General features: G+C 41.2%; 1 long non-coding RNA gene across 1 annotated transcript; it reads right to left on the bottom strand.

The window, feature by feature from the left end:
• Window positions 1-40,692: 40,692 nt before the first annotated feature.
• On the bottom strand, window positions 40,693-55,361 carry LOC117468278 (uncharacterized). Its single transcript, XR_004554455.1, has 3 exons — window positions 55,298-55,361; window positions 53,446-53,561; window positions 40,693-40,844 (listed from the first exon to the last, which is right to left on the bottom strand). It is a non-coding gene; the product is annotated as an uncharacterized lncRNA (long non-coding RNA).
• Between the last annotated feature and the right edge of the window lie 16,728 nt (window positions 55,362-72,089).

Below are 72,089 nucleotides of genomic sequence, written 5' to 3' on the forward strand. Positions count from 1 at the left end.
CCTCTTGGGTGGCCCATGTCAATCGCCTTGCAGTCTATGAGGTAGAGAGACTTCTGAGGCAGGGGACTTCTGAGGCAGGAGCCTCCTGTCCGTCGCCCACAATGAGCTCATGAATTATTCTCAGGCCAATTCATTTGAAGAGAAGGGAGGAGGCCTTGAAACATGGAGAAGACAGTTTGTGAATAGTCTGGTGGACTTGGAATGCAGTGAAAGATGACAAGCTATTGGATTTCCACTTCTTTCCGAGTTATTTTTCTTTATTTCATAGTTCCTCCCAGTGAGTATTTTTGTTTCTCACTCACAGCTTGACTTATGCCACGCTGTTTGAATAACAGTGCACTCCTTTTTTAGCTTATCGTGTGTTCATCTTAACTTAAGTCCTGACATCAGCAATCAGACAAAAAGAAGCTTACAAAAAAAAGGTTTCGGAAGCTGTCGAAATTCTCACGCTTGGCTTGTAATTCAGCAACTCTTTCTTGCTCTTTCAGGAATATCTCCTCAGAGCCAAGAAGAATAAAGATTGGAGAACATGCTGCGGAGTAATAGCCTTAAAGGAAAGTGTGTTTTTATCTCTCTTTTTGTGTAAATCCTTTGAAAGTAGCTGAAAGGTTTAAAAACCACATCTGTCTCTGTGTAAGCACATCCCTGCGAGCCAAATTACTTCCCATATATTATTGCTAATCACCTTACAATAAATTACAATATTCAGCTCTAATGACATAATGTACATCTTGGGAAATGTGCTTTTACTCTTACTCACCAAGAGCTACATAAGAGAATGCATACAATTCATGTCTGTACGTTAAAGATAAAGCTCCAACCAAAAGGCAGTTAGCTTAGCTTAGCACAAAGACTGGAAACGGGGTACTGCCAAAACATACTTATGGTGGGAGTGGAGGGCGAGCAGCTAAACGCTAACCTGACTGATATTTAGCAAGAAAATATCAAAATATGTCCTAAATTGTCAAACTATTCTTAATGATTAGTTTTAAAAAGGTGCCATTGATAACGTTCAAAACATTCACACTATATATCGCCACTGCCCTCCTCCTTTGACTGCGATCACATCAAAACACAATCTCCTAACAAGAAAACCCGAGCAATAGCCCACCATTAAAGTAGAAACACTACCGCCCTATTGTGACCCTTTCAACTTCTTCAGCTGACCAACGAGCAACAGCAGAACAATGTGTGCCATTACCCGTTCCTTTCTCTAACTGGCAACTACCAGTACTCTTGATCTCTGACGACGAATACATACCACATGATACCAATGTTTTTGAACTATTTGCTCACAAGCCTTGTTAGGGACGACACTAGCAACAACCACACGTTAGATATCTTACACAAAGATGAAAAAAAAACATGAATTTTTCATACAACAAAACATTTAAAATAATAATAATAATTCCCAATAATATTTTTTCAGTAAAGTCAAAAATGTAAAATGTACCTTTTAAAAAGCTTTGAGGGGATATTATTGTTATTTTGAGTATAGAGACTACTCTTCATCCTGAATCATCTAACATTAAGTTTGAGTTGATGGGTTGATGCCGACCAACATTAACTGTAGGTTTCTTTGTTCTTTTAGCGTTTCCCTTCCTGACGCTTCCACCAGCCATTTTAGGCCAAGTATTTTGAGCTGCACACAGAGAGAGCACCTGACCTGATCACGGTGACCCACTGGTTCCTCTGCTCCTGCAGTGCTTCATGGGATACTTGGTCCCAGCAGCAGCTGTGTTCCAATTAGAGAGCCCTGACTTCTGCGGCCTGTATTAACATTTCATTTAGGCTCCCATGCTCCTCACCTGGCTCCCGCGATGTGGTGGTCCACCAAACTGTCACCGGCTCGGACAGCTCGGCGGAGACTGCCCACCAATCCCACTAATTGACTCCTGATCTTCCCATGGCGCGCAGGTGAGCCCACACCGCATTAGCTTGGATTTAACGCACAATATTGAGTGGGATTTCACCTTAACTTTTCAGGTTTTCCGCTCCATTAGGCGGAATAAAATGGAATGTAAATTGAAAAGAGGCAAAGGCAAGCATGGATTCAGGCTTGCTCTTTATTCCTATTTCTGCAAAGACAAAACAGCTAAGAGTTGCTCCTATTTTAAATCAGGATACAATCATCAACCACATGTCCTTTAACAAAAGGTTAAAACACACAAAAGCACAGGATGTCGGTTCAGGTACTTTAAAAGAGTCTTTAAAGGGTAACTCTTTAACATTGACCCTATTCAACCATGTTTTTGTGTCTAGGTGATCTGTGTTTGAGAGCTGTGGATGACTCAGCAGGAATATAAACAACAGTAAACATATGCTAATGCAGCAGGCTAGGTTCCACTAACAGAGTGGGAGGTACTTAGCTTTCTGATTGTAAATAGGTATCAGCTTGAAGCTAGTTAGCCTAGCCTGATAGCTTCCACGTTTTAGGTGAAATACAGCACTGTGTAACAACATTGACTTTGAAGCCTTCCAGCCAGTAGGGCCCAATGAATAGTAACTGAACATCTCAGAGCAATCCAAGCCAAATATTAGTTAAAGACTGCCATTTAAAAGACAATTAAGAACTTTAGCATCATTTATTTTTATATTTCCTTACGTAAATGGTGTGGAATCCAAACTTCAAGATTAATTTAAAAGTGATAAGGTTTGTAAAAAAAAATTGTATTAGAGTAATTTATCTCATAATATAGTTTATTTAACAGAACGCAGCTGCACGTCTTCTCACTGGGCATACAAAGCGTGACCACATCACCCCAATTCTGGCCTCACTGCGCTGGCTTCCAATTCGGTTCAGAATTGATTTTAAACTCCTTTTATTTGTTTTTAAAGCCCTAAATGGGCTGGCTCCGGCCTACATAGCCGAACTCCTCCATCGCTACACCCCAGCCAGAGCTTTAAGGTCGGCTGACCAGCTGTTGCTGGTAGTGCCCAAGACCAGGCTCAAAACCCGGGGGCACCGAGCCTTCGCAGCAGCTGGCCCGAGGCTCTGGAACACTCTGCCCCTCCATGTGAGGTCGGCCCAGACACTAGGGTTTTTTAAATCGACACTTAAAACTCACTCCTTCTCCCTGGCCTTCTAGTCTGAGCGGAGCACGACTCCTGACATTTCCCCTGCGTGTGATTTTTTATTTGTGCTGTTGTATTTGTTGTAAAGTGTTTTTATTGTAAAGTGTTTTTATTGTAGGTACAGCACTTTGGCTCGACCAAAAATCGTTTTAAAAAGGCGTTATATAAATAAAACTTGATTTGATTTGAACCGTAACATCTCTCCAGACTGACACAGCACATCTGATTGAAGAGGTAAAAGAGAGCTTGGATGGAGGATGACTCTTTATTCCTATCTGCACATACTTGAGGTATATTGATGGCAAAAGGATGTCCATATTATGCTAAGAAATTGCTCACAATCTTATTCTAAAATGAAGATAAAATCATCATCCACAGGTCCTTTGTACCTGGGTGTGAACATTAAGGGTGTCACGCTGCAGAGGCATGCCCTGCTGAGAATAAGAGATTCCTCTAATCACTGTTTGCCTGGGGTGAGAGCGCTGCAGTCTTATCTCTAGGAAACATGCCAGAGTGAGTCACATGAGCACGAGCCCGGGTACATGCATGCACATGTGAATCCTCCAGGATGAACATAGAAAATGTTGATTGTAGTCCCACAGAAGCAGAGATATTCAAAGGAAGGAATCACTCAGGCTGTGTACTGAATCATCTTCAAGAATTCAAATTTGTATGCGCCACCTTTTGATGTAAAGTGGATCCCTGGGCTGCCATTGTTGAGAAGATATTGAATGAATTGGTTCTTACATGTATTTCCCAGGCTGCTGCAGGATATCTAAACATTTGAAAATATCTCAATACATACTTGTATAAACTGGCATGACTTAGTTTCTTTCTGGTTAAGATGAAAATATGTTAATAAAAGATGGGACGTTCATAGCATTGAGCCCCTGGGTTTTCTGAGAGGGAATTGTAAAACATTTTAATTACAAAAACAAAAACAAGTGTAGATATAGATACCAATAAAAGATCTTCTATGTAGAAGTGATGACTCATTGAAGTAGGGCTGAACTTGGTTTATATATGAAAAGTGTCTATAAAATGAAAAAATGTACAAATAAAAATTATATAGTCGTTTTTTAATAATAAGAGTATAGCTTAAAAAAAAGAAACAACAACGCAGTTTTCTGCATTAGATTTGACAAATATTCTCAAATTATTAAATTGCATAGGTTGAATGTTTTACCTTGTTTAAAGAAAATATAGATTAGACTTATTTAATAGGGGGATGGAGGTACAGTACGTCAAATCACATACAAGGAGCTGCAGAGCTAAAACGTCGAGAAAACGAGGGGGCACTATTTTTCACATTAACCTTAATTCATTCATTTAAAATTGTAACCAAGCTAAATGAAATCACCAGCTTTCATCTTGAACACTCACTGAAATCTATCTGACATATCGCACATTCCTGACGGAAGGTTAATTACAATGACGTTAGCGGTAACGTTGCAATCTTGAGTGTTGCTCCCGAGCTTCGAAGCTCCCCAAACCACAGTGCATATTTATCACCGCCTCCGCCTAACAACGCCCCCCAAAGCTGAGGCTGTCCAAGTTTTTGTTGCATCCGCGAGACACCCTGACAAGAAATGGATTGCGGTGCTTTCCCGTGCCAGTAAACAGGCGTCCTGCTTGTGAAGGTATAGATGGGTTTGATATAGGATGCTGTTTAACCCAGAAACGACGCCATGGCCCCCGGGACGGCCCATTCCTCACACTGCACATCCATCATGTGGGGCAATCGAATGAACGGGATCCAGGGCTTCCCCCAGGGAGGCCGGGGGGGGAGAAGCGGAGAGGAGATGTAGAGGGAGTGAGAGGAGAAGAAGAAGGTGTCAGATTTAAACCGTCCATGTGGAGGGAGGTAACAACAGGCTCGCCTACCACATTTTCCCACTTACGGTGTTCAATTTTTAACGGCCTCTTTTGTCAGCTTCCATCATGTTCTGCCTGCTAAACAGGGGAGAGGAGATCCGTGGGGAAGCCAGGTGGAGCGCTGGGGAAATCTTCTGTTTAGGATTGAGACTCAGGATCTAGATTGGTGTAGTCGGGCTGGATTGGCGGTGGCTGTGAGGAATCTTCTGTGTTTACCAGCTCATTTTGATGTGCCAGACCTTGTAACAGCTTTTAGGTGCCACAACCCCCCCCACTCCCTCCCAGGAACTTTATTAAAAAGCACACAACAGCGATTTGCCCGTCACGGCACGCCAGCCACATACATAACAAGTCTGCGTACCTTGAGAAGAGCATGAGAATCATTTAAAGTCACCTCTACATGTATTTCAAGCTTTTTTTTTGTCTGATTTTTTTTTTTAACAATTTAGCACATACAGCACATTGTTCTTTATACTTTTTGGTCAACAATGAAATTATGAATTGCTTTTAACTTGTGAATATGTGTGTGTGTGTGTGTCATCATGGCAAACAGTGGTCCTGCCGACTCCCTCTGTAGTTACTAGAGAAGGGATTTTGAGTACTTTTCCACAAAGGCAAGGGATTTCTCGCCCACACGGGGTGAAAAGAGGTGCTGCAGCACAGGCAGTATGAGACAAATAAAGAGCTTTTTGAACATTAAAGCATGGAGACATAATAATAATAATAATTCCTTACATTTATTATAGCGCTTTTCCAGTGCTCAAAGCGCTTTACAAATACACATTACACATATGTTTTATACATGCAATGGTCACTGTGGACAATACCCACAGGAGCAAGTTCAGGTGAAGTGTCTTGCCCAAGGACACAACGGCTTTACAGACGCAGCAGCGGCGGGTTTCGGCGGGTTCATCAAGGCGCTTTTACAAGTACACATTGGTATCATACATGTACTGTGGACAATACCCACATGTCACAGTAGAAGCACTAAATACAAATATGAACATGAAGAGGGGCATTAAATACTGTCATTCTGAATGTTTAATTTTGTAATCACAACCAATGATATTTGGGCGTGTTAAAAAGGGGGATAGTTGTCTTGTACCAGCATTGTTAAGTTATAGATGTTTTATGTTCTTCAGCCAGTAGTGCCAAGCGAAAAGTGACAGCGTGTCTCCTAGCAACACCAGCCCTAGTGTCAGTCCAACACTGCCTTTTGACAACATATAGACATTCACTCAATAGATGCAGTATCATCTTTGTAGAGACTTCTTCACACAAATAGAGCAGAAATCCAAATCTCAAGGTGACCTTTAAAAGGTTTAAAGGAATTGAATATAATTTCATTTAGAAATACTTCTATCTCATAAAAATGTTTACTTTAGAAAAAAAGGTTATAAACCCACCCATTTCATTGGACAGGTGACATCTCTCTCAGAGGGGAGTGACTGTAATAGCACATCTGATTGGCCGAGACATTAATTATGCACTTGGCTTCCCTTGACCGTCTCCCCCTCGGTCCCGACTCTCCGCTGAGTGCTCATTAGTGAAATGGATTACTAATGGATTATTAATCTAAGAGGAGGGAGTCTGTGGCGACCCAGCTCTGAACACCTGGAAAGCAAACAGTAAATAGCAGTTTACACACACACACACACACACACACACACACACACACACACACACACACACACACACACACACACACACACACACACACACACACACACACACACACACACACACACACACACACACACACACACACACACACACACACACACACACACACACACACACACACACACACACACACACACACACACACACACACACACACACACACACACACACACACACACACACACACACACACACACACACCATCAGCATATTCACACACGCCTGCTGGGCGTTAGTTACCAGTCTTTTAGGACACAAATAGCTTGACCGTTTGATTTATTGTTGGCCCAGTAAATATAACGGGTATATCTAATTAGCCGTAATTAATTGTTGCTCTGTGTTTGTTTCTCTAGGTTTTGGCCTCCAAATGTACGGCCTCTGCTATGGCCTCTGCTATGTCCTCTCCTTCTATCCTTACCGCCGGCAAACAAATTGCTCCGCACGTTGAACCACACACAAGACATAGCATACATCTTTTTCTGTAGCCGAGGCACCATTACGTTTGCTTTTGTCACTTAATTATTCCTCAGGAGAGGCAATTAGCCACCACACAGCAGCTCAGGCAGCGCGGTTGCAAACATACAACACACATGCAAATGCAGGTACACAAATGCTTCAGGAAGGCATGCTAATACACACATACAGTACACACATGTTGCAACGCATACACACACGAGGCATTATCACTGAGGCACGTAGGTCCAGGGAGAGCACAGTGCACTTCACAGATAAAAGAAACTGCGAAACAAACCAAGCGTATATATTTAGACGATTAATTTAATCAGATAAACGCCTTTATTTCATATGCAAAGGGAACCATAAATATAAATATATGTGTGTATTCTCCATATCAAAGAAAGACTTCAAAAGGAAAGACAGCCTTAGCATGTCCATTTGGGGGTTTGTTCTTTTTCAAAATAAATCACTGGCCTAAGCAAAAGTATCACAAAGAGAAAGTGAAGAAATAGACATAAGAAAGTGCTTCATTGCGTAAAAAAGCTGCCGACTTCTTCTGTGGAGTTTGTGTTGCCAAATAATTGTCTCCAAGAGACAAAAGGACCAAAAGATCAACAACACCTTATTTGTGTTTTGCCCCGAATGTGTCGTGTAGTTGTCAGTCGACTCGGAAGTGGCCGGGGCCTCGAGTAAACACTCAGCACTTATCAAATCTCCCGGCCGCATGATGGGATGTCACTTCTACTCAGAGGCCAATTACAAGTTCCAAATGGGACCAAAACAGATCCAGCAAACACTGACATGCCAGAGTCTAAGTTGAACTGTGTTCTTCATTAATAATGAAACACACTGAGTATGAGTGCTGATTGCTCATTGGTGAGTCTTAAAAACACCTCTGAGGATTTCAGATGCATTGTTTGTCCCATTTAAGAGAGGTTTTAAATATTTGATTATGAATTGTGTACGCATGACTTCTAATTCCTGAATGATCTTATTACTGAGAAACGGCTCTACCGACCGTTACCGTCTTGGGAGCTGATTAATTCTGTCGGCCTCTCCGTGTCTAGCAGAGATACAAGTTTAGAAAGATACGAGGGAGGTCTACAGCTCTCCATTTTCTCTGATTGCTTACAAAGGTCTCCCTCTCGCCGCCGCTATCGGGGCCAAGATGCTCGGCCAAGATAATTTGGCAACTGCGCACGAGCACGTAGCCGTACACACCGACAGCCTCCCAGTACACTTAATTTGGCTTAGCACAAACAAGCAAATTCACAAACACGCAAGCGTTTCCACCCCCATACTCCGAACACGACGCCGGGTTATTAGCGCCTGGGGTTTTAGGGATGCAGGGGAGAGCCGATGAAGAATTTGAATTCCTGGCAGGACTATCAGTAAAGGTTATTAAGCTGTTGTTGATGCATCCATTTGTCGTGGCTGTATCCAGCAGTGTGACATTTATCAAGTATGTCCAGCTAAATGTCACAGAGAGAAGTAGCTCGCTGTCCTGTTCCTAATTAGGACCCTGAAAGTCACACTGAAAGTCCCTCTCATCCACTCCTCGACTTCGGGACAACATTGATCTCTTTCTCCTGCACAATCGCCCCTTTTTTTCTCCTAAGGCATGCCAAGGAGTGCATGTTAAGCAAACTTTGGGGTTTAACAATTGATTCGGAGATAGGGATAAAACGCAGACAAATGGGGAGGGATGTAGGCCATCCGTCACGGACACAGGACTCATTGTTTGCAGATTTTAACCTATGGGAGAGCTCGCTTCTTTCTCAGTGGGCTCCACAAATCATAGGCAGGAAGGGAGTGCAGCAGTAGGCATGCCTGGCCTGGGAATAGCCTGAAAGCAGGACGGAGACTCAGCTGTAGAGAACAAAATGCAGAGCTTGTACTACTCGCTCCCTCCCCCTGCTTACCAGCCCCCATTTTACAGATTAGACTTACAAATGTATTTTATAAAGGTACGAAGACATGTATAACAGTCTGGATTCAACCGTTTTAATGTGCATCATATCTTGCCTTTCAGAATGTATGTAAATGTAATTAACAAATGTATTAACGTCTAGATTATTGTATTTCGTTGTTAACTATAGATGTGATATTTCAAATTATTATTCCTATCAAGCGTCTATAATGTGTGACATTCTTCTACATTTTTGAAAAATTTCATTTTAATACTTCAGTGTATGTTTAACTCCTCTTCAATCAAATATAACCTTCAAGCATCCATGTCTGTTTGTTAAACGGATATACACTGAACAAAAATATAAATGAGATCAAAGATCTAAAACATTTTCTATATACACAAAATAACCATTTCTCTCACATATTGTTCACAAATCTGAACAAATCTGTGATCGTGAGCACTTCTCCTTTGCCGAGATAATCCATCCCACCTCACAGGTGTGGCATATCAAGATGCTGATTAGACAGCATGATTATTGCACAGGTGTGCCTTAGGCTGGCCACAATAAAAGGCCACTCTGAAACGTGCAGTTTTGCTTTATTGGGGGGGTCTGAAAACCAGGCAGTATCTGGTGTGAGGGTTAGGGTGATGTTGTGAATCGAGTGGCCTGTGTTCGTCGTCCATAACATACGCCTGCCCATACCATAACCCCACCACCACCATGGGACACTCGATTCACAACATTACCCTAACCCTAACCCTAACCCTCACACCAGATACTGACTGGTTTTCGGACCCCCCCAGAAACAAAAGTGTTGCGTTTATATTTGTGTTCAGTGTAGAATAATAAGTAAAGCTGTAATCATAATAAATGATTTGTAATGGCATACATCTTTTCAGAGTGAAATTATTTTAAGACCTTTATAAAGATGAAGGCGTTGAGGTTGAAGGTTTTCCTTAAACTTGGAAATAATAGTTTAACAAAATAGCTCAAGGTGCGCTTTCAGCTGCAGCTCATGGCCTTCAACTGCTAAATAGATGTCATGTTATAAAGTAAATGGGGTGTTAAAATAAGTTGCTAGTATTGATACTTTTTCAGATTAAATTAGGATTTTTCTTACATGCTTCACATTGAAATACAAATAGGAGTTTTGAGAAAAAAAATGTTAAAAGGTACTAATAAATAGACCACCAGCATACTAGTGATGGTATTCAATTTAAATATCAATACATCTATTTGCTTTGAGAACATTTGGCTCGTTTTCTCTTCATGACGACATTAATTCTTAACTGTAACTACTTGGTTGTGACCTAATTAAATCAGTTGTAATGCCACATCACGCTATAGATAAGGTAGTGAAAAGTTAGGGGGAAAGAAAAGTTTCTTTTGGCCGTTAGTCGGACAGGAAAGTGCAGCGGAGAGCTGATCTGGGAATAGTCTGAAAGCAGGACAAAACCTCAGCTGTGGAGAACAAAGTGCCAAGCTTGTACTACAGCCTTTACTATTCAGCGGCCCCATTTCCCTAGGTCCTTGTTTTTACTCTAAAGGTGATGTAAAAGAAGAAACTGCAGCCGTGCGGTGAGCGGGAGAGAAGCCTTGAATCGAGTGTTCTGGGGTTCGGGTTGTAAAAACACCTGCCCTGCTTTACTGTTTACCTCTCACATGACCTTATGTGGAGAGGTAACGCATTCATTTGCATGTGATCAAAACATGAAGGTAGCTCATTTCCTTTCTGACACATTGAGTAATTAATCACATTTCAAATAAATCTAGAGCTTTCAGCTGCATCTAATGCCCTTCTAATGATCTTAATAGATTTGATGCTATATAATAAGAGTGTTAAAATAGAAGCTGCACGTTTATTGTTCCAGATAATATTAGGATTGTGCTTACATGTTACATATTGACAAGTCCAACAGGGAAGTATACATTATATATGAGTTAAATTATGGGACTATTCATCACAGATCTCATTGGGGAAAAGAAAACATGTTGTCATGTCTTTGTTTAAGTTACAAATAAGAGATTGGAACAGGAATAAGTGTATACATTACAGTGGCATAATGTGCTTTCCTAAATGGCCCCATGTCTGGAACAGGTGTGCTGAATTTATCTGCACACTTTATTCAACGTGCAACTATTAAAGTTAAAAATAGAGATACGAAGTGTGCTTCCACATTTGCATTACAAACAAATCTGAATAAGGCCACCTGCTGAACAGAAAGTGTGCCATTTTTAGTTTGAAGCCGTTAGCATTGCACAAGTCATGTTGAACAATTTGGTAATAATAATAATATTATATTATAATATTATTTCACAACCTAACATGCTCAAGGATATACAACTAAAACTACAGGAATACATATTTCTGGGGAAAAGTTCTTGCACAAAAGGAGCTTTAAGCTGTCATAATGCATCATATCTTTGGAGTTCACAATTGGTGTTGTAATGTCGTTAGGAACTATAGCTGTTCAACAAATAAAAAGTACAATCATTTTTGCAAGAGAAGAAGTATAAAGCAATATATCACCATCTTGCAAACAACTTTTATCTTAATCTTAACATGTTAACACTTTTTAACCTTATTATGATAATGACTATAATTATTTGAATTTATTTGTGTTCATGTATATGCAAATGAATGCATTTTGGTTTTACTTTAATTGATATTTTGTACTTTTGTTATTATTTTGGTATTACTGCTATTTAACATATTTGTATTTAATTTATATATCTAGTTTCTACATATTTATTTCTTTTTTTCTTTCATTAACATATTTAATGTATTTTATGCATTGTTTACTTATACCTCCTGTAAAGAAATACGTTTTTATGGAGGAACCAATCAATAAATTTTAGGACAAATCAAGTCAATTAAAATACTTTTCTTATTTTTATTTTTGAAGGAAAAAGTACAATGACCTAAAATCTAACTCTGGTTCAGTACAGTTCCACTATACTGTACTGCCCACCTGGCTCATTGGCATGCCTGCTTGCTGTATCCATCTGTGTTTCTGTTACAACATGTCGTGGACAGACTCTATGTAAGTAATCAGAGGGTGTTGAAATGTCGCTCATTTAGCTACCTAATAAACTTGGCACTGAGTCAGTTTTTTCCTTTAATTGCTTAGAATTAATCCGGCCCAATATACCATTCAGTGTGTATCCCTCACACACATTTGGACGCTACTTTCAAGCCCTAATTTCTCTACAAGCTAACAACACGGGTCACCTTGTTTTTGAGAGTAGCTTTTTGGTAGAAACCCAAATAGGTTATCGCATGTTTCTTCTCTGTTTTGCTTTGATAGGAAATGTTTGCAACCCCCGTCCAGAATTCTTGATATTTGTTTTGGTTGGGAGAGCTTTGAAGATAGGCCAGCTGTGTAAAACCCCTGCACAAAAAGAGAAAGAAACCCCATGAAAGAATCCCACAGGGATACCGAGTGTGGTCATTGAAGACGGAATATGCTTCCACTGGCCGCATTTGGATGACAAAACAGTCAGAAAATGTCTAATTCAAAAGATACGCAGACTTGAACCGTGATCCACCATCAGTCTTTACTTAGAGGGATCGTATTCAGTTTTATAGGCGACTCTGAGGTGCTGAGGAAGAGGAGCAGAGGCACATATGGGGTTCTTAATGGGGGAGTATGTTGCATTCATAACCCAGTGGTGAGTATCAGGAGACCTCCTACCTGCATGGAGACGGAGCCAAAAACACAGCCATGGACTCAAGGGGGGAGCGCCTCTGAAGCCTGAAGATTGATGATAGTCGGGGTGTGTGTGCGCTTGAGTGTGTGTGGAAATCCAGCAATTTATAACATGTATTCTTAGATATCTGTGTTTAAGTGTTTACACCATATGATTTTGCAAATGTGTAGTCCTATGTGAGTTTATGAACAAACACACAAGTCTGTATTTTGATGTGCTCTACATTCTCCTAAACCTCCTTTTTGTCTTTTAATTTCCCTTCGCTCGTTACCCCGGGGTCCTGACTGATTCCCCCGCCCTCGGTTCCTAAATTGGCCCCTGGCCTCAAAGTTCCCTCAGTGTTGTTCCGTCTCTGCAGCGTCGAGGGGCCCACCGGGTGTAATGTAAATAATGCATTGAATTCCTTTGCTTTGGCAGAAAGGTGATAATGCCTCTCTGGGTCTCCGTCGTCCTCCCAGGAGCGCCACAGCCGGAGTATCAAGCAACAGCAGCACGAGAGGCGAGTTTGCATAACCCCCTGATGAGCGTGATCAACCGGAAACACACATGAAGTCTGAAGCCCACGCTTTCTCTATAATGATGTTTTGATTATGGCGTTGGAAATGTGGATCATATAATAAGACTACGAGAAAAAATAAACAACTGCCTACATAATGCACAGAAGTATATAACTGAACTAGGGAAAAGCAAATAAGTAAATGTACATAGTAGTGAAAGGCTATTGTGCAAAAAGTAACAATTTTTCGATTCTTGGATCATTGGTGCAAAATCTGCCACCAACAGTAAAAATGTCACCTGGAAAAAAGTCGCTGGCAAGAAATTCGAAGATACTGTCTTAATCTCTCGGAAATGTGTACACGTTGTGTCAACATTTGTATTTAATAGACCCATTAACTGTTTGTAAGTTTAGCAAGGCTACGTAATAACATTCAAGACAGTGTGTTACTAGAACTACAAAAGCACAAGAATTAAAAAGGTCCTCCCAAAATTAAAACAGATGTAAAACTTGTTATGTTTCTGCCAAGGGAAGGATAGTCAGATCTACACATGACAACAAGTTTCCTCTATTCTTGTCATGGCTTACATGAAAGATTTCCTACATGTAAGCCAACTACACACGGACTGTACACCCTTTGTGGTTACAGGGAAATAAGTGTGCACATGCCAACATGGCTACACACACACAAAGAGACAGGCTGCCTTCATCAGCAACCACGGATGAATGAAGCACAGCATCAAAGATGACAGAAGGTAGAGGTTTTTTTCATATTTTTAACCTAATCAATGTTTTACAAATGTTTGATCCTGAAAGCTTTATGTGTGGTTTCCTTTCTTTTCCATTCAGATGTAAAACTCAGCAAGGAGCGCGTGTTAAGAGAGCAAGAGGGAAGAGGAGAGACGGAGACAAAGATTGGTGTTGATATGAAAGGAACGAGACACAACCCAAATAGCACAGATGAATCAGCTCGTAGAGTGATGCATGCTGGGAACATGGCGGTGTGCTTCCTTGTGCCATGTCCTTGCTTCACTAAGGTTCAATAGGCACAGGAATGCTCAGTCACAATTCTTTTTTTTTTTTCTCCTTCCAGTACAGAAGCTCCTTAATCCTCTCTTTGCAAATTGACCCTCCAGTATTTTCATTAGTTATTAAAAGCTGTCAGGCCGAGGCTGGCCTTCACTCCATCATCCCCAGGAGTTCCCACATTTGGTGCAGTGCTGAGGAGAGTACGTATAACACACGCCATCTATTAAGTGCAAAGTATGTGGGGGAATTCTGCAGAATATTCACTCAGTCTCACTCGGTGCCTTTTATAAATTATCATATTACTAAAGAGGCACATTTGCTATGTATGGTTTGTTGCCTGGGAGCTCTTCTAATAGCCCCCTATAAAGCAGGGGGGGGGCTTTGGACTCTGATGTATGCTGGCCAGAGCCCACTGTCAGCGGTAAGCCCGACCATCATTTATCAGGTTTTTTAAGAGATCTCCAGATGGGGAATATTATACTCGGCAGTGCTAACGTCTATAAGAATGTTAGCTCTGGACTTTGCTGACATAGACTGAGGCATGAGGAGGGGGTGGAGGAGGAGGCGGGGGTGGTGGAGGGGGTTGAGTCTGAGAGTGGTATTCAAGAACTTGGGGTCGGGTGTGCAACTCGATTTTGACAGGAAAGCAACTGGAGACTTCTAGAATTGTGTGAGTAACATTCTGTTTTTAGACTTCTCTGTTTCAGTGTGTGTACTCTGTATAAATGCTCTGTAGTTGATCTGACTGAAATTGGGATTTTAAATCTCAAAACCGCTACAGTATCAGGCAGAAACTTGGGACCGGTAATTTCACTGAAAACCTTCAAACTGAACTAACTGACTGCTAGGGTTAACTTTGATTTAAACATTTGTAGAATACTAAGAGCTTTATTGAGTAGGTGTAACTGTATTAAGGGTTAAACTCATAACTTTATAACTTAGGGTTTAATGTAATTGACTTAAAAGACAATAATAAGTCAGGAGGAAGCCAGTCTCGATTTCCTTTTGAGGGCCACCAGCTGCAGAGAGTTAACTAATTAAAGGGACGTGGCCCCACAGCTGTGCGAACTCAGCAATCAGGTGTCCATTTTAGGTAGCACTTTCCTGGAGCGTCAGCTTCAGTGTCAGACAGGCTAAGACTGGCAAAGACATTAGTGTCCTGCGGGAGTCAAAGACTGGCAAAGACATTAGTGTCCTGCGGGAGTCAAAGACTGGCAAAGACATTAGAGTCCTGCGGGAGTCACGAGGGAGGCAAAGAGGAGGCAAATCCTACTTTGATTGAGCTAAGTATCGCTGGTGTTTTATTTTATCCCCTCATGATATAATCATGTGTATTTTCTCCATTCCTGTGTATGTGTCTTCTCGCAATTATCACTGGCCCCGTGTATATCATAATCGATATAACCGGCCTGCTCTCGTTTATCCCACGTGCTCCACTGAGATCCAACATCTAGTTTCAGGCGGCCTGTGGAACTGCCAGTCAGCTGTTCCTAAGGCTGACTTCATCTCTGGCTACGCTTCCCTGCAATCTCTGGATTTCCTTGCTCTCACTGAGACGTGGATTACTCCATTCAACACATCCATCCAGCAGCTCTCTCCACAGCATATTCCTTCTCCCATACACCCAGACCCACTGGCAGAGGAGGTGGCACTGGTCTCCTGCTCTCTCCCAAATGGAGCTTTTCCCTCTTCAAGCTACCTAACTTCACTCCTTCCACCTTTGAATTCCATGCCGTCACAGTAACCCATCCTATACAATTAACCATTGTTGTTCACTACCGTCCACCAGGCGCCTTGGGGGACTTCTTGGAGGAATTAGATCATCTCCTCTCACACATCCCTGAAACTGGCCCTCCCGCTGTACTTCTCGGAGACTTCAACCTCCAGACGGGGAAGATAGACTAACTAACATCTCTGTTAACCACCTTTGCTTTCTCACTGTCTCCATCCCCACCAACTCATAAAGCTGGCAATGTCCTTGATCTCATATTCTCAAGGAACTGCACTACTTCTAACCTCTCTGTAAACCCGCTCCACACATCCGATCACTTCTTCATTTCATTCTCTCTACCCCTTTCCAAACATAACAAACTAATCTCTTCTCATCCTGCACCTGTCTGCCGTAACCTTCGTTCCCTCTCCCCCTTTGCCTCATCGGTGCTCTCAGCCCTCCCTTCCTCTGACTCCTTCCAACTCCTGCCTCCAAACTCTGCTGCAGAAACTCTCCTCTCTACTCTCTCATCCTCTCTGGACTCTCTCTGTCATCTCACATCTCGGCAGGCTCGTCAGTCCCCTCCTGCTCCCTGGCTAAATGATGCACTGTGTGCTAATAGAACCGTCCTTCGGGCAGCAGAGCGGAAATGGTGGAAATCCAAACACTGTGACGACCTCCTAACCTATCAGGCTATCCTCTCCTCTATCCTCTCCTCCTTCGATCTCTCAGGCAAAAAGCACTTTCTTTCAAGATAAGATCCAATCTTCCTATTCCAATCCCAAAAAACTATTTTCCATCTTCTCCTCCCTCTCCCCCCTCCCCCCTCCTCCCTTCTGTCAAGCGACTTTGTTAACCACTTTGAAAAAAAAAAAAAGGTTGATGATATCCGCTCTTCTTTTTCTGACTCACCTCTACTCACCGCTGGGTCACCAGACCCTCCTTTCACCCACACACTGACCTCCTTTTCCCCTCTCTCTCCAAGTGAGGTTCTTACCCTCATTACCTCTGCCCGCCCTACCACCTGTCCTCTGGACCCTATCCCTTCAAACCTCCTTCAGACTATCGCTCCTGATATTTTACCGTTTCTCACCCATGTCATCAACACTTAATAATAATAATATATTTAATTTATATAGCGCTTCTCATCTGCCAAGACAAATTTCGAAGTGCTTCTCTAACTTCTGGTCACTTTCCAAACAGTCTCAAGGAGGCAAGAGTAAACCCTCTCCTAAAGAAACCCACTCTCAACCCGTCTGATGTTATAAACTACAGGCCTGTCTCTCTGCTCCCGTTCCTGTCTAAAACACTTGAACGCGCTGTCTTTAGACAACTCTCCTGCTATCTCCATCAGAACAACCTTCTGGATCCGCACCAGTCTGGTTTCAAGGCAGGTCACTCCACAGAAACTGCCCTCCTTGCTGTCACTGAGGAACTGCACACGGCCAAAGCAGCCTCCCTCTCCTCTGTCATCATCCTTTTGGACCCGTCTGCTGCATTCGACATGGTGAATCATCAGATCCTCCTTCGCACTCTCCAAGAACTTGGAGTTTCAGGCTCTGCACTTTCCCTCCTCACCTCATACCTCAAAGACCGCACCTACAGGCTAACTTGGAGAGGGTCCGAGTCCAACCCTTGTCAATTAACTACAGGGGTCCCTCAGGGCTCTGTTCTTGGTCCCCTCCTCTTCTCCTTGTACACAAACTCGCTCGTATCTGTCATTAGCCCGCATGGTTTTTCATACAACTGCTACGCTGACGACACCCAATTAATTCTGTCCTTTCCCTGCTCAGAGACCCAGGTCGTTGCACGCATCTCTGCTTGTCTAGCTGACATCTCTCAGTGGATGTCTGATCATCACCTCAAGCTCAACCTTGACAAGACTGAACTGCTTTTCCTTCCGGGAAAAGATTGTCCCACTCTTGACCTAACAATCAACATTGGCACCTCTGTTGTTTCCCCGACTCAGACTGCAAGGAATCTGGGTGTGACCCTAGATAACAACCTGTCCTTCACTGCAAACATCGCTGCTACAACCCGCTGCTGCAGATACACGCTTTACAACATCAGGAGGATGCGTCCCCAGCTGACCCAGAAAGCGACGCAGGTTCTGGTCCAGGCTCTCGTCATCTCACGCCTAGACTACTGCAACTCCCTCCTGGCTGTTCTACCTGCATGTGCCATCCGACCTCTGCAGCTCATCCAGAATGCAGCTGCTCGCCTGGTCTTCAACCTTCCTAAATTCTCCCACACCACGCCGCTTCTCCGCTGCCTGCACTGGCTTCCGATAACTGCTAGAATCCACTTCAAGACAATGGTACTTGCGTACCATGCTGCGAATTGATCTGGCCCTTCCTACATCCAGGACATGGTTAAACCGTACACCCCAGCACGTGCACTCCGCTCTGCATCAGCCAAACGGCTCGCTTCACCATCGCTGCGAAGGGGACCCAAGTTTCCATCAGCAAAAACACGTGTGTTTGCTATCCTGGCTCCAAAATGGTGGAATGAGCTCCCCATTGACATCAGGACAGCAGATAGCTTACACACCTTCCGGCGCAGACTGCAAACTCATCTCTTTCGACTCCACTTCGAGCGATAGAACTATTAACAAAGCACTTATATACTAATAAAGGGCTGGCTTATCGAAAGCCAGTTGAGTAGCACTTGAAATGTTTTTGCTCTATGAAGCCTGATGTACTTATATGATTCTGTTTTCTTCAAGTTTGTATTTTGTTGGTCGAACGCACTTATTGTAAGTCGATTTGGATAAAAGCGTCAGCTAAATGCAATGTAATGTAATGTAATGGGTGGCACAGTGGTCTGTGTGTCTGATCATCAGATCAAGGGGGCGTTGGGGAACTCCAGCCACTGGGTCAGGCCGTTGTGTCCTTTGGCAAGACACTTCACCCGAATTTGCTCCTGTGGGTATTGTCCACAGTACATGTATGATATTAATGTGTACTTGTAAAAGCGCCTTGATGACTTCGAGGTGTGAAGATGGGCGGTGTGGCGCAGTGCGAAACCCACCGCCGCTGTGTCTGTAAAGCCGTTGTGTCCTTGGGCAAGACACTTCACCTGAAGTTTCTTCTGTGGGTATTGTGCACAGTAGACATGTATGTATATCTGTATGTGTAATGTGTATTTGTAAAGCGCTTTGAGTCATTGATAAAGCCATATAATAAATATAAGGATTATTAATATTATTGGAGAAAATATCCCCACAATAGGCCTGAGTCAATTAGCGTGTGCCATGTTGCCGCGCTGCATTCATACATCATCTGAATCCAAATACTGACGTTAGCAAAGTCATTTTCAAGCAGCTGGAAATGCATTCCTGCTTACAATGTTGCCCGGAATAAATCCTCTGCATTGTCAAGATATAAAGCAAGCGCAGTAATGTTTTATACTAACGGATGCATGTGTTCGTGTTTTGCTTTTCATGAAAGCTACAGTAAAGATCATAATCTCACAATATGGTTAAATACTGTTTGTCGTAAGGTGGAAGAAGAATTCAAAGGGGCCCTATTATGCTCTTTGGGGTGTTCCCTTTCCTGTAGTGTGTTCTATAGGTTTGTGTGCACGTTAATGGTCTGCACATTTCACCCCAGAGGGAGTTGGTCTCCCACAACCCCAGGGACTGGAATCATAACCAACCAAGAAAAAAAAGGGCCATCCCTTCCAATAAAAAAAGATTGATAGCTTGAGTTGCGGAAGACTTTACAACCAGTGGCGTCAGCTAGTAATGACGAGATCTTTTTATAGGGCGTACTTAACTTTGAGAGGCACTCGATCATAAATTAAAAGGAACATAAAATTAGATTTTGATGCTACTGTGATTCTCTTGGTAAGCCAGTTTCAGTTTTGGTCTTTAAGTGAGGTTCATATGTAGTGATTTGAATAATAATTGGACAAGTAAGAAACAAATATAAGAGGAAACAGCAAATATGGATTATGATCATTAAGAAATTGTAGGAAAACAAGCATTTGGTGGTTCTTTCCAAAGGAAGAATACGATGTCAATTTAAATTGCTGTGCTAGGTCTTTCTTAGGCAAGTTGCCAAGTGTCATTGAAGATGTTTGGCAAGCTGGAGCCACTCGGAGAACAAAAGGCTGGGCTCACATTAAAAGAGAACACTGGTGAGGCCACATGTTTCGGCTTTGGTGGCTCCCACAACTGTAAGAATCTGTTCTGGATTTATTAGTTTCAATTTCATACCTCTGCTCGTTTAATGCCTGCTGTTTCGCTCCGCTCCTCCTCTCGGCTTCTTCCTCTCCCAACCTGCTGCTGAGCTCCACTCCTTTCAAAAACTTCTCCTCTCAATCCTGCTGCTTTTTGCCTAGTTTCCTCCTCTTTGGCAAGTCTCCAGTTAAAAGTTATCCCTCTCCTTTGAGCAGATTCGTCCTGAAATGTTGAGTACTGTGCTTGATTTGTGTTAAGCTGGAAGGCCACTGCACTACAATAACTTTAAAAGTGTTAAACAATTATTAGAGGGCAAGTTTTAAATTATTTCTTTTTGACGAAGGGAAGATATCTGACTTGTGTCTTCTTCTCATCCTTGATCTATGTTTACTCATGCATTCCCTTGAGATATACAGTGAGGCAAAAAAGTATTTAGTCAGCCACCAATTGTGCAAGTTCTCCCACTTAAAAAGATGAGAGAAGCCTGTAATTTTCATCCGAGGTACACTTCAACTATGAGAGACAGAATGGGGGGAAAGAATCCAGGAAATCACATTGTAGGATTTTTAATGAATGAATTGGTCAATTCCTCGGTAAAATAAGTATTTGGTCACCTACAAACAAACAAGATTTATGGCTCTCACAGACCTGTAACTTCTTCTTTAAGAGCCTCCTCTGTCCTCCACTCGTTTACTGTATTAATGGCACCTGTTTGAACTCGTTATCAGTAGAAAAGACACCTGTCCACAACCTCAAACAGTCACACTCCAAACTCCACTATGGCCAAGACCAAAGAGCTGTCAAAGGAGACCAGAAACAGAATTGTAGACCTGCACCAGGCTGGGAAGACTGCATCTGCAATAGGTAAGCAGCTTGGTGTGAAGAAATCAACTGTGGGAGCAATTATTAGAAAATGGAAGATATACAAGACCACTGATAATCTCCCTCGATCTGGGGCTCCACGCAAGATCTCACCCCGTGGGGTCAAAATGATCACAAGAACGGTGAGCAAAAATCCCAGAACCACACGGGGGGACCTAGTCAATGACCTGCAGAGAGCTGGGACCAAAGTAACAAAGGCTACCATCAATAACACACTACGCCGCCAGGGACTCAAATCCTGCAGTGCCAGACGTGTCCCCCTGCTTAAGCCAGTACATGTCCAGGCCCGTCTGAAGTTTGCTAGAGAGCATTTAGATGATCCAGAAGAGGATTGGGAGAATGTCATATGGTCAGATGAAACCAAAATAGAACTTTTTGGTAAAAACTCAACTAGACGTGTTTGGAGGAGAAATAATGCTGAGTTGCATCCAAAGAACACCTACTGTGAAACATGGGGGTGGAAACATCATGCTTTGGGGCTGTTTTTCTGCAAAGGGACCAGGACGACTGATCCTTGTAAAGGAAAGAATGAATGGGGCCATGTATCGTGAGATTTTGAGTGACAACCTCCTTCCATCAGCAAGGGCATTGAAGATGAAACGTGGCTGGGTCTTTCAGCATGACAATGATCCCAAACACACCGCCCGGGCAACGAAGGAGTGGCTTCGTAAGAAGCATTTCAAGGTCCTGGAGTGGCCTAGCCAGTCTCCAGATCTCAACCCCATAGAAAATCTTTGGAGGGTGTTGAAAGTCTGTGTTGCCCAGCGACAGCCCCAAAACATCACTGCTCTAGAGGAGATCTGCATGGAGGAATGGGCCAAAATACCAGCAACAGTGTGTGAAAAACTTGTGAAGACTTACAGAAAACGTTTGACCTCTGTCATTGCCAACAAACGGTAAATAACAAAGTATTGAGATTAACTTTTGTTATTGACCAAATACTTATTTTCCACCATAATTTGCAAATAAATTCTTTAAAAATCAGACAATGTGATTTTATGGATTTTTTTCCTCCCATTTTGTCTCTCATAGTTGAGGTATACCTAGGATGAAAATTACAGGCCTCTCTCATCTTTTTAAGTGGGAGAACTTGCAAAATTGGTGACTGACTAAATACTTTTTTGCCCCACTGTATATTATACAGAAATACAAATAGTTACAGCCCTATAACTATCAGGGATTTAATTGTCTTTTTAAAGATATTTCTGGGCATGTTAGTGTGTTTTGAGGAGGACAATGCCTATAGTTCCCCTGAAATTGAAAATAAATCTCAGTTTGGTAAACAGAATAGCCTTGAGTTTTATTTAGCAAGGGTTGAACGGTTTGATATTTAACGGTGCATTGCTTTTTTTAGCCAATATATCCAAATATTGTTTTTAGCATAAGGTCAGGGTTGAAAAAAAAGGTGTTATTTGAAAATGTAAATGTCCAATTCCAAACTTTCTCATAAATTAGCAAACGAAATCTGGGTCATCCAAATGAATACAAATGCATCCATTCCACTACGTTATTTCAATGTCAAACTACCACCTGTTTCAGCCATGTGACTCCACCTTCTGTTTCATTTATACAAAAAAAAAAAAAACTATAATCAGGAATTTTAGGCTGTGTTTTGCAATTGCACATCTTTTTTCTCCTCCCCGTCTCCTCTCTTGCCGGGCTTCTACTCACCCGTCCTCTGTGGAGAGTCGTCCCACCGCAGAGGTGCAGTGACCCCGCAGGCAGTGAATTTAAACGAGGCTGAGCACCGGGTAGGCCTGAGCCGCACCCGGCCATATGGCTGCGTCTCTGATAGAGGGATGAGGGGGGGTATGAAGGAGACACGGAGGAAGAGGGCAAGGATGAAGGGGTAGGACAGAGCAAGGGAGAAGAGACGGAAAGCTTACATGGCAGAATTAACAAGAACAAAAAGGGGGGGGGGTAATAACTGAGCACAGAGGCTGGAAAGAAAAAAACTAGTGATCCTCACCTGGAAGAGGGGGGAGGAGGAACACAGAGGAGCAAATTACCTGGCATTAATCTGGAGGTAACAGCATGGAGGATGGAGGATGAAGGAGGGGAGGGAGATTGGTCACAGGTGCGGAAAAGCTCACCTGGCAGACGAGTGGAGCGCAAAAGGAGAACGGAAAGAAGAAAGGAACGAGAGGAGAAAGAGTAGAGGGGGAAAGATGAATGCTCAAGCAGCAAAACAAATTGGAATATACTAAAAGTCGTGTTTTCAGCGTCTGTACGAGCTCAAAAAAAGGTCAAGATCAGATTTTAGCCTTTGCAGACCATTTACATGCACACAAACCTGTACAATAACACACTACAGGAGAGGGACCCCACCTCCCAATAAGCATGATAAAGCCTCTTTAAAAAAGAAATCACCGCATTATTTAAGTGAATTCATGAAAAAAAGACATTTGACAATTACCAATTCTCATATTTTAAGACACAGGAGTTCGCAGCATTTGCGCTCCACCGCCAACCGAATTGAATCCAAATAATGAATAGCGCAATCTTTTAAGTTTTCTTTCATAATGTTGGAATATATTAGAGAGGAGAGGACACTTACAGAGTGTATAGAGGGCCAGATGGGAGGAGAGAGAAGGGGGAGGGGCAGGGAAGAAGAGACTGGAAATAGAGGGAGGACAGGAAGGAGGGCAAGAGACACGACATACTGGCCTGGTGCAGAGCTGGCTGCGGGGGCTGGGTGTCGGGCTGGTCTCTGCGGGCCCCAGGGTGCAGACGGACAGAGGGGGGGGAGACGGGGAAATAGAGATACATTCTGTCAGAACTGGGTTCATACCCCCGGGGCCACAGAACTGGGCTGGCCCTGGGAGAGAGTCAGGGAGAGGACGATGGGAGAAATGTGCTGCTATTTATATCATTTCTAGACGTAAATGTTACACAGAAAGAGAAAAGGAGATACACGAGAGGACAAGATATCTGGGCATGTGTGCGCTGCATATTTGCACCCATAAATCAGTCAATAAAGGGGTTGTTGTCTCGAGAAGGACGAACGCGGAAAGCTTAGCATCCTTTTTGTCATTGCAAGGTGGGACAGTCATACATCCGAGAGAGCAGAGGAGGCAAGACCGAGACAAAGACAGAGAGAAAGAGCGAGGTAACCCTGCCTTGTCCCCCAGCACCGGGGGAAATCTCCCACTCCAAGGTTAATTAAGCACTGGAAATGAGATCAAGAAGCTTTCCCTTTCCGATTCATTAACCAATCACAACGCTTCTTCAAAACAGTTCAGCACTCATATCAGAGTGCAGAATAATTGTCTGTCAATGCAGATCAGAAATCAAATCACGCAGTAGACGGGGACTAGCTTCAGCCAGAGGCGTGTGAGTGGATGTCCAAACAAGACGCACAATTTGATGTCGAAAATGCGAAAAATTGGATTGTAAAAGTACTTTTAACAATGCTCAAAAGCACAAGATGTTCCACAAAGTTGTTTTACTAAGAAGAATCAACACCCGTCAAAGGTTTTGAAACCAGTGAAAGAGATTGCAGATTATTTTACCCAAAAATAATTGAGTCTTCGTTCTGTGGTTCTAGAAGAATCCTGCACACTGCGTCACCACTGTAGTGTCAGCATCGTTTGACCCAAGATCACTAGTTCTATTACCGCCACACAGCAATAGGGCTTTTTACCATCATGCACTGTGCTACTGACAAGGTCACTGCACAACTTTCTTTTATAGAGCCGCAGAGATCAAGGCCTTACAGTATGAATATCACTGCAGTGAACCAGCATGGTGCACATACTGAACATGGCTGCCACCATGAGACGAGAAAAAAAGATAAGGAGATAGCTTTAGCATTAAATCTGTGCTCAGCCATGATGGATGTAATGTGAAAATTAAGTGTTGCTTGGGGATATTAAAGTGAAAATGTTAAGATTTACTCACTTAAATATAGATTGAATCTTTGAGGTAGTTAACTAGCGGTAGTAAAGTCCGTTCAGAGATTGATGGGCTAATCCTATTGCGAAGGCAACTAAGAAGAAGAAGAAACACCAATGTCAACATTGGCCAAAGCCTTATTTAGTCTGGAGAAAGATAGAGATAGTTTTACCCCTAGATACAAAACAGATTTGTGCAATAGGGCACCAAATGAATGTTAAAGCAGCTTATTTCTATTTATTGGTGAAGAGCAGGAGGGATCTGTCTTCTCTGGGTAGAAGGTACAGTACAATTTGCTTCAACATAGTGAGGCAGGGGTTGCCTAGTTACCAAGAAATGTATAAGCTAATCATTACAGAAAGCCTGAGCACCACGTACTAGACGCTTGCAGCACAAGTGTTCATCAAGTTCAGTCAGCGGAGAGCGACAGAAGAGACTTTTATTTTTAAGATTTAGCAAATGCTCTCGGTTCTGTAATACATCGTACACAGTGGGAAGCTAAATGTAGACGTAGTGTAGCACCATGTACCAAAAGGCTGATGCATTACTTGAACAGTAACTTTAAGTGTGCTTGGATAAAAGGTAAGTCAAAAAAAGGTTAAAGGTGTCAATGTGTGTCATATGGATGAAGAGACATTTCCAACAGTGTAAGAGTATTGAGAGTGTAGGTGGTATGATGCAGCTGAGGTAGCATTAAGAGTTGTCAGGCCTTCCAGGCACTGACAGTATATGTTGTACCTATTTCAAAAATGCAAAGAAGCTGCAGAGAATTATGAGCTCCAACATCAGAAAGTGGCTGGGTGCCCCGTGTTGCCTCGGCAGTGTGGCCCTGTATAGAAAAGGGATTTCAGAGGTCCCCAGTTTAACAGAAGTTCAAATGCAAGGTTGGAGATAACATTGTCACAGTCTCTAGGGGTGTAGCAGAGCAGAGCACAGAGCCAACAGTCTCAGCAGGAAGTGAGTGGAACCCCAAGGGAGGCAGCTTTACAGGCTCAGGAAGCCCTTAGACTGGGGGTGTTTCTCAATGTCGAGGAAAGCTGCTCCAGTGCCACTATTTCAAGGATACTACGTCATCGAGTGCCGCCGAAGGACTGTTCCAATGTCCAGGATACTTGGAATTCTACCGAGGCCGGCGTACTTCGTTGCGGGAAACTTCGAGGCTGCACATGTGCAGACTCCGCGGTCTTAAAATCCCCACAATGCTTTGCGCACGGACCAATTTCCAAAATCTTTGGCGGAAAATGTAAGGCGGGGCCTCTCATAATTATAACATTATTATCTCATAATTATAACATTATAACATGCACACCTGCACACTTGCTAGCCCGTTCCATTCTTCGTTTTCCGAGGCATTCTTGCCTCGCTTCTTAAGGAACTCACTCGGAGGTACATGTGCTACCAAGCAAGCCTCCTCAACATTGAGAAACACCCTGGGAGTATTTTAACAGTCAGTATGCTGGGTTAGCTTAGCACGGTTTTTTAGCATGCTAGTTATCTTAGCTGGGTGATGACTTTAGCAGGTTGTCTTGCTAATGTAGTGGCCCAATAGGAATGCTAGTTAGCCTGACATATTGACCGTTCTGTTTTTGGCTGTTGCTTGCCAAACGGTAGTACTACAACTTCAGTGTCAGTCTGTGATGTCCCTAGGCCCAGTTGAGTTCTCTTTATACATCAATGAGCAGCAAGCAAATAGTTGGCTAATTTGACATTGTGTTAGCATGCTACTGATACTGTGGACACAGTAGTTATCTGGTCTTACTGTAGTAAAGGCAGCGTTAATCCATTACCTCTAGCTAAAGTAACCTTTCCAACATCCATCTCCTACGAAGCTAATTTGACTTAAGATAAGGATTTAATATACCTTCCCTATATGCAGATGTTGCTACTGCAGCTTTGTGTCTCCATCCACACGTAACGTCTTCATTCTCTTGTAGATGGTGAAAAACTCATATTGAAGAAAAACTGTGCTTGCTGGGCTACTGCAGCTTTTTGTCTCCATCCACACGTAACAAGGGTCAGTGTTTAGAAAGACATATTTCTTAAACTTAAACACGCTGTCAGTCTTTACAAGGAATGGCTTTGTAACTTCTTGGTTAAGACACTGAGTTCTGTGGTAGAATAAACTAATTTTGTTTGCATTATATAAATCTTAGGAAAGAACTCCCTGTAGTATTAGTGTGTGACATGCAGAATAAATGGAAGAATGACTTCTATATTGTATAACCTCTTTTAACAATGAGGTTTGTCATACATGATTTATAGATTCTAAATGTATGAGAATGGGGAGATGGGATACACTGCACTCTATATTGTTATTCAGACGCCAAAAAAGCCATGCATGAGTAAAACAGGATGTGGATTTGAATAAAAAGAGAGAAAAAAACTGTGAGGTAAAAGGGCAAAAGATGGACAAGATAAATGGACTGCTGTTGTTCATTTGTCACAATTAGTGCACATCCATTCAGGTTGTACAGTCTGTAAATGCATCTCACACAGCGATCTATTTGCCTGTACCTTTTCAATTTTTCCTCTTTCTTTATTTAGATCTGGTTTTCAAGCTGAGTAGCATTAATGCCTAAACACAATTACTGAGATATTAGGCTAATAATACAATTACTGAATGAAGGTCAAAATGTCTAATGAATATGTTGATGGAGGATAGAACGTGTAGAGGGGAACTTTGAGATATCACAGTGCTGTTGCTTAATGAATTCACTTTAGGAATGGGAGACTGCCACATTCTGCTGCTAAAATAACAATCACCTTAATGCTCAAGTACAATAACCGCAGGAATTGAACTTTGTAACATTGATGCAGGGACATATTGACACAGTTCACTAGAACACAATATTTAACTGATATGTGTTAGTCATGACTGTAATGGTTGATCTTAGCAGAATGACTGCATCTTGGTAATTCAATAAACAACTTACTTTCCAGAATAAGCAGCAAATCTTTTTTGGGTTTTTATTTACCAAAAAGATATATCATGAAATGGTTGGTGATATTTTGTGTCGGAGGAATCCTTGAAAATGTTCCGCTGCCTGATCCCTCTCTCTCTCTTGCAATGTTTTCTCTGTAATGAAAAACAGAAGCAGCAGCAGCTGGGTGGTCCACAGTTGTCCTTCACATCCCAGTGACCAGCTCACTCTGATCGCCGTGCATTACTTTATCATGGCTTGATGCAGGCACACACATATGCGAGCAAACTGTAACCTAGCATATACAGAACAGAATGTGCCAAAAACACCTGGGATAAGAACAATACTAAGAATTAATGGGTAGGGCCGCCGTATAGCTCAGTTGGTGGATCTTGTGGCCCATTTGGTTCTAGTGCGGAGGACGTGGTTTCGAAATCCGGCCTGGGACCATTTGCCCCATGTCGTCCCCTCCTTCTCCGACCATCTACACTGTCAATTAAAATTATAGTCACCGGTAGCCTAGAAAATATTTTCAAAATAATTACCAACGTTAGTATTTGCTGCATTCCTTTATATTCATTTTTGATGTTTTATTGGTTCTGACCTCTACGCATAACAATGGTTAAGGTATGGTAGTCAAGTAAGACACTTGGGGTAGGGTTAGGTAAGCCGGGGTAGGCAATTTATTTAAAAAAAAATCGGTGGGAAATGTAATCATAATCCTGTAGCATATTGTAATTCAAGTGGTACCGCAGGGTGGGCCGTTTTCTGGAAAAGGCAAAAACAAGCCTGAATAATTTTATTGTATTAAAATACAGCCCTCATACTGCAGCCTGAAACAGAGCCAAGAGGAGTTGTCTTTTCTCTAAGTCCCCTGAATTACAACATGCTGAAAGGTTATTATGGATTTTCTGTTGAATGACGTCAAAAGTAAACTGCCTACTGGAGTTTTAAGGTTAGGATACGGTAAGGTGATCAATCGTCCACTTGAGGCCTAATTCTTATGGACACCATGTTGCAAACAGACAGAAAGACACATTGTGCCATGAACTCAGGAAACATCTTTTCTGATTTATTTTCTGTGTCGAAGAGCAACCATCTCTAAGTTAATATGCCCTATTCACCTATATAACACTTTGGTGTCAGCCACTGTACTTTTCCACCTACAACAACCAATAAATCAAAACACAAACATATCAGATTAAAATACAAAATGTGTCATTAAAAGCAGTGGATGCTAATTTGAATGCTAACGATGGTAGACCTTTTTTGTCCCCTCTTGTGTACGAACCACAGGCTAGTCCACTGGCGCCGCATGATATTGGGGTATAAATATGCAAATATTTGCAGTAAAATCGCAATGCTATTCAGAATGATAAATGTGTGACTTTGCACCGTGAAAGCGATTTCAACAGGTGTCACCGCATTTCATTTTTCTTGCCCTGATATAATTGTAAATGAGATAAACATAATTGTCCCCTCCAGGCCCACAGGGAAGTTAAATGTCTCTATTAATGTCCTATGGGGAAAGGATGTGTTTATGTAAAGGGGGGTGTTTCCCCCCTGCAGATTTTTCCTATTCTTCCCACCGCTTTTCTCCCTTTCGACACACCGTTGTAGTCCCCCCAGCAGGGACCGTTTTATTGTTTGTGTGTGATATTGGTCATTAATATTTCATGCTCTGTGTGTGTGTGTGTGTGTGTGTGTGTGTGTGTGTGTGTGTGTGTGTGTGTGTGTGTGTGTGTGTGTGTGTGTGTGTGTGTGTGTGTGTGTGTGTGTGTGTGTGTGTGTGTGTGTGTGTGTGTGTGTGTGTGTGTGTGTGTGTGTGTGTGTGTGTGTGTGTGTGTGTGTGTGTGTGTGTGTGTGTGTGTGTGTGTGTGTGTGTGTGTGTGTGTGTGTGTGTGTGTGTGTGTGTGTGTGTGTGGGGACTTTGGTGTGAAGCTTATGTCTTGTTTGGTTGTCACACAATTTAAGTTCCAACCTGACCTTACATGTTCCCATTGGACCAAGCCCTCCAGGGATTAACCAATCGCATAACCCCGCTGGGCAGAGATTAAATCAGCCTCCCCGAGCAGCCAAGTGATCAGACACAATCCATATCTCACACCCATAAACACTCTGTCTGTGTTCCTGGGCTTTAAGAGAAATTGCTATAAAATGCTTTTTCTTTGGTTGTAAAATCCAAACCGCAGCTCACAACGTTTGTTTAGATGTCATTAGATATTTCAAGCATTAAGTGAAATACAGTAATCGACAGACGCGTCATTACATTCCTTACATCGCAACATATTGACAGTTATCAACAGGAAATGGTTTATTTTAGTTTTTTTCCTTTCAATATTTAAGTAATTGCGTTGCAGAGGCTTAACTTCGTAATGTTGTTAAAATAAGCATAATGAATGGGATCTGTAGTTCTGGCACCGCACGCTAAACTAAGATGAAGTGGTTGTATTCTAAAGAATAGCATGTATCTAAACATGGAGTCTTAGCAAGGCCCTCTGACTTCTGAACACTAACATTGAGCCAAAACTATTGTAAAATGAAATGAATGTAAAAAAGGCAAGCATTCTAAAATATATATATTTTTTATTCTGGCATCACTTGACAAATTGATACCAAGCTCAAAAGAACGTGTCAAGGTTTAATGAGAATGTGTTCAAATATTTACAGAGAAGCCAGGTTGTGCTAATGATTAATAAATCATGCAGCAGCATAGGTTCAGGAAATAACACTTAATAAATGTACAAATCGCAATTGTACACTTGTATTGCATGTGTAGATATAAAGGTAAAAGACACAAAATCGAGTTTTAAACTGCCACTCTGGCTAATTTAGTTGCTTTCTCTCTTTTCTCTCCCTCTCCTGCCTCCCTCGTTCTAATCCCTGTTATCTATTTGATTGACCAAACCCTTTAATCACATAGCTATCTCCAGGATGGAAATGGCAGTGGCTAGATAATTAGCCGCTAGATAATGGATGCATTTTTCTCCAACAGCCATTCTCTCCTCCCTCGTTCACTGGTCATTCCTGAAACAAGTTTGTAGTTAATTGACTATTCATCACGAGCCATCTGATGCTTGCCGAGAGTTGCTTTCACCAGCGTTCTCCCCTTTTACCTCCCTGCATACAGATACACAAAGCTGGGAATGAGCAAGCACACTCGCAGTGAGGATTACACACACACACACACGATTGTGCAAATACAGAAACTGACATTCATTTGCATTAGCATAAGCATGTCCCTACGGGCCAGCTCATCTACATTCATACTGAAGGTAGCTACGCGTTTAGTCGCTTTGGAGCTTGATTCTGTGGTAAACAATGCGAAAAATAAATCAAAACACGGCGCTGCTAAATGGCAGGTGCCTGGTTGTGTGACCTTTGACAACTACACAAAACACAGATTAAGTGACGTTTTTAAAAGACACATTAGCAAGCACTGGTGGCTTTGTGCTGGTTTGATTGGTCTGAAGTCGAATTGGACTTGGTTTTGTAGTCGTATGTCTGATTAAGTGAACTTGTATTGTTGTGGTGGGTTCTACGTTAGTTTCGGGCTAGTATTGTTGGTTTTAAGTTGGTTTTGTTTGAGTTTTATAGTGTTTTGTTGGTTTTGGCGTGATACTGTTGTAGAATGGTTGATATAGTCGTGTTGTCCTTTGGGTTTTATGGTGGTTTTGTACTGGTTTCGTTGGTATTAAGTTGGTTTGGGCTTGGCTTCATGGAGTTAGGGTTGATTAAGTAAGTGTTTTGTATTGTTGTGGGGGTTTCTCTGTTTAGTTTAATTAACTGTTTAATAAACACAAAAACCTGCGGCAGATTTAGAAAGGTAGGACATTCATTTGTAGGTTTTTGGCTTTTAAGTATCGAGCGTTCATTGCACTTTCCTGCCGACGAGTCATTCAGCTGCGGTTCACCGTGTAGCAGAGTTTTGGTGTATTAATGCACACTAAAAATGTAAAATGAGTAGTCAGCGTTTCCATACATGAAGGGGAAAAAAAGGTCACATATTTGCTGCATGGCCGTAACCATTGGGCCCCAGGACGTGCACTTATCACATTTGTGGAGGGATTCTGAAGTCTGTATCATGGTCTTGAATTATAAATAAGTCCGAAAAGGGAAACATTAATTATTTAGGGCCATGCCATACATTTAGTAAGGTAAAGCACCCTACACTTAGTCTGGCGGTGCTACAGGGTCATTGGAAGTTGTTTTCTCTTCAGCTTCTGGCCCGAGTGTTTCCCTGAGATACTTTATCAAGAACCTACAGTTTCTGCCATCAGGCATACAGAATGACATACACTTTTTTACCCTCAATTAGGTCCGAGACTCTGTGGAAAGCTTTGGGATAAATTGCCTTTTAATCGGGCAGGTGGGATGCGAGAACTCTGGAAGTCAGAAGGCGTTAGATCATCCCATTTATTACCAAGTTGATTTAATCAGTACTGCCCGCTGATTTGATGAAGTGCTTTAATAAGCCGCTCGGTGAATTGTTCATCTTTGAGGGAGAAACACAGCATTCCAAAGTACTTTAAATGCAGCCAACACACCAAAGTAATTGTTGGCATTAAATGTGAAAACAACATATGGAAATATAAAACAGGGAACCGAGTGTGAAATAGAGAAGAGGAGCTATTATGTTGAGGAGTGAAACTAAAATGGGGGGAGGTGAGAAACGTGAAATCTGCTGTTTCTTTTGCAGAAAAAGTAGCAACTCGAGTTAAAAGGGACACTATTATTCAAATGTTCTGGTTCATATTTGTATTTAGTGCCTCTACTGTGACATTGTACATGCTTTAATGTTTAAAAAGGCCTTTGTTTTTCTCATACTGCCTGTGCTGCAGCACCTCTTTTCACCCTCCGTCTGAAACCAGAGCCCAGTCTGCTCTGATTGGTTAGCTGGAGGCTCTGTTGTGATAGGTTAACCGCTTAGGTGTGTGTCATAGGGAGATGCCAGTGAAAAATACACCTGTGAAGATACACATATGTTTTAGTGTGCACAGTATTCACTCGAGAAACACAGCATTTAAAACAACAGAGAAGCTGTAAAAAACAAACACATCATCTACATGAAATGCCGTGGTGTCGTTTAAACTGCAGTGAGGTTGCTTTGATCAAAAACAAAGCTGTACAGCAGCTCGTTAACTTCACTCCATCATCCAATGTATAACCCTAACCCACAGCAGAGGACCGTATGTCCAAGGCTTTATGCTCCATATACTCTTTTTCATGCCTAATTTACACATACAGATGATTAATGAAACAATGGTAGTTGTCACATGAGCTCCCTCGTGTGTGTGTGTGTGTGTGTGTGTGTGTGTGTGTGTGTGTGTGTGTGTGTGTGTGTGTGTGTGTGTGTGTGTGTGTGTGTGTGTGTGTGTGTGTGTGTGTGTGTGTGTGTGTGTGTGTGTGTGTGTGTGTGTGTACGTGTGCGGGGGGGGGGTGCGTGTGTGTGTGTGTGTGTGCGTGTCTCTGGCACTGAAACAACCCACGGACTGTGGTGAGAACTCATGCAGAGCGAAAGTGTGTGGGGTGGTGGTCCCATCTGTCTCCTTCAAGAGCACACACACACACACACACACACACACACACACACACACACACACACACACACACACACACACACACACACACACACACACACACACACACACACACACACACACACACACACACACACACACACACACACACACACACACACACACACACACACACACACACACACACACACACACATTTGAACACACACACCAAATAATAAACAAGTAATTCATTTGATGGGAAGATTTGTTTTGGAGTTAACACCCATCTATTATCCAATCTTTCTTTCAAGCCAAAACGGTGACAGGTTGACAAAATATTTTTTTTATTTGATCTATTTTTTTTTTTCGTGCAAAACATAATTGAAGTCGCAGCCTTTATTTACATTAATTAATTATGCATGTGCCTTTTCTCTTTGAAACAATGCATTCTGTCCGTGTTTGTTCACATGGGAACTGTTCAAATGTGCTGTTTGTTCACGTCAATCAGGCTGATGCGGGATTATTGTCACTTTGAACTAAACCGACATGGTGTTTGCGTTTGTGCCAGCTTTCAAACGGCCTCATTTCATGTGAGGTGTGCCACGGAAAGCATTTGACAACTTAAAAGTTTGACATTTGGGAGATGCAGAGTGGCTGTCGTCCTTACATCTCTCGTGTCATTCTAAATCTTGATAAAATCTCTTATTGGACATTTCAATGTTTGGCTGGCCTTCTACATCACAGTTACGTCATGCTAGTTATTGCTGAAGGGTTTCTTTGCGTCTGTAAACTGTGCAATTTTACCACAGTAGCAATAAATGTATCATGTCGAAACTGACTTAAAATACCATGTAAAGACAGCTGATGCAAACAGCATGGTATATGTATCTTCCTCTAGTGAGACGATAAGAGACAAGAAAGAACTGAACAGTGATAATGACTGTGTTAACTGGGTGAATGCACACGATGTACCAACACGCAGTGAAGATAAAATGCACCATGTAGCAGATTCTGCCTTTGTTCTTCAATGCAGGCAGCGCAATCAAGAAAAAACTACACCCACTATCATTGAGGCTCATTATTAATGAACATCATGCTGCTTTAAACGGGGGAATGGGTTCTGATGCCATCTCACATGCTGTCTTGATCCAATCTTCACACAGAAAGTATCAAGGTTTTTTTTTTTTTTCAAAGAGAGCGGTGTTTAAGCTAAGATGTGTTGCTGGGGGGTAAAATGTACTTTTCCAGGGGGGGTTACATGCTGCTTCATCCAAGGGGGATAATAAAGATACTGTAAAGAAAACTTTAAAATAACGATATGTTATTAAAAGCAGTTGGTTAACTCACACTGTACATTTTACATCTATATTTAGTTTAATATTCCATTCCTCAAACACTTAATGTAAATAAAATCCTGCTTTATATTTTGTTAACTGTAAATTGGCCCTTCAATTGTGTTTTATTTGTTGATAGTTTATAGATTTTTTTATCGTCACGGTCAACTTTATATTTTCTACTTTTACTTTTCTATTTTAAGATGTTTGAACTTTAGAATATTTATTTTTTTACTCTTAATTTCTACTTATGTGCAATGCCTTGTTTTTTATTGGGTGCTGTGTGTTGTCGCGTCAGCCCGAAAACACTTTAAAATAGTATGTGAGCCACGCCTGTTCATTAAGGCCACAAAGTGTGGGATCATGAAAAAACACTTTCACAAAAACAATATTTTCGGGACATTAAGGAAAATATATTAATAATGCCATCAGTCAAGGCCATCTTTAACTTTGTTTATTTGACATGTTGTGCAAATGGGGGAAGGTCCTCCCACAAGAGCCACCCTCAAATCAAGTTAAGAAAAAATAAGATTGAACAAATAATCAAATCTTCTTATTGAGAAGCCAAACCGTTTTAAACAGAAAATAATCAGGTTAACTTACAGTTAACATAAGATTGTTTATTGACCGGCATATAAACAGCACAGAGTTGTTTTTGTCCTCCTTTGTTGGTTGCAGGGACATTTTATAAATTGCCTGCATGAGGGTTACGATGAAGTCAAAAGTCATTGACATGACATTGAGACCCTGTGGAATAAATAAACATCCTGTGAACGTGTGACCTTGTCTGCTAGACACTAGGAGATGTCAACTTCCTGTTTTGAGTGCAATGCACTCGAGTGATAATGTCACAGATTTTGCTGACCTTTCTTGCCTACTGCAGCATCCCACTCTCCAATGTCCAAGGACGCATGTGCAAGCACGTCACATGTAAACTGATTCACATGCAGACTGGTATCCTGCTGTTTCACTGTCTCTCTTTCTCCGCGTGTACACTACAAAGGCTAAATCCCCCATAGCCTCTGAGTGACACAGCACACGGTCAGACGCACACCTTCAGGTACATGAACACACTCCCACGGTGTGAAGTGACCTGAGTCACACAGCGAAGGCGGCACGGACATCAGAGGCTTGTGATGGGGGTTCTTGTCAGAGAGCCTGTTCTCACATCTGTCTCGGCTTTGACCTCTCCCTATGCTCTGAACTCTTTGTTGGCCACACACACACAGCTAGCTGGCAACTGAACCTAATAGGAACGAATGGACACGTCAGGACGACCAAGGCCATGTGGAAATACGACACACGCATTCTCTCTTCGTCTTCTTTGGACAATTTCAAGAGCAATTAGTCCGTCTATGCCGCCGGCGTTGGGCAGCACATCCGAGCGACGCAAGGAACCAGAGGCGAAACACTGCTAGCTAATGATGTGGAGCTGGTTGAAGGGTCGCCTATGACTTTGGTCAAGACTCGCTTAACATGTTTCTCTCTAATTGTATTCAAATGCAGGCTGAAGGTTTGTATTCACGCCTAATTGACTCGACTCTTCCCGCTGGCTGCGTTCTGTCCACTGTCATATTATGTGGTACCCTACGAAAAGACAAGCCTTTTGTGTTAACGGCGGCTTGCCACCGGGAATCGCTCATTATGAGCTGTTGTGAGACTCTCAAAAACATATGTTGACAAATGAGCGTTGTTCAGACACATATTCTATTAACTTGTGATTAAAAGAACAAATAGAAAGTGTTCCTTCAGAGAATCCTCTTCCTTTATAGCGCCAACTTGTTTGAAGCAGCTATTTCTGCTTATTAACATCAATGGCTGGTGTTCACTGTCGACATCACTTATAACAGGAACGGGTCAAGTCGTGGTACATCATTATAAAATCAAAGACATGTGACAGCATACCTGGAAATTAGTTTCCGTGGGAGGAAAATATATTTTGAAAGAAATTGGTTAAAAACGTAGCAAGGAATAAAAGGTTATCTTGGTTTTAATCAAGAAGACACATAAGAGTTTGAGAAAAGGGATGTCGATGTGATAGACCAATCTACCTGCTCAGCCAGATACATGTCAAGGAAGTCATTGCGACTAGTGATGCGTAGCGATGATAAATTCGGCAGACAAGGCTCTGATCTTTTAACGGACTCTCCAAGAATCGGAGCATCAAGAGCATTCACTGAAAGGAACCTGGATAAACCAATGTGGAGCTTTTCGTTAAATCAAAAACCAAATTATTAGCGTTTCAGTTTAGGGTGATGGAAGATCACTTTTTTGAGATTGGACCTTCATTTTCAGGCGGCAGCGGACAATTTGTCAATGATTGTAAATGCATGAATAAGCCAGCTGATGTCATTCAGACAATGCAGGCACCACTTGCTGGTGCTTCCTGAATTAACACTAAGCTCCCTATACAAAAGTCTTTATAGACTCTTTGACAAAGGCTTTTTGCCCAAATGGTCAAAGTTCAGAATTGTTTTGTGTAGTAGGAGGTAGTCCTGGGATCAAATGGAGTTTGTTCAAGGTGTTCTTTGGATAATCTGGAAGCTAATTCAGACCATGTTCAGCATCAAGCATTCTTAACTAGTGTTACCGTTTGTTTTAGGGTCTAATATGACTTTGGCAATAAATTATATTCGTTTAAAAAGAGAGTTCCTCTGACTTTTCTTCTAATTTTGTATTTCGAAATTCTGACAGTAGGGGGATGGATGGATGGATGGATGGGTGGGTGGATGGATGGATGGATGGATGGGTGGATGGATGGATGGATGGATGGATGGATGGATGGATGGGTGGGTGGGTGGATGGATGGATGGATGGATGGTTATCCAAAGAGCACCACAAACTAACTATTTTTGATTCCAGTAAGCCCTCCTAAGTGTGCTAATAGTTAATGTTCCTGGGAGGAAGAGCCTGGGAAGCCCCCCCCCAGCAACCCCCCCCCCCCTTCTGCCCCAGTGCACACCACATATTAAAAAATAAATATTTTGAAAATAATTCATAATCTTTACTAAATAATGTGTTAAGTGTCTAAATTGTCTAAAATATTAAACAAACCATCAATTATACATCTAATGGGGTTATAGCCCAAATATAATTATGTTCTAATATGATTGATGCTCCGCAGGCATGAAGGAGTTCACACAAGGGACCGAGAATCGTATTTACTTTATTTGCAGTCTGGCAAAAGAAACCATTGCTTTGTTGAGAAATCCCAACAAGCTGAAAGTGTTTTATTAAAAATGAACATACTAATTAAAGCTCCATTTAAAAAAAAAAAAGGGGTTGACAGACACCTCAGTGCTTAATTATCGGAGATTAAGACCTTGGCGACCCGTGGAAAAGTCTGCTTGCCTTCTTCATGATGTGTGCGCGGCATCCTTCAAGATGAATGGCGACTACTTGTTGTGTCCTACGACTCACATGACACAAACAAGCTGAGGCGGACAGAAGGTGTACGAAAAAAAGGCTTGTGGCTGTTCACGTGACGAACCGAGAACAGAACGAGTGTCACAGCGTGAACCCGGAGGAAGTTAAGGGAGCGGCGGACAGATCAGTGGCTTTCCTCCCCCGTGGCAGATTACACAGAATACACACAATGAGAGACAGGAATATGGCAGAGGCTCGCTTTTTTCTCCCCTAATTATCAGACGCCATATTGCCTCTCTTCAGGAACAGAGGAGGTAATTTTGTTTCGGAGTCCTTTTGGGAAATTAATTCATTTTACTAAAGTGACTTGGTAATTACAGTGACATCAAGGTTAATTGCCAAATCTGTATTGCTTTGGTGCCGTCAACGTCAAAGAAATCTGTTCTCTAAACACACCAGCAGACAACAGACCACACACACACACACAGATCACCACACATACCCCATTTGGGTTTTTACTGAACAAAAGCCTGAAGATGTGCGTACGTGCAAGGACACACACACCATGTTGTGAAGGCTTTAAAGATGCTAGTGCTTCATGACAACAAAGCAAAAGCTCAAAAGACTGAATACAACAGAGTTAGAAAGCTATAAAGAAACTAATTTGTAGGCTTAAAGAAGCCCTAGTATGCCTTTTGTGGTCTTCCATTTCCTGCAGTGTGTGACACATGGTTTTTCTCTCACACATCTCTGACATCACTATGTAACACTCGGTTTCTATTGGCACAAAACATTGTACCTGATAAGATAAGGGACGGGACATCCCTAAGCGGTTGACCAATCACAACAGAGCTGGCCAGCTAGCAAATCTGAGCAGACTGGGCTCTGGTTTCAGACAGAGGGTGAAAAGAGGTGCTGGCAGGCAGTATGAGAAAAATAAAGAGCTTTTTGAACATTAAAGAGTGTAAACATGTCACAGTAGAGGCACAACATACTATTATGAAGCAAAACATTTGAGTAATACGGCCCCTTTAAATATACAAATGGTGGGCCACATGACAAAAAACAATCATTCCAGTAATGAACCTCTTTTATCAGACAATGACAATCCATTCTTTCTCTGTAGATGAGCCTCGTCCACAGCTCACCGAGGTTTGCCATACAGTAAATTCACCCAGAAAAGTGTATTAACAAAAACAATGCAAAGTCATCAGGGTGAAACCTTGATAATCAGTATAGCGAAATAGAACTCATTTGTTCTCCGGGGAGAAAATGAAACAATAAAAGACATCGCCCTCATTAACGCATCAGAGTAAGATGCCAACTGCATTTGTTATGAAATATGTTTATTGAAAGTTGTGTTAAAAAAAAAACCCAAGTACATCATGCTCCACAAATAATAACTGCTGATTTGCAATCTCGCTTCGTACCCTTTTATCCTTGAATAATTTGAATTGAATTATTTTGCCTAATGTTGGTGCCCCTGTGCTGCTGCACCCTAATCAACGTACACTTTGATGTCTTCTTTAATGGGCGTAAGGTTTTTGAATGTGTTACTTTTTTTCTGTAGAGCTAATAGGGCAGTTTCCTCTAGACAATACTGCCAGTTCTGACATTGGCGCATAAATAAAGGCAGCAACAAAAGCACAAACAAACTTGAAGAAGGAACCTTCACCAGCCAGTCAAGTTGTTCGTACAAAATGTCATCACTTTATCATTTTATTATATTTGACATTTGTGTAAAATAGTCATAATTAGAGGGTATATGAACATGCAGTGGCTGGTAGCTCTCATCAACTGTTCTCCAATGTTGGTAGAGTTGTTGTTTTTCATCTTATTTTCTTACAGGAGAACGCATGGCATATGATAAATACTATCTTTTTTTGAAGGTCAAAGCTGATGGATAATGTTTACTTATGGTAAGTGTTAAACTTTCCTGTAGAGTGTTATATAAGTGTGCAGATACATTATTACTTTCGTAACATAATGCCATCACTATGTAACTCCAACTCATTGTACGTGATAGGCTATGGGGCGGGACATCTCTAAGCGGTTGACCAATCACAACAGAGCCAGCCAGCTGACCAATCAGAGCAGACTGGGCTCTGGTTTCAGACAGAGGGTGAAAAAAGGTGCTGCAGCACAGGCAGTATGAGAAAAATAAAGAGCTTTTTGAACATTAAAGCTTGGAGACATGTCCCGGTAGAGGAACTAAATAGGCCTGAAAAGTCTAATTATCTGCCCAGAGAATTAATACTTTTTTTTACAATTGTTCCTGCTTCAAACTCAAATAATTAACTTAATCAATACTAGTATGGTTTTATGTTCTCGTATGTTTTCCCAGGTTTTTTCTATGTAGCATTATGGTCTTAACTACAACTTAAATCTGTGACAATAAATAAGTCAATTTCTTTCTCCGGTGCATCACAGGCACTCCCACCATTGTTTATGTCTGGCCAGACTTGTATACATTAGAACTTGTCTAAAGCATCAAATATAATTAAAGGTAATTTAGCAATCCTTGACAACTTCACATTGTATACTGCTCACCTTTTACAGTTGTTTAGGACTCTAGCAGAGTACAGGAAGAGTGCAAAGAAATAACTTAAAAATTGGAAGCATTTAATAGAGGCGCAGTGAATCCAAAAATAAAGAAAATGTCATCGGTCCCATGCTACTGCGGATCATGTTTGTGCATATTCCTTTCTTCTGAACAACAGGTGCTGCATCAGCCAGACAGGATGTTCCTGGATGTTGAGGAAATCCCTTAGGCCTTAAGCTTCCGTGGTGCAGCTGCCAACAAGCAGACATACAAAAGCATCTATTGACCAGACAATGATACACTACATTCCACTGTCTACTTGCAAAAAAGAAAAAAGTCAGCAATGCTGTCAAATATAGACGAAACCATTAAAGAGAGTAGGCACCGCTTACTATTATTTTGATGTACAAAATGATTGAGCTTTTAGGCTTTATGTCCAACACTGACGATTGCACCAAATGCATTTAAGAATAGAGATAGTCATTGACAGACCTGCCATAGACATATCAATTATAGAGGTTTATATGTGATGATATTGGTGTAGCTTCTGAAAATGTCTGAATCTAATGGTATCTCTTGTCTCGTTTTGATTTGACTGAGTTGTGACTTCCAAATGGAAAAAAGCTCTTTGTAGCTCTCATAGCAGCTAATATGAAATCTCCGTTTTTGACAAAAATGGAATGATGGATTATCAGTAATCATTTCAAAGTGACAGACACATTGGATTAACCTTCAGCAGCGTTTTATCGTTTTAATGCCATTGGACACAACTTTTGATCAGAAAAAAACCAAAGGTAAGACATATTTGCCGTTTTGGCTCCGTAAAGCTACGTTGTGTCTTGTCTGGGTTTGCCTTCGCTGCCCTGAGTTTTGGTCGCACAGTGATGATACTTATACTTCTAGAATCTGTGGAATCTTTAATCTGATATCTTGTTTGTGCAGATCCGATAAGTAATAAAGTATTTCTAGCGTGGGTTCTGTGCTAAGTGCGTTAGCATTTTTACGCTCAGGGCTAATTCAGAGGCTTGGTGTTACCCTTGTGTTTTGTTTAGCTAAAAATGGTTCGTATCGTCAGTTAGCTGAGTTTCTTCCCGTTAAGTGGGTATGACACATTCATAGGTTGTTAAATGTTAAGAAGCCCTGAGACACAGTTTCATGAACAGGTTAACAGAACAAACTACTATTCTACAAGAAAGTATCTTGAACACCTCTTTAAGAAGAAAACAATGGCTTCTTTACATTTCTAGTGATCAAGGAGTTCAACATTGTGGATTGGTACCACTATCAAATAATAACTCAAATGTATGACCTTTTATTTGTGAACATGTAAATGTTTCTTCTATCATTGATTTAATCATGTCAGAAATGTTTGTTCCTTGTATTAAGATACTTTATTAAATAACAAATATTGATAATGGCAATGCGTCATCGGGGTACAGCAGAATTAATTTGGTGATCATTTATCAAACGTAAGTGCCTCTATGTATTGTTTAGCACTTAACACAATTATATTTTATACAAGCAAAGCGTGCATATTAAAATATGGATACATAGCCAGAATTATTTTCCGGCAGTATTGTTGTTGTGTTGATTTGTTTCCCACCTCACAGATCCATATTGTATCCAGTTATCATGTCTCCTAAATAAATAATCACGGTGCGTAAAAGGCTTAACCCGGGAGTTCACAGCACTTGTGCAGCTCTTAACCAATCAGAGATCCTTGATCAATGATGGCTTTTGATTTGCTCGTTAGGCCCAGATGTGAAGCCTAATTTGGCTCACCAGTCTCAATTGCTGTTGTATGAAAACACACAAGCACACATGCACACAACCCCTCGCCAACCCCTCCCTCCAGACAACCTGAGCTTCCTGAGTGATCAATGTCTCTGTCATCCAGGCCTGTGTCCGGGGCACCAGGCGGGTGGGGGGGGGGGCGGGGCGCGGAGCCTCTGCGGCCAGGCTCGGGGTGACATTAGCGGACACAGGGTGAGTGATGTCAGCCCACAACTCCCCGGGGGGGGCGGTAGAGGCAAGGGATCGGGCTCGGCCAAAAGCAGCGGGCTCGGAGAAAGGTCACTGCTCAGCCTGGTGTGATTAATAAGACAAGAAGCTGAGTGTCCCCGATGCCATTATCAATATCCGTGGCCACAAGCTCCCCTAGATGCATATGCAGGAGGAGTCGTACACAAGCGTAAAAAACTATTATTTGCGAAGTTAAGTCTTATTGTCGTGCGTCGGTTTGGTCACATTTGCTCGTTGATGCGAGAGGTCAGCTATCAATTAGATCATATTTATTCACAACAGCAGCTCTGACTCAACCTGATTCTGGTAATGACTCACGGAGAACAGATCCGAGAGGTGAAAGTCTGGGAATCAAATGTCAGCACAGCCTCGGCGACAAACATGACATTTAAACAGACATCTGTTTCGCTGTTCTGTTTCCCCACCAACCAAAAATATTTATCCAAACCGCAGTATGTAAATAAGGGTAAGAAAAAAAACTAAAACCCCCACTTGTATTAGAGAAGACTGCAAGCCATTAAAATAGTTCTGAATTCTTATTTTCTTGCACTTTGCTGCAACTCCCCTAGCTCGGGCAAAGTTGAAACTGATTTTCGAATTAAAGCAAAAATAAATCCACAAGAAAGTTTACTAAGACGGCAGCAAGTTTACTCCTATCCATCCTTTCCTGCTCTCCAGTATCCTCTGTTAGCGTTCAGTGTTAAACCCATAAGCACCAAACAAGCACATCTTGCTTCCTTAAATCAATTAGCCTCTGCATGTTGAGTGTAACTAATAGCCCTGCTGAATCCCAGATTAAATATGCTCGATACAAGCCGAGTACGAAGCGAGATAGTTAAGATAATTAAGAGTGATAAATCCTTCAGAAGAGGAAGGGGGAGACCATTTGAAAGCGTGAGCGAGAAGTCAGCTGGAGAGCGACATGGGATTAGAGGCCAAAAGAAGTCAAATAATGTGTGCATGTGAGCCGGAGAGCCAGTGATGGAGCTGGAGTTGTTTTCAGCCTCGCCTCAAGCGGCCCAGATGGCGAGGGCTCGTCTTCGTCTAGCCCTCGGTGCATTTGGCAGAAGCTACTCCTCACTTCTGGCTACTGTACATCTCTCTCTGTCTCTTCTGCTCTCGTCGGAGAGACGCATTAGCGCAGGGAGTGAAACATTACCCCACATTTTCACACTCCACAAAGTCTTCTCTTTTGACACTGTGACCTCACACATATGTCTTTACATCCAGATGTATAGTGCAGTGTGCTGCGTTGAGTACTCTGCGTTCTGCTGTTATGCAAATCCACCTTTGTATTCATAAAGATGTGCATAGACTTTACTGCAGCACTGAAATAAATGTATTTTTTCAATCTCTTTCTTTGTGTCCCTGGGTTAAATGCTTTGCTATTTCTTATGATATGTTGGAGGTGAAAAGTATTTTCAGTATTCATCTTAAAACTTATATATTTTCAACGACTCATTATAAGATTGCATGATCTGGAAAACTAATTGTGGTTCTTTTAACTGATATTTCTATTGAGAGATGATTTGTGATATTTAGTTTTTGATCAAACTTCAATGAATTGTGCAGCCCTAACTCATTCTGACGGCATACAAAGAAATGTATCTATTCATTCGAATCATAAATCTAGCGATTAGATTTATGATTTGAAAATTATAAAAGTAGGGTAGACATATGGATATTATCCGGCTGAACAAAACGTAATCCGTCTCTTCAATTTGTGTCAACCACAGACCTTATTTCGAGCTATTTTTAAAAATCCTATGGAGAAATCGCATTGGTTTTTGTCGAAGGAACCGGAAGTAGTCAAATGCTAACTTACTTCCGGGTTTTAGGACGCGTCACTGTGGCACTCTATTGGCAGTGGCACTGATTATAGTTAAATAGAAACATCCCCAAACAAAAAGTTCAAAATAAATGGGACAGAATTTATTATAGCTATAACACACTACAGAAAAGGGAACATCCCCAAAAGGCATAATAAGGCCTCTTTAAAACACTGTCTCTTTACTAAATACTAATTGCGTCTGTGAACTTTCGAGGAATCTTTTAGGACAAATTTGAGGAAATTCCGGTGAAATATTTTCTGCGTTTATTGAGATTAGAACAACTTCACACATCTATTTTATTAAACAATGAATTGTCATTTTCAAACTTCCATATCAGTAAATGAAATCCTCATTCATCTGAATGTTAATCAGTGTGAATTAACGGCCGTTTCAAGTATTTAATTGTCCCACCAGTAAAGAGTGGCAGGAGCAGACTTTACAGCTTCATGCACAGTTGCACTCGTTCACTAGATCCTTATGAGGGCTGTCTTTTCCACCGAGATAATAAAAACCTCTCCAGCACTCCATCACGGTGAGAGATGTCTCATATTTCCCCCTGTCAGCCCGGACAGAAGCAGGCCTCTGATTTAGAGCGGTCTGCGCGACAATGACTTTTATTAGGGAGGTAAATATTAGTGTTGGGTGGGCAAGATTCACAACTGGGGCTCAGCGTGAGGAGACAGTGTCGAGATCGTCCGGGGAATTGTTGGATTTCAGTCTCCTGTCCCCTCCCGGAGTCTGATCAATTGTTCTCATCGATAGCTTTGTTCCATTGGATTCTCGTTTTAATGAGATAACAGGAAATAAAGGATCTGACTTTTAAAACTGTCAAAAAAGAAACGGCCACAAGATTTATCCTGTGAAAATGCTAAGCGATGCATAGCGTTGCTGTGCTGAGGTGGACAGGCACATGCTCATTATTCCCACTATGGCATTATAATGGAGCCACGATGTAAACGTATGCAAGTCTCTTCTGATTTCACAGAGGGGTTTTGAGCAATATGCACTTGAAAAAAGCTCCATGGTGCTTTTGAAGCGGCGCGGCGGGATGCCAGAGTGTCTCCCTGGCTAAGCGGCACATTATATTTTATAAGACGTCTCTCTGGTCCCGTGGGACTCCCCCGGTCCCCATCAGTTGTCAGCGAGACCAAAACAAGACTAGAAAGCAAAGTTACTTTGAACCGGAAAGGATAGAAATCGCTGGAGGCCTTCTCAAGCGCAATCCAACATGACGTCTAAGCAAAATGCTTTAGCTCCTAACAGCAGGGGGAAATGATTAACATTAATATCTAGCACCCACACCCATATTCATCCCACCTTGTCACCGGCTGCCACCCAATGCTACGCCTCGATGCGTCACAGTCGTGAAGGTGAGGGGTTCTCCAGATGACATCCTTAGGAGTGAACCTCCAACTCGTTCTCCTGTCCCCTCCTCCGCAAATAAAGCACCGTTTCCCTCCATAGCGGCTGCCGTGACGGCTCGGAGATAAGCCGAGATAAATATGAAGACCGGCGGTTTTTACTACATGGCTCATTGGTGTGGCAGATGACAGTTATTACATGCTGCGGGTTAAGAGGAGATATCCGTAGAAGAGAGCGGGGGAGATTTGGAAAAGGCAGATGGATGATAATGTCGGAGCAGATGTTTTTCTTCCCTTTTTTGGAAGGGGATGAATAATAAACATTTGCTTAATGATTTTCTGAGTACAACAAGCACCAGTGATTACCACAGGAAACTATGACAAGGGGGAAGGTGAGGGGAATTGACCATTTCTGTCATCTCGCTTGTTAAGAAGTTAAAGATTTCGAGCAGCCATGATGATGATGGTATTGCTATTTTTACAATATAAATCTGCAGAATAATAATGATAATAAAGCTTTATTTATATAGCACATTTTATAAAGCACATGCAGCTCTAAGTGCTTTACAAAATGACACATCACAAGTTAAAATTAAACAACAAGAAATTCCCCTCAGATTATTTGTTAAGAACTTTAAAAGGTACAGGCAGCACAATATAACATGTTATCAGGTTAATAGACACAAGGAGGTCAAATGTATGATAATAAAACAAAAATAAAATAAATAATGGTTTCTCTCTGACAGATAAGACACAAGACAACTGAGTCGATCCAACAATATAAAACCCCATCAAACAAAGTGAACATATAGGTACGACAGAAAAAAAAAGAAAAAAAGATTAAGACCTATAAAATAAAGAAAACAACCAATATAAAGATAGGTAAATAATAAAGACTAAAAGAACATTTAAAGTGGGGGGTCCACTGAGTTGGCCTCTCTGATATTTCCTGGTAGGGTATTCCACATTTTGGGAGCGTAGTGGATAAAGGTGGCCTCACCCATTTTATTTTGAAAGGACTTTAGGGATATTTAACTTTGTATACAAAAATGACATGAGAATGAGTTTTAGGTGCATTCTTTTCTTTTACATTATCTAAAATGGAAATGACACAGCCTGGGTGGGTTTGTTAAATGACTGCAGTTGGATAAATCAATGGATACTACTGAGTTAAGAGTGTGTAACCAGACTGAGGGCTGAGGAGGGTAAGAGGGATTGATTGGCAGCTGTGTTGAAATGAAATGACGAGTTCACTGAACATGTAATATCCACACAATGCTTAAACGGTAAAAGCATGTTGTCAAATGTTGTTCTCTCGCAGACAATTTGGCAAAGAACAACTATAATCTTGGCATTCTGGGTAATTATTCTTAATTGGCTGCAGCTGTGGAGCCCCAATCAGGCTGCAGTGGTGTCAGATGTCACTGCTTTGACTACGATATGTGCTGAATTTAAAAAGAAATGTACGTTTATGAAAGACAATGAAAAAGTAGGCGTAATACAAATATAATTGCTATTTCTTTCTGTCTCTAATCATAGAAAAATCTATCTTCAGCTTGAATGTGTTTTGACATTGATGAATTCCTGCAATTTAAAGACAAAAATAAGCATTTTGGAATGCACTTATTTGCTTTCATGCTTTTGATAAGAACATTGCCAACACCCTTGTGATTGTTAACTAAAAACAAAGCAGAGCCAAGAGTCAATTCGCTACGTTTAGCTAGCAGAGATGAAAAAGCCAGTAGAAAAGCGTTAACCTGGCTCTGTCTAAAAGTATATATAAATACACAAAGTGTTCGTTAATGAGCTTCAGAGGTGGAAGTATACGCTACATTGTTATACTTTTAGACAGAGCCAGGCTTCTTCTCTCGTTTCCAGTCTTAGACATAGAAATAGCTAGCCAGGCCAGTAATAAGGATTTTCAAATATTCAACTATTTAAAAGCACCTTCAAATTATTCAATTAAAATGAATACTGTAATGTAAATATTGTCTATGGAGGAAAAATGTCACAGCTCTTCCAATATAAGAGACATATTAGGACAGAGACATAAAGCAAACTATCCTGAATGTTATTGATCGGGAAAGTTGAGGCTTATTTCCACTCTGTGACACTTATCCACTTTCTTGTTAGAGATGGAAAACACAATGTGTTTTTGTGCTCATTCTGGTTGTTATTAGTGAAGTTCATAGTCTGTTTGAATACATCCTGAAAGCAAAAGTGCTCCTGGTGGAAGCTGCTTGGTTTCTAAACCACTCAGACATCCCTTCATTGCAAATGTTCTTTTTGACAGCCAAACAAAGAACAAGCTATATGTTTAGGTTCTCCAAAAACACTCCGATGTTCCATCTTGAGAGTTCTGCTTGTCGACATGTGCACTTTCAGCTTGTTTGTGTCCAACCTAACAATATTAGTGCCAGGCTCCTTTCTCTGTGGGTGTTTTGTGGATTAGAGGTAGCTGAACATGTGTTGATGGTGTACTGAAATGCATCTTCTTTGTGCTAAACGTTATCAAAACAAACAATCCAAATGTTGTAAAAACCGATTACATGACTTTTTGCAGATTGATATGACTGCACATAGTCCCTTAGCAACGGTCTGTTCTCTATAACAGCAGTCTGTTAGCTAGAATAACAACCTCTGAAATGTCCAAATTGACCAATCCGAATGGAGTATTAAACTAAGCCATGTAATAACCAGTAATGTATCAGCTTCTGTTTTCCATTTCATACATTCTAAAGTTTATTTACAAAGCAATTACATTTTTTACCGTAACCTTGAAATATGAACAGCTTTCTATAAAGAAAAACCCTCTCAAGTGTATTAATTGAGAAAAAAATAATGAATCTTTTTATAGCCCTTTTGAAGCAGTTTTTAACAAACCACCTTGTTAGGTTTCTCCCTATTTCCCGGGTTATTCTGGAAAGTAATTGGGGATAATGAGCTGTAATCCATTTAAATCCTGAGCACGCTTGTTCAAAAACATGTTCTTCACTTCCAGCACAGTCCCCTGACAGGTATTAAAGAGGCCTGTACCTTTCAGGTCTCTGTGACGGAGAGAACTCCATGCCAAAAAATACAGTGTGACTTGCCAAAAAACGCAAGGATTATCATCCTCGGAGGATACAGGGATTGGAAGTGACTAGTGTCTTTAGATGTAAGTACATATACAGCTTCTACAATGTATTCAGCTTCTCAACATTTCAGCACTTTGCTCCAGCTTCAAATCACTCATACAGAATGTATTGATACATTCGCCTGGCGTATTTCCCATCACCCCCTGCAGAGCGTTGCAAAGCTGCAAGTCTTTTCACTCAATGCAGCGATCAGAAATGACCTTAATGTTGACAACAAGGACACCAGCAATGGATTACTTGTCAATTTGACTGCATAACAGAATCATGGAGTTGGAAGATGAATTACCCTGCAAACCAGCCAAGACAAGTGGTGTGTGTGTTCATTTAAACCCGATTTGTGTATTTAACGGCTTACGACGGGGCGTACGTGACAGAGTGCCACCAGGCGTTTAATTCAGATGTATTACAGCTAATGCAGAGCACTTGTGACTGACAGGCAAAACATAACGCTAGGAAACAATTATTCATGAGCCCTTGCAGAATTCTGTATGAGGTGGCCGCTCAATTTCATGAGAAATGCTGCGTTTTTAGCCGCAGAAATTAATTTCCCCCATCAGCATCCATGAACATCTATTTGTGATTGTGTGCAGCGTTGGTACGTAGCGCTGATCCTTCCCTTTGATAAGTGCCCTCAGTGCTGCCATCATTGTCACCAACAATGCTGCCTCGGTTGCTGATTTAATCATAGCCTGTCAATGTGTCCGCGCAACGCTTGAAGCTTTGTGTTCCACGTTGATCATCAAGTGTTGCAGGCACAAAAGGAAGGCCAGTCCCGATCGATACGTCAACAACGATGACAGGCTTGTCCCTGAGAAATGTCCGCAGTGTTTGACCACGTTTATGCTTGTGAGACATTCTCCTTTACAAGTTATCTAGCCATGCCTGGATTTGCGTGATGGGCATGGCTAATCGGGTGACCAGCCAGCGGTGGCACGGGCAGCTTATGAAATCTGATAATCTTCTCATGGTGCTCGCCCTGCTAGAGTCAGAACGAGTTTGGAAGGTGTCATGGATGGACAGGCCAACTGGGCCAAGCCCCTGCGAGATGGAGTTCATGACTTTATGAGCTGTTCATGAGCACTCATGAAACATGCATGAACAACTCATTATATGTTCACTTGTCATGTTCATGAACCAAAATTCTTAAAATGCTCATGAACCATTTTAAAGAGCAGTTCATGAAATGTTTATGAACATTGTTCATTCATATAAAGTTCCTGTTTTGCTCATGACAGACTTTTATGAGCAATTTATGAACTTTTCATGATCCAGCCAATCACAACATTATAATTAAAACCCCAAAAAGTGTGCATGAGTATTTCATGAACTTTTCATGACTATGAGCATTTCATGAATTGTGGATGATTGTGGCAAGTTCAGAATATTTTGGAATATTCATGAGCATTTTATGAACTTTTGATGATCAGTGTGATGTTTTTAAAGACCTCTTGAATATTCATCTACTATTTGAACATTTCTTTCTTTTTTAAAACTTTTAATCTTAAAACAAAACAATAGTGAATTTGAAACTGAACATTATCTGTATTTATTTTGGTGACATTCATATCATTTTATGGTTTATCTGTACTGTTTGAGAAGCAGTACGAGTAAGTAGCGCCAAGGTGGAACCTTTGGCAGGTGAGCGGTGACATCTGGGTTACCTTAGGGGGGACACTTCCGCCCCCTCCTCAGAAGCAATCCAGCCGATCAACCGGAACCTGTGTATAATTATTGCTGCTCCACTTTTCTGTTTTCTACAGGTCAGTACATAATGAAAATGATCGATGTTAACTTGTGTGAATTAGATATGATGTTGGAGATGTTTAGGAAAGTGTGTCAGAAGGTTTTGAGCATGTTTGACATAGTAACGGTATTTTAAAAATACTAAACTGTCGGCAACAATAGATGCCATTTTCGCGGGCTTCAGCCGCACCTGGGTAAATGTGACCTGAGCGAAGGCTCGCAGGCAGGTTATCTGCTGCGCACGGGTAATATGTTTTGTTTACCTGAGTGCAGTCTTGCAGGCACATTGCCTTGTTTTTTGTTTATTAACATTGACAGTGTATTTTTGTGATCTCCATAATATGTTATATTTGGTAAAGATAGATATATTGATAGAAAGTATTATTTGATAGCGTTATGTGTTTATAGATAACAACCTGTTCTTCACTGCAAACATAGCTGCTACAACCCGCTGCTCCAGATACACCCTTTACAACATCAGGAGGATGCGTCCCCAGCTGACCCAGAAAGCCACGCAGGTTCTGGTCCAGGCTCTCATCATCTCACGCCTAAACTACTGCAAGTCCCTCCTGGCTGGTCGACCTGCATGTGCCATCCGACCTGCAGCTCATCCAGAATGCAGCGGCTCGTCTGGTCTTCAACCTTCCTAAATTCTCCCACACCACGCCGCTCCCTCCACTGGCTTCCGGTAACTACTAGAATCCACTTCAAGACAATGGTACTTGCGTACCATGCTGCGAATGGATCTGGCCCTTCCTACATCCAGGACATGGTTAAACCGTACACCCCAGCACGTGCACTCCGCTCTGCATCAACCAAACAGCTCGCTGCACCCTAGCTGCGAGGGGGACCCAAGTTCCCATCAGCAAAAACATGTGGGTTTGCTATCCTGGCTCCAAAATGGTGGAATGAGCTCCCCATTGACATCAGGACAGCAGATAGCTTACACACCTTCCGGCGCAGACTGAAAACTCATCTCTTTCGACTCCACTTCGAGCGATAGAACTATTAACAAAGCACTTATATACTAATAAAGGGCTGGCTTACCTAAAGCCAGTTGAGTAGCACTTGAAATGTTTTTGCTCTATGAAACCTGATGTACTTATATGATTCTGTTTTCTTCAACTTTGTATTTTGTTGGTCGAACGCACTTATTGTAAGTCGCTTTGGATAAAAGTGTCAGCTAAATGCAATGTAATGTAATAATTTATATTGACTATGTTGAATTTCTCCTTGAGATACAGTAATTGTCTGTGACAGACAGATAACTTAAATGGAGAAATGTGATGTTTGTAAAGTGCAGCTATTTGAATGTAATGTAAATGTTTGAATTTTGAATAACAAGCATTCCAGACGATCAACCGGATCCTGTGTATAATTATTGCTGCTGCACTTTTCTGTTTTCTACAGAAATCATTTATTGTTGCTGTGGTACCCAAGCTTTTGGGACCCGTAACAAAAAATGTTGTGCAGCTGAGTGTCAAGAACTGCTTCAAATAGTGATAGGATTAATTGTAGTGCTCCACCTGTATACATGTATGTTTGTTTGTTTGTGTGTTTGTTAATTTGAGTAAAGTTCCATTGTGATTGACATAATTGTTGTTTTCTATGGTTGCCAATTGACCCACAGTCAATGGTTCATGAACAGTTCATGTACATGAACAGTTCATGAACAGTTCATAGCCAGCCATTGAATTATATTCAGTGACTGGGTATGAACTGTTCATGAACGGTTCATGAAGTTGTCATGAACAATTCTTGAAATGTTATTGGTTGAATATCCCTACACACTCACTGAAAACTCCATTTCATGAATTGTTCATGAACCATTCCAGCACAGGAGTTTCATGAGTAGTTCATGAACTGCCCTAGTGCCATTTAATGTTCATGTCACTTTCATGAACAGTTCATCAACTTTGTTATGAGCTGTTCATGAATATGGTTCACTAATATTTCATGACAAGTTCATGAACAGTTCACTATCATCTCACTGGGGAGTAGCCCGGATCAGAAGCTCGATATGAAGTTACTTGTTGGAAAGACAATCCAATGACCAGAAGCGTACAGCTGCAAATAGTGGCCCAAGTAGAGGATCAAAACTGGCGAGAAGACGCACAAAAAAACTTCAGAGATTTAAAAAAAGCACAAAACAACCACTTATAGAACAACTAGAGATGCAAAACGACCAAGATAAAGCCCAAAACGAACACAAGGATATGACCAGAGGGTCAGAATTTGACAAGGAAGAGAAGACAAAAGACCAAGTAGAGGAGAAAAACAACAACGAAGAGATAAAATACACAATAAGAGGTTCAAAGAAACCAATAAAAGGTGCAAACTGTACACAAAGTAATAGATGAAAGGACCAGGAGAAGGTGCCAAACGACCACAAAGAGACGAACGAGTAAGCATAACTACAAATGACAGGTGGCTATCTTCTCATAATCTGTCCATGACTGTGGGCTTTTTCTTTTGTTACAAATAGCAGCTATTAATATCTATCATTTTAAATTCAAAAATATTTCAGTTTCTTATCCGCTGATTATTTTCCAGTGCTGTGTGTTTATGTGCTTTTTGATATCAAAGTGTCTTTTAAAAACATGCTCCAGTCTAGTCTTCTCCGTGCAAACGTTTCAGAACCAGTCCTTGATCACATGTATGCAAATGTGCCTCAACATGTGCATACACATCTGGATTGTGTCATGTTTGTGTGCGTTTTTGCTATTTTCTGCATGGTTTAGAATATGCTCCACTCACCTCTTGATTCTGTCCCGGTGCTCTTCCAGTCACTGGTTCACGGTGGTTGCGTGACGCCACGTGCCTCTATGCCTCCTTGTTATCTGATATCTTTCTTCCTCTTCACGCCTGATCTTCTGGAACATTCGTCAAGCAGAGGGAAAGAAATGCACAAACAAAAACAACATAATTAAACTCCGAAATTCTCTCCTATTCATTTGAGCATTCAGGCTTCACATCTACTTAGGGGAGGCAAATTGATTCAATTTGCCGTGTTTGGATCACGCTTAATTCGGCTGATTTTTCGGTGAGTAGTAAAACATGCGTCGCCATGGAGATGGTTTATTATTTTTGTTGCACTTTAACCGCAAATGTGTCTTCCTATGAAATCTCATTTATTAATGTTTCTGAACAGATGAAAGCGGCAACAAATAAAGCCTCATGATGAAAAGCTGTAGATTAGGTTGTCAAAGGCACTGATTTATCGAATATGATTGCTTAAGCTTTACACTAGATTTATATCTAAGAAAATTAACAAAGGTCATGGTAAAGTGCTGTTAAATAAATATGATAAGGATACAACATCCAAAACCATTCAGCAAAAAAGACAAAGCTGTCAGCCAGACAAGCAATTATACAGACCCAGTGCTGTGTAACAACTGCAAAATTATACTCTTTTATATAAAATGTCGGGGTGTGATATGGTGTTATTTAGTCATTTAAATCTCAGCTCTGCACACAGCTGCATGGCATAGTTGAAACACAGTGACAACCAGTATTATAATGTCATATAAATATAACATTAAATAGATTTTGCATTAGCTTACATTATTGCTGTTGGAGCCAGCTCACTGTATTCTTCCATATGTGGCCAGAACAGTTGCAATGTAGGATTTTAACACATTTTGAAACTTTAAAACTGCGAAATACAGCTGAAACAAATAGTCAATTTATAAGCTGGTCGAAAAAAATCAATCATCATACATTTCAGTTTTGATCAAACAGATTAATAGTTGTTTAAGTGCAGAATATTCCCATTGGCTTAGGGGAGAGTGGGATAAATTGAGCCATTTTTAGTTATGCTGTCCTCTAGCAAGGACAAATTACACATAGTAAAAATGAAAACACACACCAATAATTCAAGATGTCTCCTATCAATGGCTATGATAATAATTAATATTTGATCAAGGGCAATGAAAATATTATTATTATGAAAGTCTTGTGGCTCAACTTGCCCCGGGTTAGGGGTAAGTTGATCCAGGTGAGGGGGTAAATTGAACCACTGTTCAAACCTGGGCATACCTGTTCAAACCTGGGCATACCTGTTCAAACCTGGGCATACAACACATCTTAAAGGTAACTGTAAACAATAAATAACAAACCAAATACAAGCTTAGTTTTTCAAATATTTTTTATATACATTTCGATTGAATTGATTGATTTTATTTTAACATGTTAAAAGGAAAAGTAATCATACAAATGGTGATACAATTTCATACATCTTACCAATCAAACACAGGGTAAATTCAACTTTAAATGTAGCCTACAATGAGCTCTTATTATCAACTTGGCCTACTTTCATTAATTTCTCCATTGAAAAACTGACTCAACTTACCCCAAGGCCTATGGTTCACTTTACCCCATTGCCACCATTTTAGAAAAAATAGCCTAGCATTAAAATTCAGAGTCATCTTTAGCTTAATGATTCACATGGTTTAATACGCTGCCAACACATCAACATATACAATATATGTGTTTAAACCTTGTGATGTGATGCTTTTTTTTTTACATGACAGCCGATAGGCTATAGCTGACATCTAGAAAATGTACTTTGACAAGCGAAAAACGTTTTTTTGTAAAAATGTTTACTTACCAGACCACAATGAGTATCCCTCTTTCACAGGCAATGAGCAATGGGAAGAGCTTGCATAATTTCTGGTCACTTGATTACAACTATAAGGCGTTGCCTGGTTACAGGGGGTGGTTCAAATTACCCACTGGCTCAATTTACCCCCTTCTCCCCTATGTGCTATTACATTGAAAATCATTGGGTTTTGGATGGAAGAAAAAACAGTTTTAATAATCTTTGACATATTCATTATTCTCTAATATTTTATAGGCCGCAAATATTCAATGATTAATTGAGAAAGTTTAGATACAATTATCAAACTTTAAGGTCTGTTCTACTCGCACAACATAGCTCATCGCTAATATGCTAGCTTGGTCGAAACCATAGACTGTATATATAAATGGACGTAGTGTCCGTGACGTCACCCATAGAATTCTGCAGAGTTGCCGAGAAGCCCTTAGTAGGCGGAGTCGGCCACTAACGGCTCGACAGTGACGTCAGAGTCTAATCCCGCCTGCTCCAAATAAGGGCAAAGAGGCGGAGCCGAGGCGGAACGAGTCTATCATTTTTCCAACCTAGTTTAGATCCCACTTCCGCATTATGCAGCATCGACGTGGCGTTACGTCACAGCATCAACCTGGCGTTACATCCCTATGGTTACATCACTGCCTCACGCGGCACACCCGCGAAATCTGAATCTGACAAGCGAAATACCGTCCTTTTAAACGCAGCATAATATATAATATCAGTGGCGGCTGGTGGAACATATTTTTGGTGGGGCTATTGATAGAGTGAGTAAAACAATTTTTTTGGGAGAAATGACCCCTTAAATTAGGACTTCAAGTGATGTAATGGCGCGTTTCCAGTGCAGCGCGGAGCTCGCTTTAATGCTGCGTTCAGACCGCGATAAACGCTCCTATCGCATCGCTCTAGTCGCTCGAGTTTCACCGCAGCTGTCAGCTGTGTTTACTCGCATCATTCAAACAAGACGCGCTGGCTCGGGAGCTACAGCTACAACAACATGAACATATTTGACCATGATTAAATTGTAATACACGTTTCTAAATGATGCCGACGTAACAACATACTGATACCGGTTAGTAAAAACCATGAATTAATGCTTTGACAAGTCTGCAGACAGACGGCAGGCGAAAAACCTGAATGGAGCTTGGCTAAGCTAACGCTATATATGCGCCGACCGTCCACACTCAGAACAACGGCCTACAGACATAAATAAACCAGCGACTGTATTCTCCATGACACAGGCAGTATGTGGTTTGTACTTGTTTAACTTTTGTCTAGTTTCTGAACAGATCGTATCTGTCCCCGGCTGTTTGAAGAGCAAGCATGTGAAACAAAAGATAGCATTTACCTGTTTGCATCCAGCTAGCCATGTGAGAAGCCTTGTTGATACGTTTTGTCTTTTTGAGCTTGCTGTGATATATACAAATCGGGTTGGTCCGGTCCAAGGTCTTTAAGTATCAATTTATCTCCCAAACTTCTCCTTTCAAAAGGATTGGAGAGTAGCTCTTGGGCGGACCTAGGTTCCGGCGACTCCACCTGCACACCATTCTCATCCAAATACTGCGTCACCTTGGTCACTCACGAGTCTAAAAAACAACTCCTCACGTCAACGCACGTAAGCAACATGGGCGCCAACGTGAGCGCCCACGTGACCAAAATATTTGACGGCGCTGATTGGCTGAAATTATGTTTTGGCGGCACAGTTTACTATTGAGACTTTTGCAACCTGCTGGTTGCTGCTGTTTCGCTCGGGGGCTCTGCCCCGTAATGATAAACTAATGCCATGGGCAAGGCCAGGCAGGAAACAGGTGACTTATCAGTAACTTTAGACATCGTAACACAATTTTAAACGAGATTGTATTGTAGATGATACATTTTTGTGATACTAATTGTATGATATTTACCTTGTTCATTAAAAATTAAAATATAAAATATATATTTTTTTTAAATATATATTTTTTAAATATATATATTTTTATTTTTTTTATTTTGTATCTGGCAAGAGGTGGGGCGGCGCCCCTAGCGCCCCTATGGCCGCCACTGTATAATATAATAGTGCTTCTTTGTCAATATGACTGACGACCACACTTATGCAGTGCTGAGGTAATGTTAATTCATCATTTAATATTAATTCCTGATGGATATAAGAGGGATACATTAGCAAACATCTCTAGGCTATATATAGCCTATATAATGTTTCGTTTTTTTGTTTGTCATGTAACATACTAACGTTTTGACCTTCTGTTTAGGATGTAAAGGTATCTATTTAATATTTTATTTAAAGATAGACATTTATAATATGTTATAAATGTCTATTTTGTTATATAGCCTATATAATGTTTCGTTTTTTTGTTTGTCATGTAACATATTAACGTTTTAACCTTCTATTTAGGATGTAAAGGTATCTATTTAATATTTTATTTAAAGATAGACATTTATAATATGTTATAAATGTCTATTTTGTTATATAATACAACATATAACATTTGACATTAATAACATATTAACGTTTTGCCATGTAAAAATGAAATGTTGGGACATTTATAAAAATGTATTCCTTTACATAAAAGTGCTTTCCAGAGGTGTAAGAAGTGATAAGATATTGTACTTGAGTAAAGGTACAAGTACCAGAGTGTAGAAATACTCAAGTATAAGTACTAAAGTATTAGCATCAGAATATACCTGAATAACTATAGGCTCTTTTTTTTGCTTTCATTTCAGACCTCATGTTTTAGTGTGCTCTGGAGGCACACAGAACAATATGGAGTACCCGCAGTTGAAGGTATCTGATAAGACCTATCTCTCAATACTATGATGAACATCAAATTACATTGGATGTGTTTGCTCATATCAATGCCTCACCTACACATAGATAGAGGGTGTCGTTTTTTCTCATTCTGATATTCTGAACAATCTGTGCTATTGTATTTGCTGTAAAGTGTCTCTACTGTAGGCTATTTTTATTATATGTACAGCACTTTGGCTGGACCAAAGATCGTTTATAAATGTGCTATATAAATAAAACTTGATTTAATTTGATTACACATCATCATCATCATCATCATCATCATCATCATCATCATCATCATCATCATCTAAACTATACCACTTAATAACAGACTTATTGTCCAGATAAAAGACAAGGCATTACAAAGTATAACATGCAAGCACATGAAGTACATTTAAAGAGAATATAAACATTTTAGCATAACTATACCAATGTTTTAGGATTTTGAGGGTTGGATTTTTATTTTTCAGACTTTTTAAGCCTGCCAGTATAATGTGTATTCTACTCTAGTTCTAAGTAAAGTCAGTACATTTTAAACCTCATGGTCCTCTTTAGTTCTTCAGATCATGGCACAACTCTTACATCATGCAGTCAACTTGGGATTGTATCCTGGGACTTCAGCATTCAGCAGTCCCCTGTTCCTACCTCCCCCCTCCCATTTATGGCCTGTACCTTGTCGTGGAAAGTGGGATTTTTACCAAATCAGGCCTCAAGCTGTATCTCAAATGCTGATATATAACCTCCCTGTTAATACAAATGCATTACCCTACATCACAGTATTACATGACTAAAGGTCCACTGCCCTCTGCAGTCATGAAATCTTTCCAGAGGCTGGTGTTGATCCAACCTAAAGGACATCAGATGACCCCTGCTTGACCTCCTGCAGTTGATGCAAACAGGTAAGTGGATCATGCAGTCAACTTGGGATTGTATCCTGGGACTTCAGCATTCAGCAGTCCCCTGTTCCTACCTCACCCCTCCCACTGTCCCAGCCTTCACCTGGTGAGACATATACACCAATTAAAAGGCATGATTATTACACAGTCAACCCTTATTCAGAGTGCCTAATAAATGTATATATTTTTTTTACAGTGCGGATTTTGGCTTTTTTGGGAACATCGCACATGTGTGTAAGTATAATTATATAGTATAATTTGTAGTATAATATATAGTATAATAGTATAATTTGCAACAACTGTCAGGTGGTGTTATTGATTATCTTTGCAAAAGAGCCCCCACCAATATTGATTTTGAAAAATATCTTTTAATTGAAATATGGGAGCAAAAACAAAAGGGTAGAATTGATCATACCATATTATGTTATTACTGCAACTGTTTTTATTATATTGTGTTGTTTATATATGTGTGTGTGTGTGTGTGTGTGTGTGTGTGTGTGTGTGTGTGTGTGTGTGTGTGTGTGTGTGTGTGTGTGTGTGTGTGTGTGTGTGTGGTGTGTGTGTGTGTGTGTGGTGTGTGTGTGTGTGTGTGTGTGTGTGTGTGTGTGTGTGTGTGTGTGTGTGTGTGTGTGTGTGTGTGTGTGTGTGTGTGTGTGTAAATGAATTAATATAAAGTGTATATATGTGAGTGTGTGTATAAATGAATGAATACATCTGTGTGTATAAATGAATAAATACATGTGTGGGGGCTTGACATAATTCAAACTTGGAACTACAGTTGCGGTTATTGTTCCCACACGGACATGTTATGGGTTAGTGTGTGCCCTCTTGGCTCTCTCTCTCTTGTCGACCCGGGCTGCGACCCGACAACATGTCCTTTGCAACTTGTGAATACATTACTATTCTTGCACCTTCCTTGCACCGCCTCTGACTCCATATCTCTCGGCACTACAATGTATGTATAAAGGGTTACGTCCTTAGCTGGCTAATAAGTAGCAAGCTAAGCTACCAAGCACACAAACACCTGCGAACGGGGTTAACATGTATAATATTATCATTTTAGACTTCTTGGAAGTTCTGTTAGTACATTCAAGCGCACAGCACAACATTTTAATTGTCTGGTATTTGTAACAATATTCCCTAAAAGGCACAATCACCACGAACACGGCTAAAGGGTCAAGTACAGTAACTACAACTAACTAGCGTTGTAGCCTCTATGGTTGTAGCCTAGCAGAGTGGACAAGTTGCTGTTAGCTGGCAGTGAGGCATGTACATGTCCATCAAAGTGACCACGCCCTAATTTATGCAAAAGCTTTAAGGCTTAATATTAATTAAACAGATGAGTTGAGAAAAAATTCACCCCCCACACAGTAATCATGAAGGGGGAATCTAACTATACAGAGAATATGGGTTTTTGAACCACGATGTAAACATGTTTATTTCTGCTGTAAAGTTGGGCATTTTAACATGGGGGTCTATGGAAATTGCTCCCTTCTGCAGCCTGCTCCTACTGGCCACTAGATGAACTGCAGTTTGAGACACTTCCGTATTAGCGTCCCGGCTCTTCCCCAGAGTTTGCCGCTTGGTCGAAACATACTAGAACGAGCAGCGAGTAAGTCACAAAAGCTCTCTCTCTCTCTGTTTTTTGGAATATTGGCCTATATCATTTTATTTTTAAAGGTGGCATGTCATGCTTTTCCGGTTATTACCCGTCCCCTTGTGTGTTATGAAGGTTTTTAAACTTTGTATGCATGTAAACGGTGTGCAGAGTCAAAACCCTGAAAGTACACCATGTAGGGAGTAAAACTCTAAAACAGAAAATACCTCCCCAAAACGCCTCGTTGGAGATACGTCACTGTCCATTTGATTCTTCCGGGGACATCATGATGTCATGTCGTCCCCGGAACGAAATGGACCAATCCGTGGAGCCGTTACGTTACGTCCGCGGAGCCGTTACGTTAAGCCCCCGCTGATTGGTCCACATTGACCAATCCACGGACTTCCTCACTCACTCAGTGCATGCAGCTCTGCTGATCTCTCCTCCCTGGCTGCAGGCTGATAACAGACAGTTGGGATCGCGGCGAAATTCTCTCTGCAGACCAATTCTCACAGCGTTTATCAACCTTTTTCTTACTCAATATCAAGCCACACTTATTGTTTTTACTTCGGCTGTGACTTTGTGTGTGCTCAGGGTGAGTTTGGCTGTGTTTCGCTGTGTATCGCTAAACAAGGAAATCACACCTCCACGGAGCTTAGCGCGATTCACAACGTCCCGACTGGTCCCGACCAATCGGAGCACACTGGGCTCACAGGGAGGGGGGGGGGGCAAGAGCTGCAACGAGCCGTTTAGTGGAGAGAGTGAATACTGCTGAATACACATACTTTACAGCAGTGGTTCTCAAAGTGGGGGGCGCGCCCCCCCAGGGGGGCGCAGAGGCATGACAGGGAGAGACCAGGAGGAAAAATGGTTATTAAAAAAAAATATATATATATATTTTTTTTATATTTCAAAAAATTAATGATTCGAAAATAATATGATACAGTACTATTACGTCTGGGTCTCTGTGTTTCATTAAATCTCGGCTCTGTGTGTGTGTGGAACGAGCCATTTTGTGTGCGTGCGCGAGAGAGAGAGCGCACCGGTACCGGAGATCGTTGTTGTTAGCTTCTGGTGCTAGCGAGCTACGCCAACGGATATAAGGAGTTGTTTCAACAACAAAGTGGAGGAGAGTCCTCTCCTGTCACACTGAGAGACTCAGTGAACTATAGGACTCTCTCAGTGTTATCTCAGTGGGTCTCAAACGTTTTGGTCACCATTAATGTAAACAATTATTTCCGAGGCACACGTTTATATGATCATTATAGTTATAAAAAAATAAGAGAATAAATTAAAAACAGGTATGAAATACTATATGACAGTAAAACAAGAATAACGTTTAAAAGGGTGATTTGTAAAATATCCATAAAGAAATAGTAAATCTGTTTACAGTTCTGTTTCATATGGGTGTTGAGAGATGTATCCATAGATCTCTTCATTTTGCTCTCAAAGTGCAGATTGATGCTTTTAACTTCAATATTTCAAAAATCTTCCTGGGGGAGCTTGCCCCTGGACCCCCCTATGTGAGGTCCACACACCACCTATAAAAATAGCACTTTACCCCTGCTTAGACCTATATGCCGTGAGCTGATTATCCAGCCTTCATTGTAACAGTTGTGGGTACGTTGTGTATTTGCAGAGTGTTGCAGTAGAAAATTCCACTGTAGCGCCCGGTACATTAATGGGAAACCCTAAATGTTTGAGCACCCTCTATGAAACGTCCAGCTACCCCACAGCACCCCCAAAATAAATCTCTGGTGCCACTGAGCCTGACTATTTGTGTTGGGGGGGGCCCGACTTTTTTTTTTCTCCAAAGGGGGGGCCTGACAGAAAAAGTTTGAGAACCACTGCTTTACAGAGATGCTGTATGCGAAACCAATGTGAGTTTGGAAAATTGCACAGTCTAAATCTATTTTAGTAGACCACAACAATGGAATTATGATCAGTGGAAATGGCCATGACATGTGACCTTTAAAGGTTTTATTGGAAAGGGAGGAAAATCGTTTTTCTAACAAGCTATCAAGCTGATTAGCACAGGCAGGGTCAGCTCTAGAACAAATTGAATGGGGGGGCAATCATTTACCAAGGGGGGGCACACACTGCCGTATACAACCAACACACAAACACCAACGCAACTTCAATTTAAAAAAACATGCTGTAAAGTCTATTGTCTTTCACACACATTGCAGGGGTGTAGTGCTATTTTCTAGCGCACCTATGACTTGTGCATACATGCACGGTTGTGGCACGACCACCAAAACAGAAACATATGGACATAGGCCACCATATAAAAAGTGTGCAAATGTATTTAGTATCCTATCCATGTGAACATGTTTTAGATGGGGGTGGACCTAACCTCCTCTAGGAGGGTCTGGGGGCATGCTCCCCCGGGAAGATTATTTTTTAAATGCATCAATCTGGTGCACTTTGAGAGCAAAATGAAGAGATCTATGGATACATCTCTCAATCAATCAATCAATCATCATCATCATCATCTTTATTTAAAGAGACTCTTGGTCCATTATTACAAAACATACAACACTCAAATACAAACTAAAAAAAGGCAGCCATACCAATGTTTCCACAGAGGTGACTGGTATCGTACAGCACTGAGACACGGATTTGAAAGCAGCATAATGACAGAGTTATGAGAAACATTCAATCGACAGATGAATTTGTACATCAGACCTCTCAAAAGAGCATGGAACGTGTTGACTCGTGCATTACAGAACATTTCACTTGCACTGCACCACCTTGGTTTTCTAAGCAGTATACGCAAACAGTCATTATATGCAACCTGGAGCTTCCGGAGGCTCGCCTTCTTATACTTGACCCACAAGGGGGCAGTATAGAGAGGAGTGCAATACGCTCTAAAGAGGTTCACCTTAACCTTATCTGAACACCAAGAGAATTTTCTAGCCAACATGTTGGCTTGTATATATAAGACACGCCGCTGTCTATACATGTCATCATCATCAGCCATTTCATCTGTGATGATGTGTCCCAGATACTTCGTGTTACAGCAAACAGACAGCACCTGTCCTGACAGATAGAATGTTGGAAAACAAAGGTTCTTATCCCCTTTTGCTCTGCAGATCATTACAGCGCTCTTCTTAGCATTATATTTAACGTCAAATTTGACTCCGTAATCAGAACAAACATTTAGCAACTGTTGAAAACCAGCACTGCTAGGAGAAACAATTGCCAGATCATCGGCATACATAAGATGGTTTACAATCACATTACCAATCACACACCCTGTTTTACAGACCCTTAAATCATCTGATAGATCATTCATATAGATATTAAAAAGGCACGGTGAGAGGAGCCCCCCCTGGCGGACTCCATTACCAACACCAAATGGCGCCGAGACTGCATTCCCCCATTTGATCCGCATGCTCTGGTTGGCATACCAATAAGCCAGGATCCTAATTATACTGTTAGGCACACCTCTTTGTCTCAATTTTAAAAACAGTTTTATGATGGTTAACTCGGTCAAAAGCCTTAGAGGCATCAATGAAACCAATCAGAACAGTGGAATTCTGTCTTCTATATGTTTCTACCATTTCCTTCAAAGCATAGATGCATAGCTCAGTACCATGCTTAGCCTTGAAGCCAAACTGGTTATCTGAGGTACATAAATAAGAACATAGTCTATCCAACAAAATTCTTTCCAGGACTTTGGATAACACACTGGCCAGAGCAATTGGTCTATAGTTATCCAAGCTCCCTACCTTGCCCGCTTTGTCCTTAATGACAGGGACCAAAGTAACCGTCAACATGGAGTCTGGCAACATACCATGAGTCATGAGGCCGGTAAAACAAATGGCAAGAAGAACTGCAACCTTCGGGCTTGCCAGTTTAAGGTGCTCTGCAGTGATTCGGTCAGAGCCGCATGCTTTGTTATCAGCTAGCTGTTCAATTGCTCGATAAACCTCTTTAGCTGAGATTCCCACTGTGTCACTTTTCACAACACTACCAACTTTGTAGGGGTCACTTTTAACACAATTAAGTATAGTAGAGTAATGTTGCCTCCACAACTCGGCTATGTTATCGGCTCCAGATACTCCCTCTATGGTACACGGTAATGACGTACTGGCCCTGTTCAGAGCTCTCACCTCCTTCCAGAAGCCAGTCACATCATTATGAAGGAGCTTTTCAGCCATCGAGTCCGCTCTCAATGTTTCTGTGTGTTTGTTGACATAACGAACTGCATATTTATATCTAGCATGTGTACGCTTTTTGAGATCCAGGGACAGGCCCCTCTCTGGGCCTTCCTGCCTGGACCCAGGCCCCAAAAGCATTCTTGGCTTCAGCGTATTGATCAGCCACATGTGTATTCCACCCTGGCTTGACGTTGTGTCTCTTCCTAGAGGTACAGCACGGTATACTCAATCAATCAATCAATCAATCAATCAATCAATCAATCAATCAATCAATGTTACATTTGTCTCAGTGGTCTTCACAGTGTGTACAGAATATCAGTATGACAATACGACACCCTGTGTCCTTAGACCCGCACATAGTACAAGGAAAAACTTCCGGAGAAAACCCACAGTTTTAAGGGGAAAATGGGAGAAACCTCAGGGAGAGCAACAGAGGAGGGATCCCTCTCCCAGGACGGACAGACGTGCAATAGATGCCGTGTGTAAATTGAAAAGATAATACATATGAAACAGATCTGTACACAGATGTACTTTTTCTTTATGGATATTTTACTAATCACTCCCCTTTTAAACTGTATTCTTGTGTTACTGTCCTATAGTATTTCATACCTGTTTTTCATTTATTCTCTTATTTTTTAATAACTATAATGATCATATAAAGGTGTTCCTCGCAAATACTTGTTTACATAAATGGTGACCAAACCGTTTGAGACCCACTGAGATAACTTACACTAAAGTGAACTATCTAAACACTGAGAGTCCTTACCTCACTGAGCTGAGGTTATACGATCCTCTCAGTCTGACAGGAGAGGACTCTCCTCCACCTTGGTGTAGAAACAGCTCTTTATATATGTTAGCATAGCTAGCTAACCAGATGCTAATAACAACATTCCACGTTACCGCTCGCGCACTCACAAAATGCGCTCGTGCCACACACAGAGCCGAGCTTGAATGAAACACAGAGACCCATGTACTTGTACTGTACTGTATATCATATATTATTTTCGATGACTTTACTGTATAATCAGTGTACAGTAACAACAATGATAATAAAACAAAGGTCGGGGGTCATTGGTCAAGCAACACACCAATCAGAGAGCAGCAGTGAGCACACCTCAGGCTGTGTTTTATATTTGTATTCTTTATTTCTGACGTATATCACACAAAAAACCTTTAGTGGAAACGTTTTCACTTATATGATTAAAAAAAAAAAAAAAACGGCAAAGTGGCAAGGCTTGCCCACCCTGCGTTGGGGGGGGCACAGTGACTCATTTGGGGGGGCATGGCCCGCGAATGACCCCCCATGACGCCGACCCTGAGCTCAGGTATTGTTAGCTTGATGTTTGTCGGTTAGCACACTTGTTAGCTTAGTCACATAAGTGATTATACACTATATTTCAAGATTATTCATAAGAAGATATTTGTAGTATTGACTCCTGGCTGCAAACCAAACTTTTTCTCCCGGAAACAATACATTTGGGGCAACACTGCTAATAGGCTAGGAAGCTATTGCCATGTTTGTCTTTCTGTTCCTTAGCAATGTCTAGTCTGCTTGGTATTGGTCAACAGCACAACATTTATCAGTCTATGAAATGCCAAAAACGTGTGCTGATTTGACTCTCCACTCCTAATCCTAATAAACTTTAAATTCAACAATGAATGTAGGAGGCAGGGCCTTAGTATATCAATCAATACTCAGTTCTTCTACTACTAGAGGCCATTCTGAGCTCCAGTAAACACTCTTAAGTTTGATTTCCTAGAATATCGGAACCTCTAATCGCCCCAGACATTCACTATCCCCAGAAGAATCCACCAAAGCACCTAAAGCAAGGCTAAATCAATAGCATGTACAGGTTAATAGCAGTCTTGTTTTTGTAAGCCGGCACATCAACTATTAATTAGCTGGTGATTAGAGTCAGCTGGAAAGAATGATTCACAGCCTGAGGAGGCTATCGTCCTTGTGCTCCACGAGGATAAATCAGCCAGTTTTAAAGACGAGGATAGAGATTCAACATTAATATGTATCTGTGTGTCCTTTATAGAAGTACAATTGCAAAAATATGAAACAAAGAGCAACAAATTACCATTTACAGCCAAACATAGGCCCTTTGTGTCAAGCATACTTTAAACTGCAAGTACTTTCTGTGCTCACATCTTGCCAAAGTTTGCTCTCTTAGAAAACTTAGAGTGAAATGTTTTACACGAGGACACAAACATGGGCCTGGCATTGATTTAAACATCATCCAAAGAGACTAAAGCAGAAATAAATATGGAAGAATGAGGAAAAACAGAGGCTAGAATGAATGTTGGTGGCCCAGCTTTATAAATGGATTTAAAGAAGCTTGGACACTAACAAATGAGAAAAATAAATGCTTTGCTAAATTTCCAATTCTTGTGTGGATACCAATGCCATTATACACCCACCAAAAGACAGTCACCACGTTTGATTGGTCCCTTTCCGTCCTCTCCTCTCCAATTCTTCCCTCAGATATAGTGGAAATGAAACCCCTGCAGCTAAGAAACACGTTTTTTTTAGGATGTTGTTTTCACATTCTTTGGCATTCATGTTTCAACGAAGGATAATTGGAATGCACAGCCCCATATTCAAGGTCTGGAGAGGCGGAGAGGAGAAAAAAGCGAGAGGATATTGGATTGCAAATCAAGTGTTTATAGTGTCTGGTTTGTGTTTTTCTGTGGTTCAGTGTTTGGTGTGATAACAAAGGGTGTGTGTACACTGCAAATAAAAATGGTGCTGTAACTCCAATGGAAGAAGTAAACGGTTTGCATACAGTTACTTTAAGGTGATTTTGTTTTTGGAAGCAATCTTTGTTTCATAAATCCGTTAAATAATGTGTAATGTAAAAATGTATGTCTTTAAGAGTGTAGATCCAGCATAAAATCAGCAGACAACAAATAAAATAATAATGCTGGATCAAACCCACCCTGTCCCCAAGGGTCTCAAACTCAAAAGCAATGTCTACCCCAAATAAGCACCACCACAAAGACAGAAAAGAAGATGAAAAGAAGGCATGTGTCAAATACAAACCATGTTTCCGGCTTTGAAAAAGCAGAGTGCAGTGTAAATGGATAAGGGACCTCTCAAAAGCAATTACTGCTTTGATTCCCATGGTGAAAAACAAGTGTCAAAAGATCCAAACCCCAGAGGTCAGATTTCATATTCTATCTGTTGTTTCAGTCAACAAATAACACTAAAAATGTGAAATCTAAACAATTTGACTTAGAGTAAAATATGTTGTCTGGTGCTGGTGTGACCTGATATGTTTTTATCCCAAAAATGAACACACACAGCTGTTGCAACAATATGCCACTTGACATGAGTTTTACCTCACATTTAAAACACAAAGGTCTTTTTTTATTTTGCAAAACTTGATGTTTTTTCCATGTATTCCAACATTGTAAGAGTGCCAGTTGGTCTGCTGCTAAAGGGGACGTATAATAAAGTTGCCATAAGCTTTGCATCTAATGAATACCGAAAGGGAAAAGGGGATCAAAAGGCTCCATAGCTAATGAGAGGCCATATATAGTCTTTAGAAGGTCTTTTACCTCACTTTCCGGTTAGAAGTTAGATAGTGCTTTGAGTATGCACCCTTAAGCAAATCCATTTGAAGGTATATAACATGCAACTGATGTATCAAAGATCTAATGCACAACATGACAGTTTTCCATTAGAAAGATGAGATGGTTTTACACCTCTGATGGATGGGAGATCTGGTTGTAGTGCAGCCATAATGACCAGCAGTGAGCATGCACTGTTCCAGGCCACAGCTTTTGATTCCTCGTCCAATCCCGCGGCGACATTACAGTTCCCCGTGTGCAGAAGTTGTATCAAGGTCGTTTCAAATCACCCCCGTCCCCATTAAAGCGACAAGTTCACAAACCCATGCGACCAAGAAGATGACATAAATAAGCTTTGGTTGACGAGTGAATATAAAGCTTCTGATTGGGTGGGTGGGAAGGAAAAGAAAATGTTTTTTTTCACCCTTTAATGGAGCCGTCAACAATCACTTTTCGGGAGGGGGAGATGGGAGTCACAAGGCGGACGGCGGTTTTGTGGTCGAAGGGGAAGCATCATTACCATAGAAAACATTACAGCGGACGATGGACATCCAGGCCATCAAAGATGATCATCTCATAAATTCCATGCAGCACATAATAGGCCTGTCACTCTTGAAGGCTGAACGGAGAATTATGCCCACGGCTGTTTTTTATCTTCCACAGGGCTTCTGCTGATTACTGCTAAATAGGCTTCAGCTTGTTTAGCTAATACAAACTGTGGATGCAAAAAAAAAAAGAATGTGGTAGGCAGTTTTGTGATGGCCACTGTCCGAATCCATATGTCCTTTTCAATCTCCCATGTCTCATCATTAAGCCAATAATTTGATGAACACTTAAAGCGAGCCATCGTAAACAGCCGGCTTGATGTGTGGCAAGCCCAAGAGGGAGAGACCTGCCGCCCTACCACCGCCGCTTAAATGCCAGCGGTGAGTAATCACTCATCAGCAGAGACCCTCGATGGGTAATACTGACAGCAGATACAGTGTAGGTGTTTATGGCTTTACAAATCCAGCCAAGTAAGCGCGCACACAAACAAGCACACAGGCCGAATAACAATAACACGTTAATTTAGCTTCAGCTGAGTAAAATGCCTTAGGTAGGCAACTCTCTCCTTGATTTAAAGGTCACAAACGATGTGTTTGTCTCTGAAAACATGACGATGTTTTTCGGAGGAATAATTCTAGCGGGAGGAGAATATTAGACAGGCAGTTTCCCCCCCTTCTCGGTAATTACATGATTAAGCTCTGCTAAGGTTAAAGACCCATTGAAAGCCTTGAATCGCTAATTGGGACACAAGCGATGCTGCTGTCCGGACTCTATCTCTTACTAGTATTCCCCACACACACACACACACACACACACACACACACACACACACACACACACACACACACACACACACACACACACACACACACACACACACACACACACACACACACACACACACACACACACACACACACACACACACACACACACACACACACACACACACACACACACACACACACACACACACACACACACACACACACACACACACACACACACACACACACACACACACACCAATTAATTTAATAGGTGTTATCATGTGAAGGCAGTAGTCATTTTCATTTTGTGTGCGGGGAAATGCCCTGTTGTTGCACTGCATTTTACACAAATGAGAATTTGGCTAATGCCCTTACCCAACAGTGAGTCCAGCAGTTCAATTATTTTGACAGCTAACTTCCAATTTTAAGCATGAAGACACTATGAAGGTCTATCAAAGAACATGTGCCTTTTATCACTTATGTAAAGGATCGTGTTTTGGAAGTGAAGCATTTACATGTTCATGTGCAAAATAAATCGTATGGTGTATATGCTTTCCATGAAAGGGTTATGTTTGAAATGTTATGTAAATCTAACTGATTCCTAATGATGGATAATGAAGGTATATTAGCATATTTACAAAAAATAACACCTTCGATTTCTTACATCAAATATCAATTTTTTAAATGCCGATATCAAATATTTACCTACCCTCTTCTCCTATCTCGATTTGAAGGAAGAAGAGACTAATTGTTTGTGTAAATGTGCCTTTTGATGTACTTGCTGTTTTGAGTGCATATAAACTCAAATAAGTATGGCAACACACAATGCTATATGAGTATCCAGATTGTGTACTGATCAAAAATGTGTTGAACACGGGACACATCTAACCAACAAATTACATTTGCAGAAAGAGACAACACACTTTTAAAGATGTATTTGACAGATTTGTCAAGTTTCTTAAAGAGCTTGTGATTACTTAAAGTGGACCTATCATGCTATATTTGAATAATATATTGTAGGGCCATACATATATAAAACATGTCTGTGAAGTTTTTTCTTCATAATACCAAACAGATCATGCATTTTAGCCATGCCTCATTTCGCTCTATTTGCTCTTTTCCAGCCCTGTCTTCACAAGGGCTGATTCTGTGGCAAATGAGCTGCAGCTGACGAGGCACGAGCGTCATGTTACCATGCTGTTACCATGCTGTTACCATGCTGTTACCATGCTGTTACCATGCTGTTACCATGCTGTTACCATGCCACGCAACCAGGGCTCGAGCTTAAGGACATCCCGTCGTCCCGGGGCCGAATAAAATAGTGTCGGGGAGGATAAAAAAATAATGTTGGGACGAATTTGGGACGAGAGTTAAAATAAAAATACCCTGCTAACTCTACTACAAACGGCGATGGAAATGAAACCGACTGCACGTTTTGTGGAGCACACAGTTATTAAACCTCCTTGTCAACATAAACACACACGCACAAAACATTTAGCAACCCGTGAAATACACACACGCACACACACGTAGCTGCAGCTGTGCCGCTGGCTGTGTCCGCGAATTCCTGGCCCGCAAATTCGCGGGTCTAGCTATGTACTGAGTGTGTGTATTTCGCGGGTTCGAGTGATGTACAATGGCATCCCGTGGAGGAATTCTGAAATGTTTTACCGTTACATCACAAAAACGCACAGCAGAACCAGACCCTGGAGCGCCGGCCTCTTTATTTACTTACTCCTCTTCATCCCCTATGGGTAATAAGGCTGAGATGAGAACTCTCCATCGTATTTAGTCCTTAGCAATATGCTGCGCCTCTCCCCATGTAGGGACGGGTACCGAGCCCCGGTATTAAACGGGCCCCGGGCCGGAATTATTAAAGACAGTGGTAACGTTAAGCTCCGACGTTATCGGACTTTTTATCGGTACTGGAGACATTTAAAAAGTATATGTCATATGTATTATGGCTACATACACATTATATCGCAGTTTTAGTTTCACCAACTCCGTTTCTAATATGCAATAAGACTACAACATGCGTCTATGATGTATTTTCGAGCTTTCCAATCCAGGCGAGATCTCTCTCTCCCGTCTGTGTGCGAGGGGGCGGGGCAGTTTGTAAAGGTCTCCTGACTGTGTTACAGACTCTCATCCTGGTTAGTGGTTACTCTGGGTTCTGTCTTCAGGACAGTGTTGGATTTTTTTGTTACTTGGATGGGACTTGATTGGATTCAATATTAGAGTAATTTTCTCGTTTGTGTGTTTGTTTAAATATATTTGGCCTTTGTTTATGTGATTGAATGATTTACTCAAATAAAAAGGTTGATGAATTATCATCTAATGATTTGTATGATGTTTTATTTATGTTAAAGGTCACTTTGAATGATTTTAACTAATGATAATGTAGAAAAACTAACATTTTAAATTCCGGACGGTCCACATTAATTTCGGGACGG

Source organism: Pseudochaenichthys georgianus, chromosome 23 (assembly GCF_902827115.2).
Source record: "Pseudochaenichthys georgianus chromosome 23, fPseGeo1.2, whole genome shotgun sequence".
In the NCBI taxonomy this organism is placed as follows: Eukaryota; Metazoa; Chordata; class Actinopteri; order Perciformes; family Channichthyidae; genus Pseudochaenichthys; species Pseudochaenichthys georgianus.